Source organism: Neoarius graeffei, chromosome 23 (assembly GCF_027579695.1).
Source record: "Neoarius graeffei isolate fNeoGra1 chromosome 23, fNeoGra1.pri, whole genome shotgun sequence".
Classification (NCBI taxonomy): domain Eukaryota; kingdom Metazoa; phylum Chordata; class Actinopteri; order Siluriformes; family Ariidae; genus Neoarius; species Neoarius graeffei.
In genome coordinates this window covers 12120248-12192336 of record NC_083591.1, presented here as the reverse complement: position 1 = coordinate 12192336, position 72089 = coordinate 12120248, and positions in this window count along the sequence as shown.

Below are 72089 nucleotides of genomic sequence, written 5' to 3'. Positions count from 1 at the left end.
CCTGGAAATCTAGTAACAGTTACGATAATCTTTTGCTATGGCTTCAGTGGAATTGGAACCATTGGATTAACATTTTGCGACTGGTTGTGATGTACTGTAGTGGTGACAGTAATGATGGTGCAGTGATATTGCAACACCAACATAATACAAATACTTCTACTACCTCACTGTAAAGCAACCGGCAGCAAATTCAAGACAAGGGAAAAAAAAATCTGTAGATATGTCTGGAAATTGGAATAAATTATACATCATATCCAGTCTTGCAAGTTTTACATGTCTCACAGAGGTTCATGCTCTGTAACATTCCATTATTTTTTTACCTGTTGTTTTTTGACCTGATACATTAACAGGTTTCGCATGTGAAAGGGGCTTAAGATGTGATCCACTAGCATATTCTGAGACAGGAGGAAGTTATTAGCAGAACAAATGTACCAGGAATGTGATAAAATAAAGGTTTATACATCATAGGACAGTAGAGGATGTACCCCAAAAAAGCCAGGTAGAAAGCTAAAATCTTGTACACTATTCAGGGGTTGCATTATAACCATCATGTTACAGGGCATCTTAGCCAGCCAGAAGTAAATGTAGCAGAAGGACACACTGAGAGAATGGATGACACATGAGAAGGAGTGTGAGAAGTGAAAATTCTAAAGGCAGGTTAGAAAGCAGTAGCTCAGGCTGGACGAGATGGGGCAGTAATGACAACATGGACTGAAGCAAAGATATGAAAAGAAATAGAGAAAGTGGGATATGACTTGGCTAGGACCCATGAACCTGACAAGGGACCTGTACCAAAAAGTAGTGGATGATCTGCTGAAGATGTGCATGTCAACAGTTTAAGACAGCTGTGAACAGAAATATCATGATTGGATGCTCCAGGACAGCTCTTTAGTACACTAAAGTATGATAGCCCTACTCAACAATGAGGTCTGGGACTTGTTTTGGTAATTCTGTGGCAAAACAAAAGAGCCATTATTGAGACGAAGACAAATAAAACTCCAGGGGTGGAAAATTAGACTTGCTTCTTTGGTTTGTCTTGCTTTGGAAACCCTTGAAGGTTTTGTGTAGAAAGGAGTTTCCTTATCAAAGAAGAGTGTAAAAGTCCCTTTAGGAAGTTAAGAATCCTTTCATTGAACACTACCCTTTCACTAAACATTAAAAGTTCCTCAGACTGGTGTACATCGTCATTACCATGGCAGTTCATTCAGCCCAGGCTAAATGCCAAGCTAGAGACCACAATGAAACCACAATATCTCATCATTTCAATGCCTGTATTGTGTTTTTTCATCCGTGAATTTAATTCAATCCATTTTAAATCCTTAGTTTCTCAGACATTCCATGTTTCCATATTCCCAAGCCAACTCTTAGAAGAACTGAAACAACTTGCAAGATATTTCAACAAAAAACACAGTGATCTAATGTTTTCAGTAAGAGTGAGGAAAGGAACCTTAAGTACAAACAAAATGAAAGAAACAGATTCCCTCAAGCTAGACTCAAACATGCTCCGAGTCTCATCAAGTGACATCAGTGTAAGTTGTTACTTCATCTTTTTCAACAAGTAGACCATTTTCACTATTTTTCATGTGATCCTTTTTTTAATGTCATCTAAGATGTAAACTTTTTTTTTTTTTTTGCTTAAGTAATCACTTTTCTTTCTCAGGGGAGCTTTGGCCATCACCAGTGTCTTCTCCATACTGGTTTTTTCCTGAGTCTCTCATGCAGAAAGTATGCTATTATTCAGGCCAATCTTAATCAGTTCCCTGGCCTTCCATAACATCCACAAAATTCAGGTTAGAGGCCACCATGGGACACTTCTGGCTTCTCTTAAATCCCAGTATAAAGAGAAGCCAGGGTTCCAGGATTTTATTTTTTACCTGTTCTGGATTTTACATTCTCTTAAGTTTTGATATCTTGATTGTCTTACATTGAAAAAAAGTAATAAAAAAGTTAAAAAAAAAGGAATTCATTGAGTCATAAAACATTTTGTGATGAAAAAGGGAATGTTTGCCATTTCCAACTCAGAATACAAAATATTACACATAAAATACTTCTTCATATATGTAATGGTTTCTTTCCAAAGTGAATTGACTTGATTATACCACTGTGCACATCATGCTGTTTAACAGAAAAGGCATAAGAGGCTTATCATTTACACTATTCTCAGTCCTCTCCTCCTGTAGGATAATTGCTCACCTAGTGGCAATTACTTACACTATTACTGTGTAGTCCTTGAACTGAGATGTTTGTCAGTTGTGTAAGATCTGATGGTTTGGATTGTGATCCCCACATTCCTACTTATCCCTGTGTCTATTTACTGAACCTCTATGCTGATATTAATGGCACCCCTACTCACAATCTTTAAACATGTAGCCCCTGGCAAACTGTATATGTCCTTGATGAACTATGGCTTATCTCAAAGCTTACACTGGGATATTGCATGCATACCTTGTCTAATTCTCAGCAACAACTCCTCAATGTTAGTATTCTTTCCAGGGAAATGATAGATGGAGCAGAGAAGGTCACCGTGTCTTTATAAATTCTCTGAAGGTAATTAAATTCCTCCTCCCTTTGGCCTACACCACTCATCAGTTTAAAACCAGATTCCTTCTTAACTCATTGCAAACTTATGGTGAGTTTGAGGTTTTCATTCATGTGTGAAAATATAATTTGGTTAAAGCACAACATCTCATCTCATCTCATTATCTCTAGCCACTTTATCTTGTTCTACAGGGTCGCAGGCAAGCTGGAACCTATCCCAGCTGACTACGGGCGAAAGGCGGGGTACACCCTGGACAAGTCGCCAGGTCATCACAGGGCTGACACATAGACACAGACAACCATTCACACTCACATTCACACCTACGGTCAATTTAGAGTCACCAGTTAACCTAACCTGCATGTCTTTGGACTGTGGGGGAAACCGGAGCACCCGGAGGAAACCCACGCGGACACGGGGAGAACATGCAAACTCCGCACAGAAAGGCCCTCGCCGGCCACGGGGCTCAAACCCGGACCTTCTTGCTGTGAGGCGACAGCGCTAACCACTACACCACTGTGCTGCCCCCAAGCACAACATTATTATTATTATTATTATTATTATGCAATTGGATGATATATGATAAATATATGAGATGGCACATGGGCACATTTTAAACAAAAACAAATGTTCAGATGTTCCACTGATTTACATATTATTTCAACATACTTAAAAAATTATATATATATATATATATATATATATATATATATATATATATATATATATATATATATATATAAATTTTCTCACACTTTGAAAGTATAATCCTGTTACCTAAATTATAGATTTAAAGTAAATGAAGCATTATAAAAAACGCAACTCAGTAAAAGGCCCTTACTGTTAGAATGCCATTAGCAAGAATGATAATTGATGACATTGTGTATTTTGTAACTATATGGTAAAAGATCAACCATATCACTCATTTATGAGTGAAATAGAACTCACAGACCAAAGAAAATAGATGATAAAATGTGACATTTCACACATTCATATCATGGTTAACTTGAGAATAATACCATATATATATATATATATATATATATATATATATATATATATATATATATATATATATATATATATATGTGAACCAAAACTTTAATCAAAACTAACTGTAATTACTATAACAGTTGAAGGATGAATATAAAATATAATCAGGTTATAGATGTTATAACCTATGGTACATATGTAAGATAATACAGTTGTCGAACTCTCATCAAACACAGCTAGCTATGATCAAATGGCCAAATAACTGATAAGCATGTGTTTGGAAAGACAATTAAAGTGTAATTAAAGATAATTAAAGAGTTTTTAAAATGGTAAGACTAATCAAAATATAGTATCACCTTTCTATATCTCCATATTTGCATTAGAAATGCTGGTTTATAGGACATTGCTATAGCATTCCATTTAAGGCCGGTTCTTGTACCCATCACAAACTCTTCAGAGGCACCACAAATCCAGATCCTAAAAACAGCACTGTGTCTGTCCACCCACAAACTGAACAGGCTTTAGCTTTATTTCTAGCAGTCAGTGGTAAAACCACTAATAGGTGTTAATGTTGGTTTGGGTATCTACTGAGGACATTCAACCTGTAAAAAAAAATTTAAAAAAAGGGCAAAACATGACGAACTGTTAAGCCTTTATGACATGAATTACCCCCTGTTAGAAGCCAACTCGTCAGACACTGTGGGATGTGTTCAGCAAATAACCACTATCATTTGTTTAATGACATAAGAGTATGTTGAATAAATATAGACGGTCTTCTGGTAAGGTGGAGAAAATCTGTCAGAAATCAAATTTGTGTTTTGGTCAACAAACCACAATAGGTTTTTTTGTGGTGTTTTTGCACAGTTTTCTTCAATATGATGCCCTGAAAAACTACTGAGATGTGCATAGATTGTTAACCTGTCTCTTGCATTTTGAGAATGCAACTTTAAGAGCAGTTTCACTTTATAATCTGTTGTCAGATCTGTAGAATATATCTGGTCCCTATATGCACTCCCTGGAAGCTTTAACAGGAACACTTCATCCTCATACATTCATGCAATTACCCGTGCACATTCATGCAGTCCAATCAGCCAATCATGTGGCAGCAGCCGAATACATAAATCATACAGATACAGGTTGAGAGCTCTGGTTTATGTTCATATCAATCACCACAGTAGGGAAAATGAGATCACAGAGATCATGGCATGGGTTTTGGTGACAGATGGTCTGGGTTGAGCATTTCACTTTGTGTTAAATGGGCTACAACAGCAGAGGAACAGGCTGAGGCCACAGTGGGCACAAGTTCATTTTCATACATGTCAGCATGCTAATTAAAAGGTGGTTTTACCAATTCCATAAAGGTTTGCAGTCAGACCTTTCTGTGACGTGCTGGAGAAGGATCTACCTCCATAAATGTTAGTGGGACCTTTTTTCCCCCTAAAATGACCCCATTAGCAAGCTGGCTTTTCTATGTCCATGGCAATGTTAAATTACTTTTGAATGTGCAATTTTGAACCATTAAAAATTATACTCTAAATTTTGGATATTAAATTATTAGAAACTATTAAAATGACATGGGAACATTTCTACACCTAAAAATGATGTTCTTATCAATGAATATGCATGATATGCAAATTGGAAAGGGCCCATGGCTTTCTGCCATCCCAGCACCATTCTTTTCCCTTGCTATCCTTCCCATGCTAGCGCAGCACTATGCACATTCAAGAAACATGACCCTGTATGTCTGAACAGAGTAAGACTGATGAGACGAAATATCTCAATTATACCAAAATTCGGTCAACTGACTGAGCAGTACTACAGTTACTATTCTGATAGAGATATTTGTTTGGCATGCTTGGAACTGGTACAGACTGGTCTGATTGCTACTTGTTCTTGAATCTAGAACAGGCAGGCTGTTCTGATTGCTCCTCATTTTGGTGAGTTAAATCCTTGAGATTTATCTTCAGTCACACATTCTGCCCTCTGCTTAATGAAGATTATGTTGACCAGTTATGTCTTTCGTCTTTGCAGAAGACTATGATCATGATGGGTGATGTAATGGTACATAATGTCTCTCTTCTTTCATACATTTGTATAGCCTAAACCAGTGATGTAATGCTTCATCACCCATTTACATTATACATCAATAACTTTGCTTCTTTCATACAGTAGTGTAGTCTAAACCAGTGATGTATTGCTTCATCACCCATTTGTTATACATAGATAACTTGGCTTCATCAATCACATCATCATCATCATCATCATCATCATCATCATCCAATCACATAGCAAGAACACACTCCTGAATATTGAATATATACTCATGTTTGTCCTGCAATTAACTGAGAAACATCTCTGAACAGCTGTGTCTGTGTAAGTGATTGTTTGCTCCCGGATTGGTCCATGAGGCAGAATCTCTTAGGCAGCAGAGATCTACATTCCTAGATCGTACTTTGTCCATTCAACCTCCTTTGGTACAGACAGATCAAAACCTAATATGTACATTTGTACTGTACTAGCCTATAGAGGCTATTTGATCAATAATAGCTAACTTGGCTGAATGAAGCAATACAAGCGTGTCCCCTGTCATGGCACTCTAGTTACCATTGCTGTAGGGCCACGTGATGGTGCAAAGCCTCTATATGTAATGTTAGAACATACAGTGGTGTTTGAAAGTTTGTGAACCCTTTAGAATTTTCTATATTTCTGCATAAATATGACCTAAAACATCATCAGATTTTCACACAAGTCCTAAAAGTAGATAAAGAGAACCCAGTTAAACAAATGAAACAAAAATATTATACTTGGCCATTTATTTATTGAGGAAAATTATCCAATATTACATATATGTGAGTGGCAACAGTATGTGAACCTTTGCTTTCAGTATCTGGTATGACCCCCTTGTGCAGCAATAACTAAATGTTTCTGGTAACTGTTGATCAGTCGTGCACACCAGCTTGGAGGAATTTTAGCCCATTCCTCCATACAGAACGGCTTCAACTCTGGGATGTTGGTGGGTTTCCTCACATGAACTGCTCGCTTCAGGTCCTTCCACAACATTTCAATTGGATTAAGGTCAGGACTTTGACTTGGCCATTCCAAAACATTAACTTTATTCTTCTTTAACCATTCTTTGGTAGAACGACTTGTGTGCTTAGGGTCATTGTCTTGCTGCATGACCCACCTTCTCTTGAGATTCAGTTTATGGACAGATGTCCTAACATTTTCCTTTAGAATTCGCTGGTATAATTCAGAATTCATTGTTCCATCAATGATGGCAAGCTGTCCTGGCCCAGATGCAGCAAAACAGGTCCAAACCATCATACTACCACCACCATGTTTCACAGATGGGATAAGGTTCTTATGCTGGAATGCAGTGTTTTCCTTTCTCCAAACATAACACCTCATTTAAACCAAAAACTTCTATTTTGGTCTCATCCGTCCACAAAACATTTTTCCAATAGCCTCCTGGCTTGTCCATGTGATCTTTAGCAAACTGCAGATGAGCAGCAATGTTCTTTTTGGAGAGCAGTGGTTTTCTCCTTGCAACCCTGCCATGCACACCATTGTTGTTCAGTGTTCTCCTGATGGTGGACTCATAAACATTAACATTAGCCAATGTGAGAGAGGTCTTCAGTTGCTTAGAAGTTACCCTGGGGTCCTTTGTGACCTCGCCGACTATTACACACCTTGCTTATTGGAGTGAGCTTTGTTAGTCTACCACTCCTGGGGAGGTTAACAATGGTCTTGAATTTCCTCTATTTGTACACAATCTGTCTGACTGTGCATTAGTGGAGTCCAAACTCTTTAGAGATGGTTTTCCAGCCTGATGAGCATCAACAATGCTTTTTCTGAGGCCCTCAGAAATCTCCTTTGTTTGTGTCATGATACACTTCCACAAACATGTGTTGTGAAGATCAGACTTTGATAGATCCCTGTTCTTTAAATAAAATAGGGTGCCCACTCACACCTGCCCACTCATCCCATTGATTGAAAACACCTGACTCTAATTTCACCTTCAAATTAACTGTTAATCCTAGAGGTTCACATACTTTTGCCACTCACAGATATGTAATATTGGATCATTTTCTTCAGTAAATAAATTACCAAGTATAATATCATTGTCTTATTTGTTTAACTGGGTTCTCTTTATCTACTTTTAGGACTTGTGTGAAAATCTGATGTTTTAGGTCATATTTATGCAGAAATTTAGAAAATTCTAAAGGGTTCACAAACTTTCAAGCACCACTGTACACACACACACACACACACACACACACACACATATATAATATATATATATATATATATATATATATATATATATATATATATATATATATCAATCAATCAAACTTTATTACAGACTCCAACGTCCAATTAGACATAAAAAACATGTACAGTACAAAACAAACATACATTGTGACAGTTGTAAAATCACAATAAATAAGTAAATAAATAAATATATTAATACCCTTCCTATAGTATGCACAAGTACCAGTGTTTCCACATATAGGACTGATATCTTACAGAACGGGCGGCACGGTGGTGTAGTGGTTAGCGCTGTCGCCTCACAGCAAGAAGGTCCTGGGTTCGAGCCCTGTGGCCGGCGAGGGCCTTTCTGTGCGGAGTTTGCATGTTCTCCCCGTGTCCGCGTGGGTTTCCTCCGGGTGCTCCGGTTTCCCCCACAGTCCAAAGACATGCAGGTTAGGTTAACTGGTGACTCTAAATTGACCGTAGGTGTGAATGTGAGTGTGAATGGTTGTCTGTGTCTATGTGTCAGCCCTGTGATGACCTGGCGACTTGTCCAGGGTGTACCCCGCCTTTCGCCCGTAGTCAGCTGGGATAGGCTCCAGCTTGCCTGCGACCCTGTAGAACAGGATAAAGCGGCTACAGATAATGAGATGAGATGAGATGAGATGAGATAATGAGATGAGATGAGATCTTACAGAACTGCACCTTGGATTGGTCAACTCCATAATGAGATTGTTCTGGGACCCCTGCAGCCTACCTATGAATTTATACATCAGTCCTCTCAGGGTGGCCTGAATGGTGGTTAATCTTAAGTTACAAAACAGCTCGCTGGCACTACTACCCCTGGACTTCTTAAGCAATATTCTGAGGCAGTCGTTGTAAGCAACCTGGAGTTTGCGCAAACTCTCTTTCTTATACCTGACCCAAAGGGGAGCTGTGTACATAGGGGTACAATATGCTCTGAACAGGTTTACCTTCACCTCATCAGAGCAATAGTGAAATTTCTCTACTAACGCATTGGCTTGGGCATACAGTGTCCTTCTCTGTCTAAGCATGTCAGCATCATCCTCCAATTTTTCATTGATGATGTGGCCTAGATATTTTGCACTGGTACACACAGACAGGGGTTGACCAGATAAGTGGAACCCTGGAAATTTAAGATGTTTATCCTCCTTGGTCCTACATATCATTACTATGCTCTTTTTGGCATTATACTTAATGTCAAACTTAACCCCATAGTCTGAGCATATATTGAGAAGCTGTTGGAATCCTGCACTACAGGGAGATATAATAGCCAAGTCATCCAAGACATGATATGATTGATTAAGGTGTTACCTATTATACACCCTGTTCTGCAATCTCTCAACTGCCTTGACAGGTCATCCATGTACAAACTAAATAGGCTTGGGGAAAGAAGCCCACCCTGTCTCACCCCATTGCCTACCCTAAAGGGAGAGGATAAGATATTACCCCATTTTACTTGCATAGTCTGTTTATCATACCAATATGCCAGAATACATATTATGCTGCTTGGAACACCCCTATGCTTCAGCTTGGTGAAGAGCTTATGATGGTTGACTCTATCAAATGCCTTGGAGCCATCAATAAAGCCAACCAGCATTGTTGTGCCCTGCCCTCTGTACTTATCCACAGCTTCTTTTAATGCATAAATACACATATCAGTGCTGTGCTTGCTCTTAAAGCCAAATTGATTATCCGTAGTACAGATAAGGTCCCCAACTTTGTACATTAACACACTTTCTAGCACCTTAGACAATATGCTGGCTAGGGCAATAGGCCAATAATTATCCATACTCCCTACCTTACCAGCCTTGTCTTTAATAACTGGAACAAGGATGACTGTCAGCATAGTATCTGGTAGGATGCCATACATCACCAACCCTGTAAGACAGATGGACAGTAACACTACTACCCTAGGACTAGCTAGCTTCAGGTGCTCCGCAGTGATGTTATCCATTCCACATGCTTTGCCATCAGCTAGCTGCCTTATGGCTTGGGAAATCTCAGGAGGGCTGATGTATACCACCTCCTCCTCTATATTCCCTGTACAGTAAGGTTCGCTTTTGACACAGTTAAATAGAGCAGCATAAAGCTGCCTCCATAATTCTGTGATATTTTCTCCACCAGATACACCCTCAATGTTACATGGCAGTGCTGTTTTAGCCCTATTTATGTTTTTGACTTCTTTCCAGAAACCAGTAACATTTCTGTCAAGCAGTTCCCCAGCCATGGAGTCCACTCTCAGGGCTTGCTCATGCATGCCCACAAAACGCACTGCATATTCATATCTAGCATTGGTTACCTTTTTATATTCCAGAACAGGCCCCTGCCTAGGTCTACCAGCCATAACCCAAGCCTTATGGGCCGCCTTAGTTTCCGCATGGGGCAAGGCAAGGCAAGGCAAGTTTATTTATATAGCACATTTCATACACAGTGGCAGTTCAATGTGCTTTACAGAAGTAAAAGCAAAACAGTAAACAATAGAAAATAAAATTACATAAAATAAATGGGGAAGAAAATTAATAAGAATTAAACAATAGTAGAAATAAAATAATAAAATGAGATAAAAGTTCAATTTAAAAAAAACCCAGCAGAATAAAATAGAATAAAAGTTAAGTAAAATTTAAAACATGGAGAGACTGTAAAAGTAAAGAGTTTAAAACATGTAGAGATGGCAATATTAATAATTTAGCAGAAAGCATCTGAAAACAGCTTGGTCTTTAGTCTAGATTTGAAGCTGCCAAAAGCAGGAGCATTTTTGATGTCCTCTGGCAGTTGGTTCCATAGCTGTACTGCATAGTAGCTAAAAGCTGCTTCACCACACTTTGTTTTAACAACAGGTTTTAACAGTAAATTTTTCTGCTGCGATCTGGTAGATCTGATTGGGTTAGGCTGCTGCAACATATCAGAGAAGTAATTGGGCCCTGTACCATTTAGAGATTTGTACGCCAGCAGCAATGCTTTAAAGTCAATTCTGTAGCTTACTGGAATCCAGTGAAGGGACCTTAGAATTGGAGTAATGTGTTCTGTTCTTTTTGTTCGTGTGAGAACCCTAGCTGCTGCATTTTGAACCAGCTGAAGTCGTTTGACAGTTTTTTTTGGCAGGCCTGTGAAAAGGCCATTGCAGTAATCAACCCTACTAGAGATGAAGGCATGTATAAGTTTTTTCCAGATCATTTTTTGACATAAGTCCTCTTAGTTTGGAAATGTTTTTTAGGTGATAAAATGCCGTTTTAGTGATTGCTTTCATATGCCTCTCAAAGTTTAGCTCGCTGTCAATGAAAACACCAAGATTTTTAACCATTTCTTTTGTTTTAATCCCCTTTGTGTCAAGAATAGTGGTAATCCTGAGTCTTTCATCTTTTTTTCCAAATAGAATTACTTCTGTTTTATCTGTGTTCAGCTGAAGAAAATTTTGTGACATCCAGTTGTTGATTTGATCAATACACTGGTAGAGACATTCAAGGGGGGCATAATCATTAGGTGATAGAGCAAGATAAATTTGGGCATCATCTGCATAGCAGTGATATAAAATTGAATTGTTCTTGATAATTTGCCCAAGTGGGAGCATATAAAGGTTGAATAGTAATGGTCCAAGAATCGACCCCAGGGGGACACCACAGGTCAAGGACATTGACGCTGAGGTACAATTTCCCATGGTAACAAAGAAGCTTCTATCTTTTAAGATGCATAAGTGGGGTCCAAACGGACCCCAGTGGTAGTTTTGTTGCAAAATCTTTGTCATTTTACATTTATATTGTCTAACCTTCCATGTATTCCTCAAATAGGGTGTTTTTGATATGTTCTCATTTGGATTTGTATGTATAGTTTTTTTTCTTTTAAGTTATTTTATATTTTGTATCAATACCCAACTTTTCCATAAGTGGGGTCCAAACGGACCCCAAGCATTTTATATGGAGTTTCGGTTGATATCCCAAGGAACTTTTTATTTTTGTCACCTCTGGTTGTCAGGAATACATTTGTTGCCGATCAACACATCTACTGCTTACATTCTCACCACCCTGAAGAGCATTTTTACTCAGCAACACACATGTAAGTATTATCATCAGTTTTATTCACCATACAATAGTCCTAAAATGTTAACTTATTTTCAACATCAATGAATCTTGTGTGATTGTGTTGTTACTGCATACTTATGTTGTTCTATACTTATTTTTATTACACTAGCTTACTGTGCTAACAGTAAAGTATGGCTTCCAAACTGCAACCTCAATGATGAGAAAACCTTGAAGAAAAAGGGAAGAGGGACATTTGATGTCAGAGTGGAGAAGAACCACAACATTTGTGCTGTGACATGGTACGACACCCGTCAGGTGACACTTGTGTCATCCTTTACTGGCCCAGAACCAGTGTAAAAGGTTAAACGTTGGGACAAAACTGCCAAAACATTTGTGGAAGTTCAGAGGCCTAACATCGTGGTGACCTACAACAAAAACATGGGGGGAGTGGATTTGCTGGACTCATTTGCGGCCAAGTACAAGTTTCCTCTCAAGTCCCATCGTTGGTACATCTACATCTTCTGGCACACAATTATTCTAGCTGTGATCAACGCTTGGCTCCTGTACAAACGGGACTGCAAGGCCTGGGCTATTCCAAAGAAAGAGATCCTGATCAGGAGATGGTTTCAGGCCCAGTTGGCATCCTCCCTTATCCTGACTGGCACATCTGTCCCAGTGCCAAAGCGAGGGCAGCCATCCTCAAGCCCTGTGAGTTCTCCAGCTGCTAGGCCCTCTAAGAGGAGAAATGCACACCCACCAAGTGATGTCTGCAAAGACATGACTGGGCATTTCCCCCATTAAAGCTGACGGGGGAAGGTGCAAACAGTGTGCTAATGGCTACACTAACACTGTTTGTATGAAGTGTGATGTCCGCCTTTGTTTTTCAGAACAAAGAAACTGCTTTTTGGACTACCATAGGTAAAGAAGGGAGATGTAAAAATGCATCTTAAGTTTGTTTTCAGATTTGTACATACAGCATTCATCCAGTGTTTTTAAAGAGTGGGAATTACTTTTTTTGAATAAATTACTTGTCATAAAACAATATAACATGTCTGACTATTATTGTTGTTGTTTGTTGTGAAGATACAATCACTTCTGTGACCCTTTATCAGCAGGAAAGTGAAGACAAACACACCCAGATCATTTACAGTGTGTGAATGATGCTAGTGAAATTCTGCTACCTACCCTTGAGAGCCAACGTTGTAATTTTACAACATTTCCCCAAAAAGTTGCTAAAATGTCAAAATTAAAAAAGAAACACAATTTTTGCATCAGAGCCTTCCTAGAACAACATATATTAGGTTTAAAAATTTTTTTACACTTTTTTTCTATATTTGGGTGTTAAGGGGATAAGTAAGCATGTAAATAAAGTGCATGAGAACATCATACAACATCATACTGTTGTCATTGTGTCATTACTGTTTCTCTCATCATTCTCTCCACTGGAGAATATGTTATCCTCTGAGATACCGCTATACGGATGAGCACACACACACACACACACAAATTCAACTGTACATGTACAGACATACAAAAATAAACAAACAACAAACAAATTCACACAAAACAAACACAAACAAACATACAAAGTGGTGAATGAACATGTCAAATATCAAAATATGGCATTAACAATCAACTCTGAACAACATAAAATCAGTTTCCACTCAAAAATGCCCTAATTCCAATTGGGGTCATTTTGGACCCCACTCATGGAAGAGTGTAGATCTGGTCGTCCATGCATCTAAGGGTTAAGTATGATTTTAACCAATTGATAACTTTACCAGTCAACCCAACCCAATGTTCAAGTTGATATAGCAATATGTTGTGATCAACAATATCAAAAGCTGCACTGAGGTCCAGTAATACCAGGACCAATGTTTTGCCTGCATCAGTATTAAGACGTATGTCATTTATAACTTTAATCAGCGCTGTTTCAGTGCTATGATTGGCACGAAATCCTGATTGAAAGTTATCAAAACAGCTGTTTGATATCAAGAAGGCAGTTAATTGATTGAAGACAATTTTTTCAAGGATTTTCCCGATGAATGGTAGATTTGATATTGGCCTGTAGTTATTTAATACTGAAGCATCCAGATTATTCTTTTTAAGTAGGGGCTTTACAACGGCTTTTTTCAAGGACACAGGAACAATGCCAGTCTCTAGGGATGTATTTATGATTTGAAGCACATCTGTAATTATAAGATGTAGAACAGACTTAAAGTTGGTGGGCAGAATGTCCAATTCAGATGTTGAGGAACTGAGATTTTGTACAGTTTTTTCAAGAGTCTCATAATCAATTAAACAAAATTCTGACATTGTGTTGAAGTTATCTGTCTGTGTCAATGGTGATTGCAGTTTTTCAATTATTTGCAACTGAGATATATTATGAGCAATATTATGTTGTATTTTATCAATTTTACCTTTAAAGAAGGATGCAAACTCATTGCATTTATTACCTGAAAGAAGTTCAGGTGCTAATTGTGGTGGGGGATTTGTTAGCTTCTCTACTGTTGAAAATAGCACACGGGCATTGTTCATATTCCTGTTGATGATGATGTTGGAGAAGAAACACTGTCTTGCTTTACGAATTTCATAATTATATTTACAAAGCATCTCTTTATGGATTTGATAATGGATGTGAAGTTTAGTTTTGCGCCATTTTCTTTCAGTCTTTCTACATTCTCTCTTTAACAGTTTAACAGCTGGGTATTGCTTCCATGGTGCTTTCTGCTTATCATTGACTCTTTTGATTTTGAATGGAGCAATATCATCCATAATTTGGGTCATATTTAAATTAAAAATTTCCAGTAAATCATCTACAGAGTCTGACATTTTGGTTGAGATCCGAGAGAGAGCTTGCTCAAAGAGAACACATGTGTTGTCATTTATGACTCTCCTACCCATAGTCATTGAGCTGTTCTGAATGGGATGAGACATAGAAACATCAGAGAAAACACAAAAATGATCAGATAAGGCCAGGTCAACAACAGTAGTAGAAACAGTAAGACCCTTTGTGATGACGAGGTCAAGGGTATGACCACGAGAGTGGGTCGGCCCCTGTACATGTTGTACAAGGTTGAAGTTGTCAATAAGTGCAAGTAGTTCATTGGCATAGGTGTTTTCAGGATTATCTACATGCAAGTTAAAATCCCCAGATATTATAAGACAGTCAAACTCTAAGCAAATGACTGACAACAGTTCACCAAACTCTTCCAGAAAAACTTTGGCTGAATGTCTCGGAGGCCTGTAAATAGTTAATAATAATATGTTAGGAGAGCATGTAACAATTGCACATAAGTGTTCAAAGGATGTAAATTCACCAAGTGAGGATTGTTTACATTCAAAAGAGAATTTGAATATATTTGCGATCCTTCCACCTTTCCCCTGTCAGGTAACATTCATAAAATTAAAATTTGGGGGAGTTGCTTCAATAAGGGTGGTAGCACTATTTGCTTGATCCAGCCAAGTTTCAGTTAGAAGCAAAAAATCAAGATTATGTTTGCAGATAAGATCATTAATTAAAAATGACTTGTTTAAAAGTGATCTAACGTTCAGAAGAGCTAGCTTTACAGAAAGTCTAGAAGTAATATCCGCTTGGGCACTCTGATGTTGTTTTGAAACAGGAAGGAGACTAGACTGGTTTACCCCCTGGGTTAAATATGCTCTATGTTTTCTATTTCTTATCAACACAGGAATAGAGAATGGCATAGGCATACTGGGTCCCAGCTTGTTTTCAAAACTACACCCAATGCAGGGACCCCCAGCACATCATACTAGACTTTCTTTATGTTCCATTTTGCTTGAGATTGAGAGGATTGGAGATGTCATGTATCTTTTAGATGGTGAAAAAGATTGGTAGGCAGCTGAAAGTCCTGGGCGAACACAGTTCAGTCTGTTGGTTGATTTTTGATGAACTGGGTACACAGCTTGTCGTGACAGATTTGGGCTGGAAAAAGATAGTGTAGCCATTTGCATCAGTCTTTGCATACTATTTGGGAAATCCATGCAAGGGGGAGACGGAGATGGTACGATAAAATCAGAAGAGCGAGACTTTGGTGAGGCCTTTGTAAGTGTCTCCATGACTGTCTCTGTGGTGACTGTCTCACTGATTGTCTCTGTGATAGTTGCATGGGGTCGAGAAGTGGACGAAGCAACCTTGACATAGTTATCTTTAGTCAGGTCCTTAATCTGGATGGAATCGCATGATAAAATCGCATGCTCACATTCTCCGTGTGATTGTTGTTGTCCTTGGCAGTCTGCTCCAGATGGCTGTGTGTCCTTGGTGAAGACTTGCATAGATGATTGTTTTGGCATTGCAGAGGAATTGTTTATGTTTAAAACTAGATCAGTCTGTGACATCTTATCAACTGTTCTCTTCAGTGTTGACTGAGAGAAAATTGCAAGTCTATAATGATCTGCTAAAACTTTGGTCCCAATCCAGCTAAGTTCAGTGCTGTTTGGCTTGAAAAATTCTCTGCAATTCCAGAAAAGGTTAAAATTGTCTATAAAGTTCATACCAGATGAAAAACAAGTTTTTCCAAGCCAGGTGTTAAGACTGAAAAGTCGACTAAATGCAAAACTTCCCCTTGCAGGAAGTGGGCCACTGATAAAAGATTGTATTCCGGTCTTATAGAGATGAGAAAAGAGTTTTTTGAAGTCCTCTTGGACAAACAGCTGTTCTCTGAAAACATCATTTGCTCCCACATGCACAACAATACGTTTGATAGTTTTATGCTCGGACATGAGTTTCAGAATGCTGTCTTTGGTGTCAGAGATGGATGCATTTGGAAGGCAGCAAATAATCATTCCATGTCCTTTTAAATGTCTTGCAGTGGAATCACCAAGAACAAGGGTTGTGGGATCAGGTGGTGTTTTGAGCTGCTTTTTGCCTCTTCCCACAGCTCTTCGGTTGTGATGTGTTCGATGTGTTTGTCCGCCTGAAAATTCCGCTTCCACATCCCTGAGGCATTCAAATTTGTTCTGAAGCCTTATGGGCTGTGGATTTTCCATAGGATTGTAAATCCTATTGTAATTTGTAGACCTAGCTCTATTTCTGATAGCATGGCTGTGGAGCATGGGTCGCACAGTATCAGAACAAGCTGGTGTTGAGGTAATAAGTCTTCTGTTTTTATTTTCATCTGTACTCACATTTTGCCCTGTTAGATCGATGAATTCATCCACTCGATCTGCAAAGTCATCGGCTTGTTGGGGTACATTCTCTGCATTCTCAGCCACTGTTTCTGTACTCCTTTCCTGAGATATTGCTCTTAATTCGTCAGTCTTTGGCAGAGCATCAATCTTTGATTCCAGGATAGAAATCCTCTGTTCTAGTTCTGTGCATTTTCTGCAGGATCTCCTGGATTTTTTGCCCCCTGGCATTTTGTTTTAAAAGCTAACTTATCTTATAAAGATGAAAAATAAAATGAAGAAATAGTGGAAATTAAATTAAAATTAAAAGCTTATAAAGATGAAAAATAAAATGAAAAAGTAGTGGAAATTAAATGAGAAAGTAAAGTAAAATAAAGATCAAGCAGGAGCAAAGCAGGAGCAAAGCAAAGAAGCGTCCTACTCGCTTGAGTAGGAGGAGCAGAGAGTTGCTGGGGGCCAGCAACATACCTGTTCCACCCAGGTTTGATGTTTCTAACTTTATTAAAATGAGTGAGTAACGGTTTACTGGCCTCTAATAAGGCATACACAATACCATTATACAGGTCACAAAGATCAGCACAGTGTGAGATGTCTCTACAATTAACATTGGTACATAGAATGGCATGCATAGGTAGATATATTTTACTCAAGAATGCATCTGATCTTCCACAATAAAAAGATACATCCTCTGAGGAGAGTTTAGTCCAGTCTATCTTCTCCTCCCTTACGCTATTGTCCTCCCTCATTATCTCAGGGAGGCTACCAATGTCAAATATGATCTCTATGGGAAAATGATCAGTTGTGGTTGCATCATAAAGCACTTTCATATGCCCAAGTGTGGCATGAGCATCCGCAGTACATATCACATGATCAAGCCAGCTAGTTGTTCTGTGGGCCTCACTATAGTAAGTGAAGCTGTCTGCAGGTAGAAGCAACTGACTAGACAAAACCAAATTATTGTCCTCACACATCCTTAGCATATGTTTAGCAAAGGGGGAATTAATATCAGAAATATCAGCATTCATATCTCCCATTACAAAAACAGTTGTACAGCAGTTATCAGCAATGAATGAGTTAATAAATGCCAGCCTATACACATATTCATCATCATTTTGGCTAGACTCATATGGTGTGTAGATATTCAAAATAATACACTCTTTGTAATTCATCCTGACCTGGACCCCAATGCACCAGTCAGTTTCCAGTCTGACAACATTAATCACTGAGTCAAGCCTTTTATGCCACAAGATGGCCACGCCCCCCGGGATTCTCCCCTTGATGATACCCTGGGAAAGATCCATAGTTGACTCCCCAGCGCCATGAAAGTCATCATGGATATCATTCAAACCCCCCAAATCCTGCTTGCAGAGGAATGTCTCCTGCAGACACAAAATGTCACAGTTTTGTAGAAGTTTATCCACCTCGACTCGTCGAGCCCTGTCCCCTGCGCCGTTACCTATGCGCAACCCGCGACAGTTATAAGAGACAACCCGCATCGCAGCTCAGGAGGATGTAGCCACAGCTTCATTGTTCCCTGATTGCAGCAGTTCATTTCCCCCCACAAGAATATTGTCAGTGGAGACTCTGTGCCCGCGGGGCTCAAAATACCTCCTAACATACACCCCAGCAGGCCAGATTTGGGGACAGTACATATCAGCCACCTCTTTACAGTCTGCAACAACATGAAATGAGCCGTATCTGCTCCCATGTGATTCTATCTTTCTACATGCCACAGACTTGTTGGCTAATTTCTCAGATAGATAACTGCGCAAAGTCTCAGCATCCACATCCGGAGAGAATCTAGTGGCAAATATACTCACTCTCTTAGTCGTGATCACTGAGATGCGACTCTCTGCACCAGTGCCAATAATTGCAGGAGGCCTCTTCCTTTGCTTCCATTTCCCCCGAGCCGGTGCGGGTCGCACCTTGGGTGTCAGCTTTCTGATTCCATTGCTCATGACAGAACTCCACGATTGTGACTCAGTCGGTGTGCGTGGCTGAGCGCTCTCTGCAGCCGCTGGAGCCAAAGGGGGAAGCGCCACCTCTACCTGCTGAGCCGGGTCTGCCTTCCTCTGTGCCTGTGAGGTCCCCGCTACAGCCGGGTCTGCCTTCCTCTGTGCCTGTGAGGTCCCTGTTACAGCCGGATCCATGGAGCAACTCCTCTCCATCGCCATCACCCGTCGATTCATAGCCGCAGTAGCTACTGTCAGGTTTTCATTCACTTCAGCCTGTGCTTCGATGGTCCGCCACAACCCAGTAACCTCACTGCCCAGTTGCTCTACTCTCCTGAGCAGGGCCGATGCGTCTATACTGCCAAAGCCAACAGGTGGTAGCTTATCCAAATGGTGCGAGACAAACATAGGCATATTTTCCCCAAACTCGTTAAACATGCTCAAGCATGCCTTCACGTTTTTAGCATCCTTGTCTTTTCCCGTATAATTAATTTTACGTTGTGTTGTTGTCGAGCACACTTCAAACAGGAACCCCTTCGATTTTGCAATCCATTCCGATGAGAAGTTGTTTGTAGCTAACAACACAATTTCATTGTGGTCAAGAGTCCTCATTTTGTCTGAAATAAAGTTCAAGAACTCATCCACTACAATCATCTTCCCACATTGGGTTTTAAAAACTTCAGGTTTATCACAAGGGCAAGCAGTGATTTCTCCCGACCCACTGCCACCCGCCATCTTGGTAGCATCTCTATCTATATCTTAGCATCTTAGCAAATTCTAAAGGGTTCACAAACTTTCAAGCACCACTGTACACACTCACACACACACACATATATATATATATTCATCTGTCCATCCACCCATCTATTATCTATACCGATTATCCGTTAAGGTCTCAGGGTAAGCAAGACCTAATTCCAGCTGACTTTGTGCAAGATGTACACCCTGGGCAGGTCACCAATCTATTTCAGGGTTAAGACAGGCAGACAACCAGTCACACTCACATTTACATGTGTGGGCAACTTAGAGTAGACAGTTGTCCTAATCCACATGCCTTTGGATTCTGGGAGAAAACCAAAGCACCTGGAGGAAACCCATGAAGGCACAGGGAGAACATACAAGTCTTTCTTTACTCCAGAACATTGTAACATTTTGCTGAGGTACGGCCAGGGTTGTTAGGGTTTTGCTGGGATTCAAACCTGGTTCACTGGTGTGATAATCCAGCAAACCCCCACTAGGCCACCAGGGGGATGACTCAAATGCAGAGGCGTGAGGCAGAAGTAGAAAAAGTATCAAAAGGTTTATTTACAATATTTACATTATTTACAATCCAAGGCAAAAACAAAATTATAATCCAAACGCTCAGAAGATCACCAGGAAAAAAAAACAAAAGTTCAAAGAAACAGAGAGCCAAAAAAACAGAAAAGTAGAGGCAAAAATACAAATGCTCAGAGGATCCAAAATGGTAAACACAAAGTCCAAAAAGTCCAAAAGAAAGCAAAGTACAAAAACCACAAAGACACGGGCGAGGAAATTGGAACAGAGGTTACTGGAGCTAAACATAACAGCACAAAGACTCTGACAAGAGGACTGAACTCAGGGGTATAAATACACAAACTAATTAAGGACAGGGCGGGGCAGGAAACAGGCAATAAGACAAAAACAAAACACAGAACACAGTGGTGACCTCTAGAGGCCCAAAACAAACATGGCCAGAAAAGGAAATAACAGTGGCCTCTAGAGGCCAAAACAGTCCCAGTCCTAACAGGACCCCCCCTCTAGGAGCATCTCCTGACGTTCCCAGGATGATTAGGATGGGCCGAATGGAAGTCCTGACAAAGTTCTTTATCGAGTATGTCCCGAGCTGGGACCCAGCAGCGCTCCTCAGGGCCATAGCCCTCCCAGTCCACAAGATATTGGAGGCCCCCGTGAACCCGGCGGGAGTCCAGCAGGTGGTGCACGGTGAACACAGTCTGACCCTGGAAGATGCGGGGGGGCGGGGGGTTCCTAGGGGCAGGGGCATACGTGGACATCAGTACGGGCCGCAACAGGGAAACATGGAATGTGGGGTTGATTCTTAGCATACATGGTAACTGGAGCCGGTAGGAGACAGGGTTAACTCTGCATACAACCTTGAAGGGGCCAATGTAGCGAGGAGCAAGCTTGCGGTTCTCCACCCACAGAGGAAGGTCCTTGGTGGACAGCCAAACCCACTGCCCAGGGCAGAAAGTGTGGGCAGGTCTCCTATGGCGGTTGGCCTGAGTCTGGTTGGTACTGGAGGTCTGGATGAGTGTCCTCCTGACCTTGCTCCAGGTCTTGCGACACCGTCTCACGTAATGGTTGACTGAGGGCACCCCAGCATCCTCCTCCTGGTCCGGGAACAGAGGTGGCTGGAACCCGAATTGGCACTGGAACGGTGACAGCTTAGTGGCCAATGACTGCAGGGTGTTGTGGGCGTACTCTGCCCATGGCAGCCAGGTGCTCCACGATGTCGGGTTATCCATAGCCAGGCCTCGCAGGGTGGTTTCCAGGTCCTGGTTGAGCCTCTCCTTCTGGCCGTTGGACTGGGGGTGGAACCCAGAGGAGAGGCTGGCAGTGGCCCCGATGCTCTTGCAGAAGCCGTGCCATACTCGGGAGGAGAACTGGGGCCCCCGGTCAGAGACAATGTCCTGAGGGAGACCAAAAACTTGGAAGACATGAGTGAACAACAATTTAGCAGTGTCAAGGGCAGAGGGGAGTTTGCACAGTGGAATAAAGCGGCAGGCCTTGGAGAATCTGTCCACTATGACCAATATGACAGTGTTACCTTGAGACTCAGGGAGACCTGTGATGAAGTCGACCGCCACGTGGGACCAGGGATGCCGGGGAATAGGCAGAGGATGCAGGAGACCCTGGGGAAGCTGTCGCGGGTTCTTGGTTCTGGTGCAGACCTCACAGGATAGGACGAATGACCTCACTTCCTTCTCCATGTTAGGCCACCAGAAGCGTCTTTTCAGGAAGTCCAGGGTCCTCCGAGCTCCCGGGTGGGCGGTGAGAGGGGAAGAGTGACCCCACTGGAGAACCTTGGCCCGGGCTTGACGAGGGACGTACAGGAGGCCCGGTGGCCCCGTCCCAGGATCAGGGTCCCTGCATTGAGCTTGTCAAACGGTCTCCTCAATACCCCAGCGGACAGGAGCCACAATCCGGGATATAGAGATGATAGGCCCAACTTCACTCTCCCTGTTGTTGGGCGAGAACAGCCTGGAGAGCGCATCCGGTTTGGTGTTTTTAGAGCCCGGGCAGTATGATAGGGTGAAGCTGAAATGGCTGAAAAACAAAGCCCACCTAGCCTGTCATGGGTTCAGCCTCTTGGCTTGCTGGAGGTACTCCAGGTTCTTATGGTCCGTCCACACCAGGAATGGATGTTGCGCTCCCTCCAGCCAGTGCCTCCACTCCTCAAGGGCTCGTTTGACCACTAGCAGTTCCCGATCCCCCACATCGTAGCGGGACTCCGCAGGGCTCAGGTGGTGGGAGAAGTAAGCGCAGGGTGCAGCTTCTCTTCCGAGTGTTGAGAGAGCACCGCGCCGACACCACTGTCTGAGGCGTCCACCTCCACGATGAATGGTTGGGAGGTGTCCGGGAGAACCAGAATGGGTGCCATGCAAAAGCGGTGTTTTAGGTCATTAAATGCCTCTTCCGCCTGAGGGGACCAGACAAAGGAGCCACCAGTCCTTTTGGTGAGGTCCGACATAGGTGCAGCTACGGAACTGAAGTTCCTGATGAACTTGCGGTAGAAGTTAGCGAATCCTAAGAACCGCTGAACCTCCTTAACGGACTTGGGAGTAGGCCAGTCCCGGACAGCCAGGGTCTTGGCTGGGTCCATTTGGAGTTGCCCCGTTCGTACGATAAATCCCAGGAAGGAGACCTCGGGGACATGAAACTCGCATTTCTGGGCTTTGGCAGATTATTCTGCAAGAGTCTCTGGAGGACTTGGCAGACATGGTGGCGGTGTTCCTGTAAGGTCTTGGAGAATATAAGAATGTCGTCGAGGTAGACGAAAACATATAAATTAATCATATCCCTCAAGACGTCGTTGATAAGGGCCTGAAAAACAGCTGGTGCATTGGTGAGTCCGAAGGGCATCACCTGGTACTCATAGTGCCCTGACGGGGTGTTAAAGGTGGTCTTCCACTCGTCTCCCTGTCGGATACAGACGAGGTGGTATGTGTTCTGTAAGTCCAACTTGGTGAATATGGTGGCACCTTGGAGCAGGTCGAATGCTGTGGACATCAGCGGAAGGGGATAGCGGTTGCACACAGTGATCTTGTTCAGGCCCCTATAATCAATACATGGCCGGAGACCCCCATCCTTCTTGCCGACAAAGAAGAAGCCGGCACCAGCAGGTGAGGTGGAGGGTCGAATGAACCCAGAGGCCAAGGCTTCCTTGATGTACTCCTCCATGGCCTTGCGTTCTGGCTGAGAGAGGGAGAACAAATGGCCCCGAGGAGGAGTAGTCCCAGGGAGCAAGTCAATGGCACAGTCGTAGGCGCGGTGCGGAGGAAGAACGGCGGCCCTGCTCTTGCTGAAGACCTCCTTGAGATCCCAGTACTCTGTGGGAACATGAGATAACTCGGTGAGATCAGGGGGCTCGGCAAGAGACATAAGAGAGCTAGAGAGCAGACAAGAGGCATGGCATGCAGGGCCCCATTACACAACCTGGCTTGCAACCCAGTCTATACGAGGGTTGTGGCGGGTAAGCCAAGGAAGACCTAGAATAACTGGGAACTCAGGTGAAGGAATCAGGTGCAGGGATATTTCTTCCTTGTGACCTTGAGACTGGAGGAAGACTGGAGAAGTAACTTGGGTGACTCTTCCATCACCTAAGGCTTGGCCATTGAGGGCAGACACAGACAGTGGGACTTCAAGAGGCGCAGTTGGGACATTGATGCTTTGGGCGAAGTGGATATCCATAAAGTTTCCAGCCGCCCCTGAGTCTAACAAGGCTTGACAAGAGTGGACGGACTCACCCCAGGAGATGGAGACCGGGATGTAGATTCCTTGGCCAGGGAGTCCGGGAGAGAGGGTAGACCCCGTCACAACCCTCCCTCGGCTGGATGGGGCGGTCCTTTTCCTGAGAGTTCAGGACATGATGCTCGGAAGTGACCAGGCTTGCCACAGTAGATGCAGCACTTGTCCCTCCTTCTGCGCTCCCTCTCAGATGCAGAGAGGCGAGTACGACCCACTTGCATGGGTTCTGGACAGTCACTGGAGGAGGTAGACAGGCTCCAGGTAGAGGCAGGGAGGCCGAGGAGGCTCAGTACTTGGCGGCGTTCTCTCATCCTGTTGTCCAGACGAGTAGAATGTGAGATCAGTGTTTCGAGGTCACTTGGGCATCCGATAGAAGCCAGACCGTCTTTGATGGGGTCAGACAGACCATGGTGGAAGGCTGACACCAGGGCAGTCTCGTTCCATCCACTTACTGCTGCGAGCGTCCGGAACGAGATGGCGTAGTCTGCGACGCTTCCCCCTTGTTGGATAGACATGAGCTTTCTGGCTGCGTCTTTACTGATGTCTGCTTGATCGAAGACACGCAGCATCTCCTCAGTAAACAGCTGGAAATCAGAGCACTCAGGTCCCTGTCTCTGCCAGATAGCAGTAGCCCAGGCTCGCGCCTTACCAGCTAACAGGGTTATCACAAAGGCAATCTTGCGGCGATCTGTAGTGTAGGTGGTAGGCTGAAGCTCAAAGGTGAGTTGACACTGGGTAAGGAACTCTCGACACTCACTGTGCTTGCCGTCATACCTCTGTGGTGCAGGAAGGCTGGGTTCGTGAGGTGAAGAAGGCAGCATGGCAGGAGGCACTGGAGCAGGAACGGATGGTGGAGCAGGAGCAGAATCAGGCGGAGGAGATGGGGCAGAGAAGTCAGCTGTGCCAGGGTTCTCCCAATCTGCTGAAGCAGTACCTCGTGGCGAGCAAGGGTCTCACGTTGGCTTGCAAGAGTCCGTCCATGAGTGTCCATAGTGGATCCGAGGCGTGTTAACGCAGCCATCATTCCCTGAAGGTTGGCCGGGTAGACAGATGAAGAAGCCTCTGCTGAGTCGGTCATGATGGAGTCTTTCTGTTAGGGTTTTGCTGGGATTCAAACCTGGTTCGCTGGTGTGATAATCCAGCAACCCCCCACTAGGCCACCAGGGGGATGACTCAAATGCAGAGACGTGAGGCGGAAGTAGAAAAAGTATCAAAAGGTTTATTTACAATATTTACACTATTTACAATCCAAGGTAAAAACAAAAGTATAATCCAAACGTTCAGAAGATCACCAGGAAAAAAAACAAAAGTTCAAAGAAACAGAGAGCCAAAAAAACAGAAAAGAAGAGGCAAAAATACAAACGCTCAGAGGATCCAAAATGGTAAACATAAAGTCCAAAAAGTCCAAAAGAAAGCAAAGTACAAAAACCACAAAGACACGGGCGAGGAAATTGGAACAGAGGTTACTGGAGCTAAACATAACAGCACAAAGACTCCGTGACAAGAGGACTGAACTCAGGGGTATAAATACACAAACTAATTAAGGACAGGGCGGGGCAGGAAACAGGCAATAAGACAAAAACAAAACACAGAACACAGTGGTGACCTCTAGAGGCCCAAAACAAACATGGCCAGAAAAGGAAATAACAGTGGCCTCTAGAGGCCAAAACAGTCCCAGTCCTAAAAAGGGGTTCTCATCCTCAAGTCCCACACTGCAGTCTTCTTATCTATCTTCTGAGATACACAGATAGCTAACACACAGATAGCTTGTGTAGCATAGGAAGGTCACTGCAGGTGAAAAAGTTTTTTTATTGACTGAATGCTAAACTGAAATGATTGGATGCTGAATTGAGCCCATTTGACTGATGTACAGTACCACTCAAAAGTTTGAATAGACCTAATTCTTTTTTTTTATTAATTAAAAGACACTTCATGTCTTAAAGTAATGATGGACTGGTCTCTTTTACTTAGCTGAGCAATTCTTGACATAATATAGATTACCACAGTTGTGGAATAGGGCTATTTCCTGTATTTTTATTATTTATTATTTACTGTTTGATTATATCAAATGCATTAAGAAGGCTAGAAATTACACTAATTAACTTTTGACAATGTACACCTATTAAGACCTCGTGGTGCAATGGCAGCACATCTGACTCCAGATCAGAAGGTTGTGTGTTCAAATCATGTTGGGGCCATTTGTTTGGAGTTTGCATCTTCTCCCTGTAGCTGCATGAGTTTCCTCTAGGTGCTCCAGTCTTCCCCACAGTTCAGAGACATGTGGTTAGGTTAACATGGGGCACCCATGGCCTGAAGTTGGGCTGAAGTGCCCTTGAGCAAGGCATCTCATCCTCAACTGCTCCCCAGGCGCTGTAACATAGCTGCCCATTGCTCTGGGTATTTGTGTATGCATGTCAGGAATTTCACTGTGTGCTTAAGTCTGTGCTTGACTGTACGTGTGACAAATAAAGTGTGGTAGCATGGGTGTGGCCAAGCGTCGGTTTGTGAATGGAGGGCAGAGTCGGGGAAGGTGAGTGGCCAAATCGCTACACCTGTTGTCAATTAATGTGTGTTTGTGTGTCTTTTGCAGTGACGGCACTCCATAAAAGGAGTAAGAGAGCAGAGAATGAGAGATTGGGACCAGAGCATGATGGTGTGTTTGTGTGTGTGTCTGAGTCAGAGGTGGAAAAACCCGGGTGCAGAAAGTAAAAACCCTGCCACATTTTTGCTCCAGCCAATTCAATGAACCAGCTGATCCTAATTACCACATCCCCTAAGCCAGGTTGATGAGCTAATTGGTGAAATCACCTGTGTTGAGAGCACAGGCAGAAGGAAAACCTAAGCAGGACTTTTACTTTGTCAATCCAGTTTTTCCACCTCTGGTCTGAGTGCCTTTTCCACACCGTTTGGGTTACACCAATTTGTCACTCTTCCTTTTGGGTTGTTTTGGGCTCCTGTGATGTTCCAGTGGCTCATGGACAGGGTTTTCCACCCCCATGCCGCCTCTGCAGCCGCGTACCTAGACAATATTATCATCTATAGCAATGATTGGCCGTGGCACCTCGAACACCTTAGGGCCATCCTAAAGTTGCTGAGGCGTGCGGGTCTCACAGCTAACCCAAAAAAGTGTGCAATTGGGCAGGTGGAAATACAGTATTTGGATTTCCACTTGGGTCATGGGCAGGTGCGTCCCCAAATTAACAAGACTGCAGTGATTGCGGCCTGCCCAAGGCCCAAGACCAAAAAGGGGGTGAGACAGTTCCTGGGGCTGGCTGGCTACTATTGTAGGTTCATACCTAATTATTCGGACATCACCAGCCCACTGACTGATCTCACTAAAAAGTCCACTGGACGGATCAATGCCAACAGGCTTTCTCTAGGGTAAAGGCTGCACTGTGTGGCATGGGCGCAGATAGAGGGGGGGACGGGGGGGATTCGTTCCACCCAGATTTAAATTCACCTCGTTCGGTCCCCCCCACTTATAGGGAGGAAAAAACGTCTATGCTGTCTTTCTTTGCATAAGGCAAACCTCACGGAAAAATCAAAAGACTAATTACCATTCGGTTTATTGAGGTGTACAGCAGTACATACATAGTTGCAACTGCGCAGACTGCACAGGTTGCGAGCTCGAGCTTGGTTGCTATGGTTACCCACAAGTTTGACAGGCATATCGGGGACAGCGCCTCCTAGTTCAGGACCCCAACACGGCATGATGAAGGGTGCCAAAAGGCAGAAAACGATTGCATCGTTTTTTTTTTTTTTTTTAAACGACTGTAAGTAAACTGTGCCTTACTTTATCATATCACCTTGCAATTTTTTGATAGTCTGTTCAAAGAAATGTCGTAGTGAAAGTAAAATCGTACGGAGTAGAGATGCCTTTCTGGTAGCCTCCTTCTTTCGGTGGCAGCCTGTAGATACAGTGCTCAGAAGGCAGTTTTAATGTTTAATCTGGCGTTCCCTGCCATAATTTCAGCGAGCATATTGTTTCATAAGGAAACTTTGCGAAGAGTTGTTGACTGACTGCCGCTCACGCAACACACAGGCATAGTTAGAAAGTCAGGATGCACTGGTTTACACTTTACACACACACACACACACACACACACACACACACACACACACACGTAGCCCAGCCTCTCGCTGTGTTTAACAGTTGGAACTTAGCGGTTTTAAAACTAATTTTGCAGTTTTGCAATTTCTGTGCGTGATGATAATGTGTAAACTTTGGATTTCCATAGGCTATGTTAAAATGTTATCATTGTCCTGGCCTGCAGGTAGTTCCTGGTGATGGCAGTGAGGGAGGTGAAATAACATGTATACACACTACCGTTCAAAAGTTTGGGGTCACCCAGACAATTTTGTGTTTTCCATGAAAAGTCACACTTTTATTCACCACCATAAGTTGTAAAATGAATAGAAAATATAGTCAAGACATTTTTCTGGCCATTTTGAGCATTTAATCGACCCCACAAATGTGATGCTCCAGAAACTCAATCTGCTCAAAGGAAGGTCAGTTTTATAGCTTCTCTAAAGAGCTAAACTGTTTTCAGCTGTGCTGACATGATTGTACAAGGGTTTTCTAATCATCCATTAGCCTTCTGAGGCAATGAGCAAACACATTGTACCATTAGAACACTGGAGTGATAGTTGCTGGAAATGGGCCTCTATACACCTATGGAGATATTGCACCAAAAACCAGACATTTGCAGCTAGAATAGTCATTTACCACATTAGCAATGTATAGAGTGGATTTCTGATTAGTTTAAAGTGATCTTCATTGAAAAGAACAGTGCTTTTCTTTCAAAAATAAGGACATTTCAAAGTGACCCCAAACATTTGAACAGTAGTGTGTATGTATATATATATATATATATATATATATATATATATATATATATATATATACACACACACAAAATGGAATCATTTGCTGACAGCTCAGTCCCCCCCAGTTCAAAAATCCTATCTGCACCCCTGCTGTGTGGGGGCCACACTTTTACACTCCTCTGACTTTTCTCTCCCCTTTATTTTACAGACGGACGGATCAGACAGGGAGCTGGGGGCCATTCTGTCCCAGAAAGTGGAGGGGGAGGAACGTCCCTTGCTGTACATTAGCCGAAAGTTGTCAATGCGTGAAAGCAAATACAGCGTGATAGAGAAAGAGTGCCTGGCTATCAAATGGGTGGTCCTCGCCCTCTGGTACTACCTACTGGGACGCTGTTTCACCCTCTGTTCAGACCACGCGCCCCTCCAGTGGCTCCACCACATGAAGGATGCCAACACGTGGATCACCCATTGGTATCTCGCCCTCCAGCCTTTCAAATTCGAGGTGGTCCACAGGCCGGGGGCACAGATGGTGGTGGCAGACTTCCTGTCCCATCGGGGGGGGAGGAGTCCACTGCAGGCTGGATGGCTCCCTGGCCTGAGTCGGGTGGTGGGGGTATGTGGCAGCAGGGGCGTGGCCGAGCATCGGTTTGTAAATGGAGGGCGGAGTCAGGGAAGGTGAGTGGCCAAACCGCTACACCTGTTGTCAATTAATGTGCATTTGTGTGTCTCTTGCAGTGACGGTGCTCCATAAAAGGAGTAAGAGAGCAGAGGACAAGAGATTGGGACCAGAGCACAACGGTATGTGTGTGTCTGAGTGTTTGTGTGACTGTCCCAAGTGAAAAAGTATTGTGCTGAAAAGCCAAATAAAAACAAATCTGAACGCTAACGACAGCCTGCCATACTTCTGTGCTCCACTCACATCCGGGCAGCTACTACATAAAGGCTTCTTCTTCTTAATTGAAAAGCATTCCAGGTGAGTACCTCATGAAGCTGGTTAAGGTAATGCCAGTAGTGTGCAAAGCATCATCAAGGTAAATGGTGGCTAGTTTGAAGAATCTAAAATATCAAACATTGTTTAACATTGTGTTTACCATGTCATTTCAGATATGTTCCATATGTTATTTCATAGTTTTGATGTCTTCATGTTGTTGGAAACATCTAGCACTTATGGAGACAGTTGCAGGGAAGATTCAGTGTGTCACAAACTAGTGAACAAAGTCAAATTGAGAGCCAAACTCAGAGTCTGGGGAAAGCTGAGGGTCGCGCGATGTGCAGACAGACTATAGTAGACTAGACCAGTGGTTTTCAAAGTGGGGGCCACGGCCCCCTGGGGTGCCGCCAGGGGGCGCTAGGGGGTCTCAGAAAGTTGGAGGGACGATAACAAAAAAATTACGAAAAAATATATATTTTAAAAATAATTATTATTAAATATATTGTCTCGTCTCGTCTTCTTCCGCTTATCCGGGACCGGGTCGCGGAGGCAGCAGTCTAAGCATGGAAGCCCAAACTTCCCTTTCCCCAGACACCTCGGCCAGCTCCTCGGGAAGAACACCGAGGCGTTCCCAGGCCAGCCGAGAGACATAGTCCCTCCAGAGTGTCCTGGGTCTTCCCCGGGGCCTCCTCCTGGGGGGACATGCCTGGAACACCTCCCCAGGGAGGCGTCCAGGAGGCATCCGAAAAAGATGCCCGAGCCACCTCAGCTGGTTCCTCTCGATGTGGAGGAGCAGCGGCTCTACTCCGAGCTCCTCCCGAGTGACTGTGCTTCTCACCCTATCTCTAAGGGAGCGCCCAGCCACCCTGCGAAGGAAACTCATTTCAGCCGCTTGTATCCGCGATCTTGTTCTTTCTGTCATTACCCAAAGCTCATGACCATAGGTGAGAGTCGGAACGTAGATCGACAGGTAAATTGAGAGCTTTGCCTTTTGGCTCAGCTCCTTCTTCACCACGACAGACCGGTAAAGCGACCGCATCACTGCGGAGGCTGCACCGATCCACCTGTCGATCTCACGCTCCATCCTTCCCTCACTCGTGAACAAGATCCCGAGATACTTAAACTCCTCCACTTGAGGCAGGACTTCTCCACCAACCTGGAGAGGGCAAGCCACCCTTTTCCGGTCGAGAACCATGGCCTCGGACTTGGAGGTGCTGATTCTCATCCCAGCCGCTTCACACTCGACTGCAAACCGCCCCAGTGCATGCTGAAGGTACTGGTTTGAAGAAGCCAACAGGACAACATCATCCGCAAAAAGCAGAGATGAAATCCTGTGGTTCCCAAACAGGATTCCTTCCGGCCCCTGGCTGCGCCTAGAAATTCTGTCCATAAAAATTATGAACAGAACCGGTGACAAAGGGCAGCCCTGCCGGAGTCCAACATGCACTGGGAACAGGTCTGACTTACTGCCGGCAATGCAAACCAGACTCCTGCTCCGTTCGTACAGGGACCGGACAGCCCTTAGCAAAGAGCCCCGAACCCCATACTCCCGAAGCACCCCCCACAGAATACCACGGGGGACACGGTCGAATGCCTTCTCCAGATCCACAAAGCACATGTGGACTGGTTGGGCAAACTCCCATGAACCCTCGAGCACCCTATGAAGGGTATAGAGCTGGTCCAGTGTTCCGCGACCAGGACGAAAACCGCATTGTTCCTCCTGGATCCGAGGTTCGACTATTGGTCGAATTCTCCTCTCCAGTACCCTGGAGTAAACTTTCCCTGGGAGGCTGAGAAGTGTGATTCCCCTATAATTGGAGCACACTCTCCGGTCCCCTTTCTTAAAAAGAGGGACCACCACCCCAGTCTGCCACTCCAGAGGCACTGTCCCCGACCGCCACGCGATGTTGCAGAGGCGTGTCAACCAAGACAGCCCCACAACATCCAGAGACTTGAGATACTCAGGGCGGATCTCATCCACCCCCGGTGCCTTGCCACTGAGGAGCTTGCAAACCACCTCAGTGACTTCGGCTTGGGTAATGGACGAGTCCACCTCTGAGTCATCAGCCTCAGTCTCCTCAGTGGAAGACATGACGGTGGGATTGAGGAGATCCTCAAAGTATTCCTTCCACCGCCCGACAATGTCCCCAGTCGAGGTCAACAGCTCCCCACCCGCACTGTAAACAGTGTTGGCAGAGTACTGCTTCCCCCTCCTGAGGCGCCGGACGGTTTGCCAGAATTTCTTCGAGGCCGACCGATAGTCCTTCTCCATGGCCTCCCCGAACTCCTCCCAGTTCCGAGTTTTTGCCTCCGCAACTGCCCGAGCTGCAGCACGCCTGGCCTGCCGATACCCGTCGGCTGCCTCAGGAGTCCCGGAGGTCAACATGGCCCGATAGGACTCCTTCTTCAGCTTGACGGCATCCCTTACTTCCGGTGTCCACCACCGGGTTCGGGGATTGCCGCCACGACAGGCACCGGAGACCTTGCGGCCACAGCTCCGAACAGCTGCGTCCACAATGGAGGTAAAGAACATGGTCCACTCAGACTCAATGTCCCCCGCCTCCCTCGGAAGCTGGGAAAAGCTCTCCCGGAGGTGGGAGTTAAAGACCTCCCCAACAGAGTGCTCGGCCAGACGTTCCCAGCAGACCCTCACCATACGTTTAGGCCTGCCAGGTCTGTCCAGCTTCCTCCTCCGCCAGCGGATCCAACTCACCACCAGGTGGTGATCAGTTGACAGCTCAGCCCCTCTCTTCACCCGAGTGTCCAAGACATAGGGCCGGAGATCAGATGAAACGACTAATTATACGACAATATACAAATATATTGTAATTAGTTTTTTAATCATTATTATAAAATATAATTATTAATAATAATACATCATATCGAAACATTGTTTGCCATGCTCATCTCTCCAATTGCCTGTGATGTTGCGGTTTGCACCATTTATCAAGCTGCTTTGCTCCTCAAGCTAGCATATTGTGGAGGAAATACTATTTTGTAAAGCACTTGAAAGAAGAACTACTGGGAAAGACATTTTTCAAGTTTTGGACAATTACATCGAGTCTAACGGATTGGACTGGACCCGTTGTGTGGGGGTGTGTCCGGACGGAGCCGCGGCAATGACTGGGAAGATCAGTGGAGTGACTGCTCTCATTAAGCAGAAGGCCCTGCATGTAGTGGCCACACACTGCATGCTCCATCGCGAGGCACTGGTCACAAAAAGGATGGATAACAAGTTGAATCAGGTACTATAGGAGGTTATACAAGTAGTGAATTTTATTAAAGCCCGTCCCATGAAACACAGACTGTTTACCCTGCTTTGTAATGAGATGGGCGCTCATTTTGAGGGGCTGCTGCTTCACTCGAACGTGTGCTGGCTGTCACGGGGCGCAGTTTTGAACCGTGTCTATGAGCTGCGGAGGGAGGTTACAGAGTTCCTCTCATCTGAAAAGCATCAGCTGGAAGATTGGCTCACCGATGCAACCTGGATCCGCAAATTTGCATACATGTCAGACATTTTCCAGCATCTAAATGTACTGAATCAAAGCATGCAAGGATGTGACACGTACATACTCCAGGTGCAAGACAAAGTGTGCATGGATTAAAGCAAAAAAAAAATCATCTGACTGAAAAAAAAAGCTCCATGTCGTTGGCCCCTACCATGTCAGCAATGCGTCAAATTTTAAACGCCGTGTTGTCCATTATCCCCTCGGCCCCTACTTATAGTACATTTACATAATTTTAACAATGACTAAAGCTAAGGCAAGACTTGACCATTGTCATTACTGGCTATAAATGATGAAACATCAATTTTTCAGCGCAAAGTGCAAATTTATTTCAACAATACTTTAGTAATGCACAGCAGTGGTTAAGAGGAAAGTGCAAGTGCAGTTGAACTTGAACCATGCTTTCAAAAGAGTGGAACAGAAAGAAAAATAAGAAAATCTGTTGACATAAAACCAGGAAACAAGAAAAGTAAAGTGAAAGTTCACTTTTTCTGCTTCTTCGCAGTGAAGCCAAAGGCATCTAGTTTTTTGCCATTGCTTCCATAGACTTTTTTTATGGCAAACTACACAAAAGCACACACCTGCCATTTTCATCTTTTTGCACCATGAACTAAATGGCTTGCCATTATCACCCATTTCATTTAGCCAAGCCCATCTCCACTTATTCTTTACTGTTTTGTCGATGTCTGACACATCTGTGCTTTCATTTAAAAGAAGCGCGTCCATGCTGGCAAAACCGAAAGTAATTTGACGCACTCTAGTGACGGAAATCGAAGGGCCTATGTCAGGTGGCCTTATACGCAGTACTCGAGTTGAGGGGGGATGTGGGGGGAGGCATCCCCCTTCTGAAATAAAAATCTCAAATCATCCCCCTTATAAAACACCCATCCCCCATCACATCCCTTGGGCCATTTTACCGATTAATGTGGAAATTAGCCTATTATTTTAACAAATATTACTACCATTTCAACATTAGAGGCTTTGCGCAGTGATAGCCTACATGTAGCCGGATGAAAAAGACGCATATTTATTTATTCAGTTGCACCTCTCATTCACACCTATACGGAGGTTTCAGTCATTGAAAACAGCTACTTTTGCAAACTCTGGGCAGAGTGGAGATTTCTGAAAACTCCATCTTCAGACGTTCATGTAAATCGGGAAAATGAAGCAACAGTTGGCGAGAGGGCGCCCACCGAGAGGGTGAATATAATGAGTCAGAGGTGTGAATCTTTCACCGAATGCCAATTGTCCCGGTTCTTCATGAAATCGCACACACACGCACAAATTCATCAGGTTAACTTTCAAATAACTGTTCTTGTGCACTTGCGACACCGGAGCCACTTTCCTGAATTTTGAGCTTCTTTATCTATTTAATCAATTAATTTATTTGTCACATACATTAAATTACTAATGTAAAACATCAGTAGCCTATTTAAGCAATCGCTGTTTTCTCCACTGTTTTCTGACCTTTTGTGCTTAGTGAATGAGACACTTCATTACACTCCACTGACCGACTTCCAATTCCGGACTTTTTTGAAAATGTAAAATATAGGCCTACGAGATGTTTTTTTGGGACTTAATTCGCGTTGCTCCTTCACTATTCATTTTTGAGACTGATGAGGCACTAAATACTGTGGAATTATTTTCTCCTGACTATGAAGTTTGGCATCTTAAACAAGTGTCGGGAAATCTTGCAGCCCGACTCTACAGCCTCCAATGTTTAAGCGAACTGCTGAAACCATAATGTTTAAAGATTAAATCGTAGGCTATCAAACCAAAGAAAAACACAGCCTTTCCAGAACGTTGTCTGCCGAAGCCTGTTTAACCTACAAAACGCTTAATAGCATAGATCTTGCTGCTGCTTCAACTTTTCACCTGATCACCTTTCAATAGGCAAATATCATTATTACTACTACTACAAAAGGCCTAGTATTAGTAGTAGACAAGTAACCTAGTTGCCTAGTAGTCGGACAGCCAAATAGTTTCATCAGTGGCCTCCGCCGAGCCTCCCCGGGACTAGACAGTAGCGGAGGCTGTATTTATTTATGCCTATCTAACGCAACAACTTATTCCTTTACATATACTCAAACATAGCACAAGAAAGGGTTCAACAACAGGCAATCACAGCAGCTTGGTGAAGTTCTAAATCACATCAGTGTCAGACCTATGGGCCTACCCCCTGGATCTGCATCAATCTCATTATTGACCTTTAGCGCTCCCAGTTGATGGAAATCCGTCGTAGCGACGGAAAACTTTAATCCATGAGTGCGTGCTTTTTCCAAAAAGATCATGCTGTGGTCAAACAAGCTCCAGGAGGGAGTTACAGAAATGTTCCCACTACTTCACCAGGAGCTGCTGTCATGTGATGATTTGGGCTCCGTCTCTCCATTGATCCAGTCCCACCTGGAGCACCTCCAAGGATATTTCAAAGACTATTTCCCTGACCTCGAAAACACACATTTAAACTGGGTTAGGAACCCCTTTGCCCCCGGTGTCGGTTCTAGTCTGGACTTAAAGTCACAGGAGGAGCTGATTGAGATGACAAACTCAGGGGATTTAAAAATAGACTTTTAGGTTCTTCCCCTGTCTAACTACTGGCTACATGTAAGAAAGGACTATCCCAGCTTGGCTGACAGGGCATTGAAATGCCTTCTCCCTTTTGCAACAACCTACTTGTGTGAGTCTGGCTTTTCAAGGTACTCAAAACCAAACATAGAGCACGTCTACATGTGGACAATGACATGCGTATGGCACTGACGGAGATTAAGCCCAGGGTTGACAAACTATGTAGGAGCCACCAAGCCCATCCCTCCCACTAGTGTAAACTGTCTGTCACTCCCAGACACACACACACAATTGAGAGTGGTTTGATTTCTTTTGCGCTGTTCTTATCAACAGTTTGTTGAAAAGTTTATTGTTCAGTGCGAAAATATTTGTGTTGAAAATGTTAGTTAATAATATTCTTATGCTAAACAAATGTAACAATTATTGAATATTGAATAAAAGTAAGAGAAAACATTCTAAAAGTTGATGTTTCTTTACATATTTTGTAGCATTGTCTGTGGGTTTGCAAAGGGGGTCCCCGGCCAGAAGCTAATGCTGTTTGGGGGGCCTTGGCATGGAAAAGTTTGGGAACCCCTGGACTAGACGGTGTAATTGGAGTCAAAAACAAATGAAACCAGAGTCAGAGTCATCGGAAGTCAACACAATAAACAACAGCTCAGTAGGGACAGGTAGTAACACGCTGAACAATACTTTGCACTGATGGGTTGGCATTTGAGTCCTTAAGTACTCTAGTTAATGAAGTGTAGGTGTGGCACTGATTAAAATTCCAGAGAGGGAGGGCCATGAGTTGTTGTTTATGGTGGCCTCCAAACAAAGTTACAGCCTGTGGCTGCCATGAACTCTGGTCGCTAGCACTATGTGTGACATACCCCCCCCCAAGTGCTCACTTCGGGAGTGTTTCCTTTTCTGGGACACCTACATTTACTGGGTGCTCGGTGTGCTTGCTGCTAATGGACCTGGAATGGCTGGCTTTAGACATGATACATGGAATATTGGGGACATCCGGCAGTGTTGAGGGAGTTCTTGTACAAGACCTTGTTTATTTGTCAAAGGATCTTGAAAGGTCCAATATACTTGGCACTAAGTTTCCTGCAGGCAGTGGGGTCTCATAGGTCCTTAGTGGAAGACTCTGTCTTCCAGAGCATACATTAGCATCTTCCCTCTGTGCTTATCTGCATAGTATTTGTATTTTTGAGCCACCTGTTCGAGATGTTGGTGGGTGCTCTCCCATAGACATTTGCTATGCTGGAACCAGGTGTCGATGGTTGGGATATCTGTGGGAGAGTCATCCCAGGGAAATAATGATGGCTGGTATCCCAGCACACACTGGAACGGATTGAGCTGTGTGGCCGAATGTTTGAAAGAGTTTGAAGTGTATTCAGCCAATGGGAGAAACTGAGCCCAGTCCTTCAGATTTTCAAGGCAGAATACCATTAAAAAGCATCCTACTCCCTGGTTTACTCTCTTCATTTGGCCATTAGATTGGGGGTGGTATCCAGAGGTTAGGCTTACTGTTACCCCCAGCTTGTCCATGAACTTTAACCATAATGTGGATGTAAATTGTGGGCCCCGATCACTCACCGGGATGCCAAAGTACTGGAACATGTGTGAAAATTAGTTCTGCTGTTTCAAATGCTGTCGGTAAGCCAGACAATGGAATGAGGTGGATAGTTTTGGAAAATCATTCAATGATTACCATGATAACTGTGCAACCCTGTGAGTTGGGCAGATTGGTGATGGAATCTATGGCAATGTGAAACCAAGGGCTTTGGGGTGTAGGTAGTGGCAAGAGCTTGCCTGCTGGTGGAGATCAGCTTGGGCACATGTGGCACAGAAAGAAATTAATTCATTGATTTTTGAGATCATGTTCTCCCACCAGTACTTTGTCCTGAGTGATTGGGAAGTGTAATGGCTATTGGGATGTCCCATGGCTGGTGATGAGTGTGCCCAAATGATGAGGCAGCCCCAAAGTTGCTGAGGAACAAAAGTTAAACCAGGGGGACATGCTTCGGGGATGTTGCGGGATTGGGCTTGAGCCAATTCCTTGTCAAACTCCCAAGTAAAGTTGTTAATAAAAAATTGTGTGTGTGTATATGTGTGTGTGGGGGGGAGGTAGAATGGGTGTGGATTCTTGGTTGGAGGAAGTGGAGGAATGAATTCTTGAGAGGGCATCAGCCTTAGTGGTCTTCGATCCAGGTCGGTAGGAGATAGAGAACTGAAAGCAAGTGAAGAATAGGGCCCAACATGCCTGATGAGCATTCAGTCTTTTGGCTAATTTCAGATATTCTAGGTTCTTATGACCTGTGAGAATGACAAAGAAGTGTGTGGCTCCCTTAAGCCAGTGTCTCCATTCCTCCAAGGCTAGTTTGATGGCTGTAGCGGTTCTCACACAAAGGCGGAGCACAGAAGACGGCAGGACAGAGTTCAGGTTGGTAAAGTGGGTTTTTATTGTCACACTTTTCAGTGAACATATAAACACAGACACACACACAACCGGCGTCTGGTTCGGGGAAGAGCTCCCTCTGCTCTCGCTCTCCTTCCTTAAGTAGGGCGCGGTCACTGGGGAAGACAAACAAACACAGGTTAATTGACATCAGGTGTAGTGATTCTGCCACTTACCTTCCCTGACTCCGCCCTCCTGTCACAAACCGGCGCTTGACCACACCCCCGCTGCCACATACCCCCACCGCCCGACTCAGGCTGGGCAGCTGTCCGGCCTGCAGCTGACTCCCCCCCCCTTGACGGGAGAGAAAGTCCGCCACAGCCATCTGCGCCCCCAGCCTGTGGATCACCTTGAAGTTGAAGGGTTGGAGTGTCAGATACCAATGGGTGATCCGCGCGTTGGCATCCTTCATGCGGTGGAGCCACTAGAGGGGCGTGTGGTCCGAACAGAGGGTGAAAGGGCATCCCAGCAGGTAGTAGCGGAGGGCGAGGACTACCCACTTGATCGCGAGGCACTCCTTTCCGATCGTGCTGTAGCGCCCCTCGCATACTGACAGCTTTCTGCTGATGTATAGCACTGGACAGTCCTCCCCCTCCACCTCCTAGGACAACACGGCCCCCAGCCCTCTGTCTGACGCATCCGTCTGTAACATAAAAGGGAGAGAAAAGTCAGGGGAGTGTAACAGTGGCCCCCCGCACAGTGCAGCCTTTACCTCAGAGAAAGCCCGCTGGCATTGCTCCGTCCACTGGACCGGATCTGGTGCCTCCTTTTTAGTGAGCTCAGTCAGCGGGCTGGTGATGTCCGAATAATTAGGTATAAACCTACGATAGTAGCCAGCCAGCCCCAGGAACTGTCTCACCCCCTTTTTGGTCTTGGACCTCAGGCAGGCTGCAATTACTGCTGTCTTGTTAATTTGGGGACGCACCTGCCCATTGCCCAAGTGGAAGCCCAGATACCGTACTTCCACCCGCCCAATCGCACACTTCTTCGGGTTGGCTGTGAGACCCACTCGCCTCAGCGACCTAAGGACGGCCCTCAGATGTTCGAGGTGCCTCGGCCAGTCATTACTATAGACAATAATGTCGTCGAGGTAGGTGGCCGCATAGGTGGCGTGGGGGCGGAGGACCCTGTCCATCAGCCGCTGAAACGTAGCGGGCGCCCCAAACAGCCCAAAAGGAAGTGTGACAAATTGGTGTAAGCCGAACGGTGTGGAAAAGCCCATTTTTTCTTGGGATAGTGGAGTCAAGGGGATCTGCCAATAACCCTTTGTTAAATCCAGTGTCGAATAAAAGCAAGCCGTGCCTAGTAGATCGAGCAACTCATCAATACGAGGCATTGGGTACGCATCGAATTTAGACACCGTGTTGACTTTTCTATAGTCCACACAGAACCGGACCGACCTGTCGGCCTTGGGTACCAAGACCACCGGGCTGCTCCAGTCACTGTGGGACTCCTCGACGATGCCCATTTTGAGCATGGCCTTGAGTTCTTCCCGAACCAACCTTTTTCTTGTGTTCAGGTAGCCTGTAAGGGCGGCTAAGCACTACCACCCCCGGGGGCGTCTCAATGTGGTGCTCTATGAGGTTGGTGCAGCCGGGCAGGGGTGAGAACACGTCCGAAAACTCGGTCTGCAACTGGGCAACCTCCGTGAGTTGGGTTGGTGAGAGGTGGTCTCCACAGGGGACCGGAAAGGTATGTGATGCCAATGCACCATTTTGAACCTCCGGAACCACTGACACCAATGCTAAGGGGACCTCCTCATTCCAGAGTTTGAGTAGATTGAGGTGGTAAATCTGTAGCGCCCCACCCCTGTCCGTTCGCCTCACCTCATAGTCGACGTCCCCGACTCGCCGTGTGACCTCAAAGGGTCCTTGCCACTTGGCGATCAATTTGGAGCTTGATGTGGGCAACAGTACGAGTACTTTATCTCCCAGTGCGAACTCCCTAAGGCGCGTACCCCTGCCATACAGGCGGGTTTGCTATACTTGGGCCTGCCGCAAATTCTCCTGGGTTAGGTGTGTGAGTGTGTGGAGTTTTGTGCGCAGGTCAATAACGTATTGAATTTCATTTTTACTTGGTGAAGGTCCCTCCTCCCAATTTTCTCGCAGCACATCTAAAATGCCGTGCGGCTTATGCCCATATAATAATTCAAACGGGGAGAACCCCGTGGAGGCTTGGGGGACCTCTCGCACTGCAAATAACAAGGGTTTGAGCCATTTATCCCAGTTACGTGCGTCCTCACTTACGAATTTTTTAATTATATTCTTGAGGGTGTGATTGAACCGTTCAACTAAACCGTCCGTTTGTGGGTGATACACGCTGGTCCGGATCGGCTTAATACCTAATAACCCATACAGTTTGTTCAGTGTTCGTGACATAAACGAGGTGCCTTGATCAGTCAGAATCTCTTTCGGGATTCCGACCCGGGAGATGACGCGGAAGAGTGCCTCCGCAATACTGCGTGCTGAGATATTGTGGAGAGGCACGGCTTCCGGGTATCGCATTGCATAGTCCACCAGAACTAATATAAAGTGGTACCCTCGTGTTGACCAATCTAATGGCCTGATGAGATCCATCCCAATTCTTTTGAACGGGGTCATGATTAATGGTAGAGGGCGCAAAGGCGCTTTTGGAATGGCCGCTGGATTTACTAACTGGTATTCGCGGCACACTGTACACCATTCCGTACACCACCTACGGACATCGCCGCGAATCCCCGGCCAATAGAATCGGGCCATTATTCGGGCTAGTGTCTTATCCTGCCCTAAGTGTCCAGCCATGGGATTAAAGTGAGCCGCCTGGAATACCAATTCCCGGCGGCTTTTTGGAATCAAAAGCTGCGTGATTTGCTCTTTCGTCTGAGTGTCCTGCATCACTCAGTATAATCTATCTTTCATAATAGAGAAATAGGGGAAGGACGGGGTGGCGTTCGGCGGGAGCGTTTGACCATCGATTACTCTCACTTGGTCAAACACATGCCGCAGAGTCTCGTCTCGCGACTGCTCTAATGGGAAGTCCGCCAGGGATTCCCCGAGAGAGGGAGGAGGAGCCTGTGGCTCCTCAATCTGACGCGGAGATGACGTAGACAGCTCTGTGACAGCTGCTCCTGCCAAGGCGACACTGGGACCTCCCCCTGCTGAATTATGGCAGGACCCACTCCTCACTAAATGACTCATCAACTCCCCGAATCCCGGCCAATCAGTCCCCAAAATTATCGAGTGGGTGAGGCGAGGATTAACCGCCGCCTTTACTATAAATTTTTCCCCTCGGAAAAAAATGTGGACCGACACCAAAGGGTAGCTGTGAACATGCCCATGCACACACAACACCTTCACCCCCTGTGCTTCCCCCAATGCCTCGTCTTGCACCAGACTTTGGTGAATTGAGGTCTGATTACAACCAGAATCCACCAACACCTGATATGTATCCCCTTGAATACTCACCGGTATGCGATATGCTCCGGCCTGATTGAGGGCGGCTCATGGCGCATCGGGGATCCGAACCACCGCGCCCACCTCCATTACCGTGCACTGCTGTTGGAGGTGGCCCGGCTCTCCGCAGCACCAGCAAACGGGCCCAGGCTTCCTCTCTGCACTAGTGCTCTGGGGCTCACTCACCTGAGGGGGGGGAGAGACAGACACAGAAGGGAGAAATGGGAGGGCACCATGGGTGCGGCGGGCTGGCTGGGGTGGCGCTGGCCCCTGCCTCCGTGGTGGGGGAATGGGGCGAGGACGAGACACAGGAGGAGAGGGAGAGAGAGAGAGAGAAGAGGAGAGGAGAGAAGAGGCTGTCTGCTGTCCTGCCGCCGGGACAGCCGCCAAATGGTCCTCCGCCAGCTCGATTGCCTGATCCAGCGATGCTGGACGGTGGCACTGGACCCACTCAGCGGTTCCTGCTGGCAAGCGTGCGATGAATTGTCCCAGTACCACCTGGTCGATGATCCCCTCAGCGTCGCGGTTGTCGGCCCTCAACCACCACCAGCAGGCGTCCCGGAGTTGCTGGCCAAACGTGAACGGCTGGCCGACTTCCTCCAAGTGCAAAGCACGGAAGCGCTGACGCTGCTGCTCGTGGGTGCGCCCCACACGCTGGAGGACGGCCCGGCGAAGGTCCACGTAGGCCAGCCGGCGGTCGGCGGGGAGCTGTAGCGCGGCCAGCTGCGCCTCTCCCGTTAGCAGGGGGAGGAGGTGCACCGGTCCATCGGCCACCCCGAGGTCTCCGCGACTTGCTCAAAGAGCGTGAGGAATGCCTCGGGGTCGTCCTGCAGGCCCATTTTTATTAGGGTAAGGGGGGGATGGGCCCACGGTGGGAGCGTTGGTAGACCCCGCCGATGCGAGGAGGTGCCGGAATGCCTGACGATCTTCTTGCTGGGCCAACACCAGGGCCTCGAACCGCTGTTCCTGCTCCTTTCGGAGGGTGACTAGCGCCTGATGCTGGCTTTGCTGGGCCGTGGCGAGGGTGTGGACCAGGTCGGCGAACAGGGAGGACTCCATGGGGCTGTTCTGTTTCTGCGCTCCATGACCCGGGTTTCGGCACCACTGTAGTGATTCTCACACAAAGGCGGAGCACAGAAGATGGCAGGACAGAGTTCAGGTTGGTAAAGTGGGTTTTTATTGTCACACTTTTCAGTGAACATATAAACACATACACACACAACTGGCGTCTGTTTCGGGGAGGAGCTCCCTCTGCTCTAGCTCTCCCTCCTTAAGTAGGGCGCGGTCACTGGGGAAGACACACAAACACAGGTTAATTGACATCAGGTGTAGTGATTCTGCCACTTACCTTCCCTGACTCCGCCCTCCTGTCACAGACCGGCACTTGACCATGCCCCCGCTGCCACAATGGCCAAGAGCTCTCTGTTAACCAATGTCATAATTTTGTGCTGCTAGGGTAAATTTTCTCAAGAAAAATGCTACAGGATGCAGTATGTGTTTTTCTCCAAAGCGTTGAGACAATATGCTGCCTACTCCTGACTTGGAGGTGTTTACTTCCACAGTGAATGGTTTTGTGGGGTCTGGATGCTTGAGAATGGGCGCAGTAGTGAAGGCTGATTTGAGCTGGGCAAAGGTGTTCTCTGCTTTTTGGTTCCATTGGAGCCGCTTGGGTCCCTTCTTTAATAAGGGAGGGGAGGGGATATGAGGGGAGCAGATATGGTGCTAAAGCCCTGGATGAACCTCTCATAAAAGTTGGCAAAACCCAGGAACTGTTGAAGCTCCATTACTGAGGTGGGCATGGGCCATGTTGTGACTGTGGCTCCCTTGTCTGAGTCCATGCTAACTTCTCTTGCATTGATTGCATAATCCAGGAACAAGATCTGTGAGGCATGGAAATCACATTTTTCTGCCTTTACCGGTACATACAACCCCAATTCCAAAAAAGTTGGGACAAAGTACAAATAAAAACGGAATGAAATAATTTACAAATCTCAAAAACTGATATGGTATTCACAATAGAACATAGACAACATATCAAATGTCGAAAGTGAGACATTTTGAAATTTCATGCCAAATATCGGCTCATTTGAAATTTCATGACAGCAACACATCTCAAAAACGTTGGCACAAGGGCAATAAGAGGCTGGAAAAGTTAAAGGTACAAAAAAGGAACAGCTGGAGGACCAAATTGCAACTCATTAGGTCAACTGGCAATAGGTCATTAACATGACTGGGCATAAAAAGAGCATCTTGGAGTGGCAGCGGCTTTCAGAAGTAAAGATGGGAAGAGGATCACCAATCCCCCTAATTCTGCGCCGACAAATAGTGGAGCAATATCAGAAAGGAGTTCGACAGTGTAAAATTGCAAAGAGTTTGAACATATCATCATCTACAGTGCATAATATCATCAAAAGATTCAGAGAATCTGGAAGAATCTCTGTGCGTAAGGGTCAAGGCCGGAAAACCATCCTGGGTGCCCGTGATCTTCGGGCCCTTAGACGGCACTGCATCACATACAGGCATGCTTCTGTATTGGAAATCACAAAATGGGCTCAGGAATATTTCCAGAGAACATTATCTGTGAACACAATTCACTGTGCCATCCGCTGTTGCCAGCTAAAACTCTATAGTTCAAAGAAGAAGCCATATCTAAACATGATCCAGAAGCGCAGACGTCTTCTCTGGGCCAAGGCTCATTTAAAATGGACTGTGGCAAAGTGGAAAACTGTTCTGTGGTCAGACAAATCAAAATTTGAAGTTCTTTATGGAAATCAGGGACTAAAGAGGAGAAGGACGACCCAAGTTGTTATCAGCACTCAGTTCAGAAGCCTGCATCTCTGATGGTATGGGGTTGCATTAGTGTGTGTGGCATGGGCAGCTTACACATCTGGAAAGACACCATCAATGCTGAAAGGTATATCCAGGTTCTAGAGCAACATATGCTCCCATCCAGACGACGTCTCTTTCAGGGAAGACCTTGCATTTTCCAACATGACAATGCCAAACCACATACTGCATCAATTACAGCATCATGGCTGTGTAGAAGAAGGGTCTGGGTACCGAACTGGCCAGCCTGTAGTCCAGATCTTTCACCCATAGAAAACATTTGGCACATCATAAAATGGAAGATATGACAAAAAAGACCTAAGACAGTTGAGCAACTAGAATCCTACATTAGACAAGAACAGGTTAATATTCCTATCCCTAAACTTGAGCAACTTGTCTCCTCAGTCCCCAGACATTTACAGACTGTTGTAAAGAGAAAAGGGGATGTCTCACAGTGGTAAACATGGCCTTGTCCCAACTTTTTTTGAGCTGTTGTTGTCATGAAATTTAAAATCACCTAATTTTTCTCTTTAAATGATAAATTTTCTCAGTTTAAACATTTGATATGTCATCTATGTTCTATTCTGAATAAAATATGGAATTTTGAAACTTCCACATCATTGCATTCCATTTTTATGTACAATTTGTACTTTGTTCCCACCTTTTTTGGAATCAGGGTTGTACAAGTGGTTATCAAGGAGCTGGGAGAGCACAGTTCTAACATGTTTTATATGACTTTCATTATGTGGGGAGTATATTAGGATCTTGTCTATGCAGGCAATGATGTACTGGCCCAGCATGTCTCTCAGAACATCACTGATAAAACACTGAAATGTGCCGGGTACACAAGATAGCCCATATGGTATTACACAGTACTCAAAGTGCCTGGAAGTGGTGCTGAACTCTGTTTCCCAAGCGTCCCCCCTCACGGATACGCACCAGGTTGTAGGTACTCCTAAGGTCCAGTTTTGTAAAGATGCAGGCTGATTGGAGTAGTTCTAGAGCAGACGGGACCAGGGGCAATGGATACGGATACTTAACAGTGATTTGATTGAGTCCTTGGTAGTCAATACAGGACCTGAGCCCCCTTTTTCTTCTGTACAAAGAATAATTCTCTAGATGCAGGTGATGTGGAAGGTTGGATATAGCCTTGTTGTAGGGCCTCCTGTACATACTTCTCTATAGCATTCTGCTCAGCGAGGGACAGGGGATAGATGCAACAACGTGGTGGTGTGGTGCCTGAGAGGAGATCTATTGCACAATCATAAGGTCTGTGGGAAGGCAGCCTGCTGGCTTTTCCCTTGCTGGAAACCTCCCTGAACTTATGGTAGCAGTGTAGGGATGGACTGCCATGCCGTAGCCATAGTAACCAATTCCCTGCTTCACTTTATGAACCATCTTCTCGCCTTCACTGTACAGCATTGAACACACCAATCCCTGTACTCTATGCCATGTTCTATCTCTGCCCATTCTTCTGACTCCCTGTAATGGTATTGGATACAGAGATGATGCCAGATACCAAATACAGTGATGTCACGACTGTGCTTTAAACCTGTGGAGGAATCAAAATTCTCTCTCTCTGGTGGTGGATTCCATGCGTGAAAGAGAAGCCGTTGCATCGGTGCTACAGAAGGACAAAGAACAAGGAATGAGCTATTGATACCGGACCTTTAGCCAAAGTTCAATGTATTTGATCTTCGCATAGTTGTAATAATAACTGAACTGATTAGTTACTGCAGCCCACACAGTATTTTAAAGAGAAAAGGCGACCGGATCCCTTTTCCCTTTCACAATGTCAACGAACTATAAACAAGATTCCTTCCAGATCATCGGATGACCGACGGGACATGGAAGATCTTCAGCTGATGAGCTGTAGAAGTGAAAGAAACAAAACTGTTTTCTCCCTGGACCTGTGCTCTGCGCTGTCTTTGGATAACAGACGGTGCACTTTCAGTCTCCAAGCAAGAGTGATCTCAAGTAAGGCTGGCATCTGGGCAAATGTTAGTCTTAGTTGTGGCTAGTTAATGTGAAGAGTGTTGTTTATTTGAATTCATTTATGGTTTAAATGCACGCATTTTGATTCACATGAAAGTCGGTCTTAGACCACGTGTTGTTTGATTTACTTTGCTTACTATCTGTATTTAGTTAGATCATGCATGCTCTCTCTCTCTCTCTCTCTCTCACTCTCTTTAACTCCCTCTTTCATATTACACTTCTCAACATTGGGATTTCAGGAGTAGCTAAGGGTTGACTAAAAGTTGGGTTTAAGGCCTAGCCGAGACTAGTTTAAACTACAGATCCTTTGTTTCCCCTTTTTTGCGCTCTTTTTGTTGACCATCCCCTCTAGGCGGGGCCTGGCACAAGGCTCATGCATTCCATTCACAGTCCATACACACACTCACACACACACTCGTACACACACACCTACTCATACACACACCCTCACACAGACATTTCCCTATCACATTTTAACATCCACTCGCCCCTACACTGTAACACTGGCATATAGCTTATTACTTCTGATCACCATTAGTGCCTTAATTATAATCACATACACTACTGATTCTTATTTGTATACATTGTATCACTATTTATATTGAATTATTCCTTGGCTGCTATTGTTGCTATATCTGATCAGTATTAGTTTGCTAATTCATGTAAGCTATTTCAATAAATGGTATCTTTGGAATAAACTGTGTCCTGTTTATTGCTACAACATCCACTGAGTGCCAACCTCTGCCAAACAAGTATTCTAATTGCCTTCGCCCATTTGGTTGTTATATGAATGTTATAGATCTAGAGTAAACATATTACATTAGAGCTACAATACTCAATAAACTATAGCAACATCACCAAGTTATCCCAGTGATTTTAATAGTTTAGCTATAAACTATTAGACACTTGAATTAATGATTAATGAATTTATGAGACTGATCCCTTTTTACATGAGACTGGTTTGATAAGCCTATTGCACCTACAGCAGGTAGGGATGTGTTTAATGCCGCCTAGCGCCGGGCTTTCCATGGAGGTGGAGGCTAGGGTAATCCAGGGCTGGTGAAGGCAGTGCTATTGACAGGCAGATGACCACCAGAGAATCTCTCTATTCTGCCAGGATATGAGAGGGTCATGTAATTGTAACCAGGGAAACACCAGAACAATGGCTTGGCCTTTGGTACAAGTCATAAGCAGGGATATGGTTGCTTTATGTAAGGCACTTACCTGAATCTCCAGGGTTAATGTATGGGTGATGATGAACCCCTCCCCAGTGGGTCTGCCATCAATGGCCTGGAAGCCTACAGGTTGCAGGAGTTATTGCATGGGCAGCTGGAGTCTTTGAATGACCTCATAGTCAATGAAATTGCCTGTGGCTCTGGAGTCTATCAGAGCAGAAAGAGCATGGCAGGATTCTGAGAGTTTCAATAACACTTTCAGCTTGAGAAATAGGTGTGGTTAAGAGGTTTTGGAACTCACCGGGGAAGTGGTGGCATTGGTTGGATGCCTCCCACTGTTGTTGGGAGGTCAGATAGGACAGTGACCCAGGAGGTGACCAGATCCTCCACAGTAGCAGCATAGCCCCTCTCTGCGTCTTCTCTCTTGTTTGGACCATGACCTGCATGTATTGGAAACCTCCATGGGCATGGGAGCCAAGGTAAGTTGTGTGCTGCCTGGGCAACTCTGTATGGATGGCCTATTATGGAGAAGATTGTCCAATCTGATGGCCAGGCTGATAAGAGAGTTGAGGGCCTGCTGGTCATCATGCTATGCCAATTCGGTGAGGATGAGTGGGTCTAAGCCTTGGCAGCACATGACTTTTAGTGTTGGTTCATTCCAGCTGCTCCCTGCGGCAAGAGTGCAGAACTCAAGCACATATTTGGCCACTTGTCCCTCTCCCTGTTGAATAGTCAGGAGCCTTTCACCAGCCTTTATACCCTCAGACTGATAATCGAACACTCGCTTAAATAGTTCAGTAAATCGGTCATAAGAGGCTGTGAGCTCACCACCTCTGGGCAGTGGCCCAGTTACTTTCCCAGAGAGTAGGTTAATGAATTGGGAGATCTCCTGCTGGTCAGTGGTGCCAGATTGCACTGAGAAAAAGAGTGAACACTGGAATAGGAACCCTTTACACTCCAAAACTTCTCCGGAGAATTTATCTGGCCTGGGCACAAGTGTAGAAGGGTTGAGGATGGACACAGAAAGTGTTAGGAGGGCCTGCGATACAACAGTTGTGAGTTGGGAGATACAGATCTCCAAGTCACTCAACATCTGCTGATGTTCACCTAACAATCGTCCGTGCACTAAAAGAGCAGTTTGCTTTGCCTCCTCTGTTGCAGCCTGCTGTTCTGTATCCTGCACTGTAAAACCCGATAAGGTCACTGAGCTCAAAAATTTTATTGAAACCGATTACGTAAAAATTTTTGAGGTAAGTAACTTAAATTTTTTAAGGTAAGATTTCTTAAAAATTACACTATAGTTACACTTAATTGTAATTTTTAAGAAATCTTACCTTAAAAAAATTTAAGTTACTTACCTCAAAAATTTTTACGTAATCGGTTTCAATAAAATATTTGAGCTCAGTGACCTTATCGGGTTTTGCAGTGTGTCAGAAACAGCAGGCACTTATGGAGGCAGTTGCACGGGAGAGCGGGTGCATCGCGAACTGATGAACAAAGCCAAATCGTGACCCAAACTCAAGTCGGGGGAAAGCCAAGGGTTGAGCAATGTGCAGACACACTATAGTAGACTAGATTTAGTTTTAGTTTAAACTTTATTATACACAGAATCCAAAAAGATAAACCTTATTTACATTGGAGCTGTGTTTAGTTAAAGAAATTATGTATAAGTACATAAAAAATATAAAAAATTAAATGTATTCAAATAAAAATTAACAATAATTAATAATAATATAACAAAAATAAGAAACTATATTAACAATTCTACATAGCATCAGATGAAATAATATTGAAGGTCAGATTAGTGCCAATACTAAAATACATACAAAATATGCAGATTAATAATTAACTTTAGACCAATAATTATTAATAAAAGCCATCACAGAAAAAGATTTCTTGATACTGTCATCAGGACTATTAAACAATTTGGCAGCAGAAAAGGAAAAAAGAATGAAGGCCAGACTTAGAAGAAACTTTTGACATGAATATTATTTCTAGATCTAGGGTTATAATTATGTACTTCTGAATTCAAGCAACAACAACAAAAAAAAAATATTAGACAAATATGATGGGCAAAAGCCATTTAAGCATTTAAATACAATCAAACACTTATGAAAAGTCCACCTGGCGGTTAAACTAACCCGACCAAGACTTATAAATAATATTTCTGTACGTTGGGGCGGCACGGTGGTGTAGTGGTTAGCGCTGTCGCCTCACAGCAAGAAGGTCCGGGTTCGAGCCCCGTGGCCGGCGAGGGCCTTTCTGTGCGGAGTTTGCATGTTCTCCCCGTGTCCGCGTGGGTTTCCTCCGGGTGCTCTGGTTTCCCCCACAGTCCAAAGACATGCAGGTTAGGTTAACTGGTGACTCTAAATTGACCGTAGGTGTGAATGTGAGTGTGAATGGTTGTCTGTGTCTATGTGTCAGCCCTGTGATGACCTGGCGACTTGTCCAGGGTGTACCCCGCCTTTCGCCCGTAGTCAGCTGGGATAGGCTCCAGCTTGCCTGCGACCCTGTAGAAGGATAAAGCGGCTAGAGATAATGAGATGAGATGAGATGAGATTTCTGTACGTTCATCTCTGACTTTCTTTCTTAAGATAATACAAGCACCTCTTTTCTGTAGCCGATGCAATCTTTCAAGACTAATAGGATCTGCATTAGTCCACACTACATCGCAATACTCATATAGAGGCTGGACCAAGGATGTATGCAGCTGTTGACAAATGTCCTCGTTCAGATATTTTCTGATTCTACTTAGCAGACTTAGCCGGCATGAAACCTTAGAAGCAACAGTGTCTATATGTGAATGCCAGTTCATAACCGAGTCAAATGTCAAACCAAGGTATTTTATGGTGTCAATGAAGTCCAGTACAGAAGCAGAAATCGATAGAACAAGTTGGGTACATCTAGCAAGCCTCTGTCTACTACCAAACAGCATTACTTTTGTATTCTTGCAGTTAACTATAAGTCCGTTGTCATTGAACCATTCATTCAGACAATTTAAATCATGCTGGAGAGAAGACTGGATGGTACCAACATCATTGCCAGCAAAGAATAGTGCTGTCGTCGGCATAAATTACAACTTTACTATGCTGGACAACACTCGTCAAGTTGTTTATATAGATAATTAAAAAAAAAGGACCAAGTACTGATCCTTGTGGAACTCCCAATGTAAGATCAAATTGATCAGACAAAATTCTGTTGACACAGACAGATTGTGTTCTCTGGCTTAGATAGTTGTCAAACCAAGCTAAAGCCACACCATGTATACCAATAGTCTCTAGTTTCCATTTGAGAAGAGAATGACTTACCATATCAAACGCTTTACTAAGGTCCAAGGAGACTGCACCAATGACTTTACCATTGTCAGTGTTCTTCAAAATATAATCTGAGATGTCCAAGAGGGCAGGACAGGTAGAATGGCCTCGCCTAAAAGCAGACTGATGTACAGAAAGAATCTTATTGGCTACCAAGTGATCATGAACCTGCTGATGTACAGCACATTCTAAAATTTTCATCTCAACCGGAAGAACAGAAATGGGCCTGTAATAATTGAATGAATGAATGAATTTGAATGAATGAATGAATGAATGAAGCATTTTGTAGCAAATCCAGTCATCATTAGACTTTGATCTTACAGCTTTACGCTTTAGTATATCATGACTTTTGATAGCGGTTCTGATTTCTTCAAACATCCAAGGAGACTGGCTACCACGTACTCGAAGCCTACATAGAAGAGCATGCTTGTTGCAAAGATCTTCAAGGAAGGTTTCCATACAGAAACAGGCATCATCAGGGTTATCAAAAAGGCTAATAGTATCCCAAGAAACACTCTCAAGAGCATTTATAAAGGCAATGGGATCGAAGGTCTTAAAACTACGAACATTGATCACATTAGCCTTAGGTCTTGGGACTTTGCAGGTCCTGTTACAATAAATCAATTAATGATCACTGAGGGAGAGATCAAGGACACCAGAGTTGGATACACGATGAATAGCACTGGTAAAAATCAAGTAATTTGTAGTGAAAGAATATGGTGTGACACAAGTTGGCTCTTTTATGAGCTGTTTTAGGCCAGTATCCTTCATCTTTTTGATAAAATCCTTCCCCTGCTTTGAAGCAGTGTTGCAGTTGAAGTCACCTCATCTCATCTCATTATCTCTAGCCGCTTTATCCTGTTCTACAGGGTCGCAGGCAAGCTGGAGCCTATCCCAGCTGACTACAGGCGAAAGGTGGGGCACACCCTGGACAAGTTGCCAGGTCATCACAGGGCTGACACATAGACACAGGCAACTATTCACACTCACATTCACACCTACGGTCAATTTAGAGTCACCAGTTAACCTAACCTGCATGTCTTTGGACTGTGGGGGAAACCGGAGCACCCGGAGGAAACCCATGCGGACACGGGAAGAACATGCAAACTCTGCACAGAAAGGCCCTCGCTGGCCACAGGGCTCGAACCTGGACCTTCTTGCTGTGAGGTGACAGCGCTAACCACTACACCACCGTGCCGCCCGTTGAAGTCACCTAACAGAAAGAATTCTGAGGCAGTGTTGTTTTCGTTAACGATGACAAAATGATTTCGTTAACGCACCTTTTTTCATGACTAAAATGAGACAGTAACAAGCTAAACATAACTCTTTGATCACGAAAATATGATGAGACGTATCTGTTGTTTTCATTGACGAGACGAAAATGTTAGTGGGTTGGCTATAGGACTATCAAAATGCATGGCATTTCCTCCAACTGTGCCTGCAACCTGTCTGCCAAATGCTGAAAATATCAGCAATGCACTGCATCCTGTCCTTGTTTGGTCACGCCCACCACCAGGCATGTCCGGGCACAATGCACACTGGGGCAGCCACACAATTCATGGACCATCGGCAATGCCAGCACAAAGGCTTGGTGGGCAGAAAAGACGCGATGATTTATGGACATACTTTACACATAATCCAGCAGAAAATAAAACGGAATGCCTTGTAGTGGGAGACAGAGGTACAAGCTGTGGCTATAAACTACGTGGCAAGAATATGACCAACCTCAAGAGGCATCTAAAGGCTCACCATGCTGCTATTTCTGCGACGGTAAGTTGAGGTTACAAGAAGTCCTGTTAACAGATCATGCATACGTTTGCTAGCTTTGGTTAATGTCACTCAACAATCAGGCTGTGATGAATTTCCTATGAAGTTTTCCAAAACACCGTGACCTGGCGAAAATGAATGGGACCGCTAGCTTCATGCTAAAGTTGGCTTGGTTAAGCTAACTTAAATTCAATTAACATGTCATGAGTAAAACTTGTCCTGCAGGGATTATTGGTGGGACAGCAACTGACTGCTTTGTCATATATTGACCCATATTTGTGTTACTGTGAAACATACGGGGGGAAATGTAGCTTTTCAGACCTGTTGCTGTGCCTTAATATGTCTAAATGAGCAGCAGCACACCTGGCTACTCTAACGTTAGCAGCCATCATATTTACATTAACGGACAGCGTGGTCATCTTCTAGTTGTGTGTTCATCATGACATGTTTGTGCTCTATCAGCACATTGCGACATGTTAAATGGAGGCAGAAACACGAGTCTGTGAACAATGGAGTATACACACTAGCAGACATCCCAACCTGCAGAAACTCATTTCAGGGAGGTGTCGTGACGCATGACTTTTTTCCCCATCGGGGGGGGGGGCACGACACCTCCCTGAAATGAGTTTGGATGTCTGTAAACCAATCAGGATGCTCTTTGTCTAGCAGGCGCTACATGAACAGGCACACATGCAGTCTCTCTCGCTGTCCCTCACGCACTCCATCATATGCACGATGCAGACATTAATGTTTTGCGTGCACGCTCTTGCTCGCTTGCTCTAGATTCCAGGAGATATTATCCAATTTGCGGACATCAGGGAGCCACTATCAATGTGTGGGAGACTCCCGGAACTTCCGGGAGACTTGGGATGTCTGCACTAGACAGCGTTTATGTAGAGAGCATGCACACTAGACAGCCTTTATGCAGAGAGCATGCACACTAGACAGCGTTTATGTATAGAGTATGTTATGCACAACCTGTCAACCTTGATTACAATTTCCTATCTCTGTATTGGCCTAATTTAATGTTAAGGGGGAAGTCATGGCCTAATGGTTAGAGAAACAGTTTTGGGACCAAAAGGTTGCTGGTTCGATTCCCCAGACTAGCAGGATTGACTTAAGTGCCCTTGAGCAAGGCACCCAACCGCTCCAGCAAGAGTGGTGGCGTACCTTGCGTCTGTTTAGCCAAAGAAAAACTGATGATGTGATCATCAGTTCAGGCATTGAACCTGACTGACTGTTTTAAAGTAATTATTTTTTCGATTAAAATGAATGACTAAAACTGGACTAAAACCCTTTTAGTTTTCGTCGACTAAAACTAGACCAAAACTATCAAGGATGGAATTGACTAAAATGTGAATAAAACTAATAGGCATTTCGTCCAAAAGACTAAGACTAAATCAAAAATGGCTGCCAAAAACAACACTGTTCTGAGGTTTCAAAATCAACACCGTTACGGTAATTAAGTAGACTAGAATAGAAGGTAGTAGCATCAGGAGGACGATAAACACATCCAGTGAGTAGAGGCTTAGATCAAGGAAGCTTGATGTTACAAAGAACTATTTCCAGGTCATTTAAATTAACAGGCAATGAAAGATGATTGTAAACAAAGCATTCATGTAAATAGATGGTTGTTCCACCACTATGTCTGCTCATATCGCAACACTCCAGTTGATAACCATCAATAAGGATTTCTTCGTTTGATACAGAGTCATCCAACCAAATCTCTGATAAAGCTATGACATCAGGACGTGTGTCGACGAGGGGAAAAAGATGTAATTCTTCGATATTTTTTAGGAGACTACGAATATTCAAATGAACCATTGTAAGTCCCTTTATATATTTAAAACTAAATCTGTCAGCCATGATAGGAAAATTAAATTCAGAGTTCAGGGAGTTCATATTATCAGAAATTAAATCATTTGCATCTGCAGATACGAACAGTGATGAATCAGTACTGGAGGAAACAGGCATTTGATGCAGAACCAGTCGCTGTCCTGAGTTTGAAATTCAGATATGCACTTTCGATGAAATTCATGCACGCAACCAGAACAAGCAATATGGCGTTGATTTCTCACAATAGTTGAATTACAAGCTCCACATACAGGTCATCTAGCTTTAGGTCCAGGGTTCAAATGAATATCACCAGACAACAACAGCATAGTTGACAACAAATACTTGTATACAGAGACTGTGCCATAGTCAAGAGAACTTCTTTGATGTTTAAATAAACTTAGCTTCGACTGTACATCTTCAACACCAGTGAGCTTGTTCAGGATTTCTTGACCAAATTGATGCCTGGGACTGCAAAAACTACCGTTAAAACACTGTACACTTTAACTTTGAACTATAATCCTTGTGGGTCGGTAGTGAATTATATAGAAAGCATAAAATGAAGAAAATGTTTAAAGCTAACAACAGCCCTCTCACCGCCATCGTGGTGGGCATGGTTCTCCCTGTGTCTGTGTGGGTTTCCTCCCCACTAGTAATGCTAGCAGTAGTAGTAGTAGTAGTAGTAGTAATGCTCGTAGCAGCAGCAGTAGTAATAGTAGTAGTAATGCTAGTAGTAGCACCAGCAGCAGCAGTAGTAGTAGTAGTAGTAGTAATACTAGTAGCAGCAGTAGTAGTAATAGTAGGAATGCTAGTAGCAGCAGCAGCAGTAGTAGTAGTAGTAATGCTAGTAGCAGCAAAAGCAGCAGCAGGAGACTCCTTCCTTCCCTCCTCCAATTACTTGATGAGTAATTGGAGTCAGAAACAAATGAAACCAGAGTCAGAGTCACAGGAAGTCAACACAATAAACAACAGCTTGCCAGGGTCAGGTAGTAACATGTTGAGCAATACTTCACACTGATGGGTTGGTGTTTGAGTCCTTAAGTACTCTAGTTAATGAAGTGCAAGTGTGGTGCTGATTAGAATTCCAGAGAAGGAGGGCCATGAGTTGTTTGGGAGTTGTAGTCTGTGGTGGCTGTGTTTGGAGGCTAGCACTATGTGTGACACATGTTTTGATCATGGAGAAAATAGTCAAAATACAGAAAAGCCTATTAATGTGTTGGTGTCCAAACTTTTGACTGGTACTATATAATGTACAGTCATGAGCTGGATGGCCTACATAAATCATCAGCTGGGAGAAAAAGAGACCTTTTTTCTTGAAATTTAAGTAATAGAGTAAAAGTACAATTTCAATTATTCAATTTCAATAATACTCAACTAAAGTATAAATGTGTGAAAATAATTTTAATAGTGGACAATCTAAAGCTAGGGACAACTAGGAGTTTCGTACTAGGTAATAGGGATGTGGGGGGATGCAAGAGCAAGGCCAGGTAAAGGTTTATAAGGTGTGATCAAAAGGTTCTGGGACAGTTCCTGTTGTGAACGAATGGAGTGTGGCAAGGTCATGTGCATGCAGCAGGAATGAGCAGTAACTCTTGTGAGACAGTATGCCATGTGACATTGCACTGTCAACATGGGGACCTGTGTTACATGTGTTTTTGTGACAATGTGCAAGTGAGCATTTGACATTTTACTATAGACCTAATGACCCAGTGAGCAACATCAAATTCTGTGTCAACCTCAGGGAATCAGTGAGTCTCAGTGGATACCCTGGAAATGCTTCAGCAAGCCTACCTCAATAAAGCAATGAGCTGGACAAGGTGTTTTATGTGGCATTTGTGCGTTGTAGGGACAGCCACAGTCCCCGTCTAGAACTGCAAATCACATCAACTAACTCCCACGATGACCTACGTCACGTGGTCCATGATCACCTACGTCATGTCACCCCAACTCTATAAGTGACCCGGTCACCCTCAATTCGCTTTCTCTCTCTGTTGATCTTCGCGTCATACAGACATATAGAGATACCCCCGTTCATCGGACCATCCGAAATCACGACGTCTGCCTTGCAAGAAAGAAGACTCAGTGTGCTTTTGTATATACCACTGGCCACGGTAAAGAGTACCTAAGTTGCGTCGTCTCACTCAATTGAGTTACAACTGGTTTATTTGTTTATTATAAGTGACGTTAGGACTGCAACCCAAGCACTTAATTAAAAGTTAGAAGCAACCGGATTCCTTCTGACTTAATCGCTGTGCACATTATTGGTCAGAGACTTTTCCTCACGAATGACAAAGCTTCGGATCAAGGACTTCTCTGCGCCTTCATAGGAGCAACCCACGAGCCTTCTGTGAACCTCCGCAAGCACCAGAAACTCCGCGAAACTTTGGGACATCTCTGCATTCCTGCATAGGAGCAAGATACTGGAAGTAAGGCTGGCATTTGGGCAAACTAGTCTTAGGAATTAGCTTTATGAAGTAGTGTGAATTTAAACTCAGAAACTGCTTAATTGTGCACACTGTAGACACTTAGAGTGTCGAGTTGATCATTGTTGTTGTACATTGTTCTCTCCGTTGTTTTAATAGATAGGTTGTTGCATGCTCTTCTCTATCCTCTCTAACACCCCTTAATTTCATTATTACACACACTTTGACCTCATCAAGATTTCAGTGGATTTGGTAATGTTATAAGGTAGTGGAATTAGCAACCACGCCGAATTCCTTTGTCTCAAGAAAACCACGAGGTGATTTTCCCTTCCCTCCAACACCTTAGATAACATTCCAATCTCTGATTTATTTACCTTGTGTGTCCTCGCGTGCATACTCAAACTCTCTCTCTCTCTCTCTCTCTCCCTCTCATACACACACACACATGCACACACAGACACATGCTCACACACACATACACACACACTCATCGAGTGTACTACCTCACTGTGCCTTGTCTATATATTGCTGCTGACCATATTGAATGTATTCAACTGATATTACCCATTTAGTATAGTTGTTATAATAAATTCAATTATTCTGTTAAACTGTGCTTGTCCGTTTTGCTGCAGTATCCTTGAAATCACACAATCTCAAAGAACTCCAAATTGCCTTCACTCAAGTGTATGTATATGAATGCTATTGGCTGTAGTGTCTATGTAATATGGTAAGTAATACATTATTGCTGCATCAGTAGTGATCATAATAATTTGGAATATACCATAATTTAGCTGTTTGGGAATTTATTATTAAACACCAAAATTAATGGTATTATTAATGAGACTGATTTAATGAGACTGATCACTTAAGACCAATTGCACCCACAGCGTTAAGAGTATGTCATACTTTCAGAGCATGAGTATGGCAGAATGTCATCCTCCAGTTATATCCTGCCCCTCTTAAAGTGCAAATGCCACTCAAAACACCTCACCTAGCTCATCGCTTCATTGTGGTAGGCTTGTTGAAGCATTTCAAGGGCCTCTGTTGCTGATCGCAAATGCTTGCACATTGTGCAAATTGCAAATGTGCACATACGTGTTACAAAAACACGTGTAATGCAGGTCCCAATGTTGACAGCACAATGTCACATGGCATATTGCCTCACAAGAGTTGCTGCTCGCTCCTGCTGCACGTGCATGACCTTGCCACACTCCCAGAACTTTTTCATCACACCCTGTATATGCCATAAGCAGAATTTTTTTAAATTGGTTGCAAGCTGAAATGAGTAACTAGTGTAGCTTATGGAGTACAACCCCGATTCCAAAAAAGATGGGACAAAGTACAAATTGTAAATAAAAACAGAATGCAATGATGTGGAAGTTTCAAAATTCCATATTTTATTCAGAATAGAACATAGATGACATACCAAATGTTTAAACTGAGAAAATGTATCATTTAAAGAGAAAAATTAGGTGATTTTAAATTTCATGACAACAACACATCTCAAAAAAGTTGGGACAAGGCCATGTTTACCACTGTGAGACATCCCCTTTTCTCTTTACAACAGTCTGTAAACGTCTGGGGACTAAGGAGACAAGTTGCTCAAGTTTAGGGATAGGAATGTTAACCCATTCTTGTCTAATGTAGGATTCTAGTTGCTCAACTGTCTTAGGTCTTTTTTGTCGTATCTTCCGTTTTATGATGCGCCAAATGTTTTCTATGGGTGAAAGATCTGGACTGCAGGCTGGCCAGTTCAGTACCCGGACCCTTCTTCAACGCAGCCATGATGCTGTAATTGATGCAGTATGTGGTTTGGCATTGTCATGTTGGAAAATGCAAGGTCTTCCCTGAAAGAGACGTCGTCTGGATGGGAGCATATCATGGGCGATTGCTCTAAGACAACAAGGGAGGCTCAGCCTCCTCTAAAAATGACAAACATCATGTAGGATGAATTGCGCTAGGCTTATGTTATAGCTGACCTTATAACATTGCTATTTCAGATCCAGAATCATAGAAATATATATGTGCTCAACCCAACTACAGTGTGAAATCATTCCGTTATAACTTTCCCCAGTTTGCCTAATGTGTGCATGAGTTTTTCCCCCCCGTGACAGCGCGATGCAGCCCAGCCTCAGTGGACTTCAATGGCATTTGGGAGCTATGCGCTTTTCAATCTCAAAATGCAAGATGGTTATTGGACAAATACTGTGAAAATGCCCGCCCACCGAACTCCCAGTCTCACAGTGGGAGGGACATGGCAGTTTCCGTGAGGAGACTGGTGATTGGTGAAAGCGGCTGGATATTTTCTTTGATTGACAGCTCGTTTCAAATATAGACAGGCAGCGGTGAATTTCAGTTCAGTCCCATGCGGATTCACAAGTGCTGTGGTGTATTGTAAGAGATCAGCTTACATTTCGATTTCATTCATTACATACAGTTTCTACCAGCTTTTTTAGTTTGTATATATTTTCATTGTAAATAAAGTGTAAATACTGTATAGTGTTGTCAAGTTTGTTATCTTAGTTCCAGAAATTTCATTTATTTGAGTGACTGAACTTGAACTTGAGGGGGCTAGTCAGCTAGCAAGAAAGCTGCGCACGGATGCCAAGCATTGCTGATTTAATTTTGGCGAAGCCATTTGCCAGTCTTCCTGTCGAGGAAAAAATTAAAATTAAAGAGCAGGGTAGACCAACGCCTCAAATTGACTTGGTGAAAAAGGTAGGGAATAATACTCGTTCCTTTCAGCTCTCTTTTTCTCTCCTCCTGTGTAAAGACCACAAGTGGAGGCCATCCACATCGGATCTGCTTTAATATCAACAGATCTTTGTTTAAGGTATGTGAATCTTTTCATCATGGCACACCTTCTGCCTGTTCAGTGTGCTGAGTGCAGGATGTTTAGTCATTCTTCCTCCTTTGCTAGCGATAGCTTTATTAGCTTTATTTGTGATAAGTGTAGATTAGTTAGCTCTCTGATGGAGAAGATTACAGTGTTAGAAGCGCGTTTCCAGGCTTTAGAGCAGGTTAGTGAGCGAGAGAACAGTGTAGCTTCTGTAGGGGAAAGTCTGGATGCCCTAGGTGGAGTTAGTAATGCCCCAACTCCGGCATTAGAGCCCTTACAGCGGGGCGAATGGGTGATGGCTCGGCGGCATAAGCGTAGAGCCAAAGCTACCGCTGAGGCTCGCCCACGGGAGCACCACTCCTCTCCGCGTCACGTGCCGAACAGGTTTGCTCTCCTTAGTGATGCACCCACTGAGAAACCTGAAAGAGCTCTGGTTATAGGGGACTCTATCATACGGCATGTGAAATTAGCTCAGCCTTTAGGGGCACCAGCAGCTTTAGTCAGGTGTATACCAGGAGCCAGGGTGCCGGACATAGCAGGTAATCTTAGGGTCCTAGGCAAGCACAGGTTCTCAAAGATAGTTATCCATGCAGGAGCTAATGATATACGCCTTTGTCAGTCTGAGGTTACTAAGAGTAACTTTGTAGAGGTGTTTAAATTAGTGAAGGTGATGTCCGATGCTGTAGTATGCTCTGGCCCCATCCCAATGCGGCATGGCGATGTAGCTTACAGCAGGTTATGGTCGCTGAACTGCTGGCTGTCCAGGTGGTGCTCTGAAAACAGTGTGGGCTTTATAGATAATTGGGCTAATTTTGAGGGCACTGCTGGCCTGTTAGGGCGGGACGGTATCCATCCCACTCGGGAAGGTGCTGCTCTCATTTCCTGCAGCATAGGTCATAGTCTCAGAACAGGCCTAGTTAATTCCTGACAATCCAGAGCCAAGGCCAGGGAGCAGACGAACAGGCTAAACCGACTGTCTGCTAGCTGCACAGAGTCGTCACTCAGGGTCCACTACATCGAGACTGTGTCTGTTCCCCGAGCTCAACAAAAAGGTAGAAATTTTCAGAGAGTTTGTTCCAGTAACCTAATCAATATAAAATTAGATCATACTGACTGTACAGCTGCTGCCAGCACCTTTGATCTAAAGGTGGGGCTATTAAATATTAGATCTCTTACATCTAAAGCGCTAATGGTTAATGAACTCATTACTGATCAGGAGTTTAATGTACTTTGTTTAACTGAAACATGGATTAAGCCAAATGAATATATAGCATTAAATGAAGCGAGTCCTCCTGGATACAGTTATATACACCAGCCTCGTCTAACTGGCAGAGGAGGAGGCATTGTGGTTATTTATAACGATTATCTAGGTGTAACACAAAAACCTGGTTATAAATTTAATACATTTGAAGTTCTTCATACTCATATAATGTATGTAGCCTCGAAAAATAAGTCTACCCAGTTAATTCCATTGCTTATTATTTACAGGCCCCCGGGGCCATATTCTGAGTTTCTTTCTGAATTTGCAGATTTTATCTCAGATCTGGTTATTTCCTTAGACAAAGCTTTAGTTGTCGGAGATTTTAATATTCACTTCGATAACCCAGAAGACCCTTTAAAAACAGCGTTTGTGTCCATCTTAGATTCAGTCGGGATTAAGCAGAATGTCATAGGACCGACCCATAATGGTGGTCACACCCTTGATCTTTTAATTCAGATTAAAAGTAGACAATATAGTCATACTTCCACAGTCTGAAGTTATCTCAGATCATTATCTCATCTCATTCAAACTATGTCTGAGTAATAATATATGCATCTCACCACGCTACTGTATTAAACGTACTTTCACGTCAACTACTACACAGAGCTTTATAAATGATCTCCCAGAGTTGTCAACTTTGATTGGGTCACTGTCAGCCCCTGCAGAACGTGATCAGGCAACTGAATGCTTAGAGTCAACATTCCGCCATACTTTAGATAATGTAGCTTCTCTAAAAAGGAAAATGGTCAGAGACAAAAAATTAGCACCCTGGTATAATGATGACACTCACACATTAAAACAGACCACTCGAAAATTGGAACGTAAATGGCGTCAAACAAAATTGGTAGTGTTCAAATTAGCTTGGAAGGAGAGCTTCCTGAAGTATAGAAAAGCTCTTAGTGCTGAGAGATCAACATATTTCTCCTCCCTAATAGAAGATAACAAAAATAATCCTAGATTCCTATTTAACCCTCATCCTACCATGCTATTTTACACCTTAATCTTACCATGTGGGGTCCGTTTGGACCCCAATACTTTTCTTTAAAATTAAAGCTTATAAAGACAAAATCACCAGATAAGTTTTGTTCAGAACATCTTGTATTAATAACAGCAATACACTAAAGGGCCCAAGGCATAAAGAACACACTTAACCTTCATCCTACCAGCCAATTTTACATACACAAACTACCAGGCGGGGTCCGTATGGACCCCAGGAGGGAATACCTTGAAATCAATGCAGTAAGAACCAATTCAATGCAGCAAACAGACATAACTTTATTGAAGAACAAAATCCACTATGGCTGAATATCAATGATGTATTATAAATGCAATAACATTGCAATAATATTGCAATAACTAGCATACATGTAGCAAATTATAGCGCCACAAAAAAAATTGGCATTATATACATGATTTTTGCAGCTCATGCAGCTGTAAAACATTCTGGATTACAACTTAGGTCTTTTCTTACAGAATTTAAAGCAAAAAAGTAATTGTAAAATAATTTAGGGCTTTTGTTTTGCAGCCTGTGCTTATTGCAGCAGTGGGGTCCACACGGACCCCAAGAAGGAATGCCTTGGTAGTTTCATTATGGAACATAAAAGAAATAAAAGAAGTTAACTTTCAGTGTGCTATTCAATTATAAAATGAAAGACAGATAAACTTTACTCTGGGGTCCGGTTGGACCCCAGTAACAAATTAATTATACCTTCACAATGCAAAAAGCTGATCTTCCGGTGCTTTAGTGTTTTAATTAAGACATAAATTCCGACAAATTGATAAAACGGTGAGGCAGTATGTCACATATTTTTAAAATGGCAAACAAACATATAGGTGCGGGGTCCAGATGGACCCCACTTGGTAGGATGAAGGTTAATACTGTAGCAAAATTAACCAGGAATAAGTCCACTATCGACACATGCACACCTGCAGTATGTAGTAGCAACGACTTCATGAATTTTTTAATGACAAAATTGAGAATATCCGACAAAAAATTCAAACTACTAATTTAAGGTCAGACAATGAAAGTGACCTTGTAGTTAACTATATAACTGTATCAGATCATCAGTTAGAATGTTTTACTCCCCTTAAAGAAACTGAATTACTTTCATTAATCTCTACATCAAAAGCCTCAACTTGCGTACTAGATCCCTTACCTACACATCTATTCAAACAGATAATGCCTGGAGTAATTGAACCGCTTCTAAAAATAATAAATTCTTCTCTTACGATTGGCTATGTACCCAAATCCTTTAACCTAGCAGTTATCAAACCCCTGATTAAAAAACCTGACCTTGATCCCTGTCAGCTGTCCAATTATCGGCCAATATCAAACCTCCCCTTTATCTCCAAGATCCTTGAAAAAGCTGTGGCACAGCAGTTATGCTCATATTTACATAGGAATAACATCCATGAAATGTATCAGTCAGGATTTAGACCTCATCATAGCACAGAGACAGCACTGGTTAAAGTAGTAAACGACCTACTGTTGGCGTCTGATCAGGGCTGTGTCTCGCTACTTGTGTTGCTTGACCTTAGTGCAGCATTTGATACCATTGATCATTCCATTCTTCTGGATAGACTAGAAAATGTTGTGGGAGTTAAGGGAATGGCCCTCTCCTGGCTCAGGTCTTATCTAACTGATCGTTATCAGTATGTTGATATAAATGGTGATATTTCTAGACGTACCAAGGTAAAGTTTGGTGTTCCACAAGGTTCTGTCTTGGGTCCACTGCTTTTTTTCTCTATATATGTTACCTCTGGGTGATATTATTCGTAAACATTGTATTGCATTGTTATGCTGATGACACACAGTTGTACTGTATGTCTCTGCAAAACCTGATGAGAGACACCAGCTTAATAGAATTGAGGAATGTGTTAAGGACATTAGACACTGGATGCTTATTAATTTCCTTCTGCTTAACTCTGACAAGACTGAAGTACTTGTACTAGGACCACATACAGCTAGAAGTAAGTTTTCTGATTACACAGTGACTCTGGATGGCCTTTCTGTTTCTTCACGTGCAGCAGTACAAGACCTCGGAGTGATTATTGACCCCAGTCTTTCATTCAAAACTCACATTGATAACATCACCCAGATAGCTTTCTTTCATCTCAGAAATATTGCAAAGATAAGAAATTTAATGTCATTGCGTGATGCAGAAAAACTAGTCCATGCTTTCGTTACCTCCAGGTTGGATTATTGTAATGCCTTACTGTCTGGATGTTCCAATAAGTGCATAAATAAGCTCCAGTTAGTTCAAAATGCAGCAGCAAGAGTCCTTACTAGAACTAGAAAATATGACCACATCACGCCTGTCTTATCCACACTGCATTGGCTCCCAATCAAATTTCGTATTGATTATAAAATACTACTATTGACCTTTAAAGCACTAAATGGTCTCGCACCACAGTACCTGAGTGAACTTCTGCTCCTCTATGACCCGCCACGCCTACTTAGATCAAAAGGTGCAGGCTATCTGCTGGTACCTCGTATTGTGAAGGCTACATCAGGGGGCAGAGCCTTTTCTTACAAAGCCCCACAGTTATGGAACAGCCTTCCAAGTAATGTTCGAGAATCAGACACAGTCTCAGCATTTAAGTCTAGGCTGAAAACATATCTGTTTAGTCAAGCCTTTTGTTAATGGTGTTTATGAGGTAAAGGTGTAGATCTAGAGGGTCCTCAGACATAGAGTGTTTTGGTAAACTGGGATGTATGGATGCTGTCAGTCCCCACTCACTCGCTCACTCGAGTTTGTTGACGGTGTAGTGGCTGGCTGCTTTATGTCCCGGGGCTCCCTCATGCCTGTGTTACCTTCTGGCTCTCTCCTTTTAGTTATGTTGTCATAGTTAGTTGCCGGAGTCCCTGCTTGTACTCGGTGCAATATGTATACTACTCCTATTTATTCAGGTGACATTGGGCATACCTAACAACCTGTGTTTTCTTTCCCTCCCCCCCCACCCCAAATCTGTCCCTCTGAGTTACATGGAGTCAACAGGAAATCTTTTGGTGGAGAGGGTGGAGACCTCGACTGGCTATCGTAGCCTGCAGGGAATCGGCCGTCAGACTTTCCGTCGCATGTCCCAGACCTGGTGAAATGTAACTGAATTGTCTTGGCCAGCCCTAAGGGTCCCATCTGCATCTCATCATTGCTGAGGAGTGTGCTCCCATCACCCAATCAAGCATCCAGCCAGAGCAGGTCATGATATATTTTTTACCATATTAACATGCCATTGTTGTGTGTTATGCCTGATGTCAAGAGACTCGTCTCTGCAAGCCTACCACACAGATTTAATACTTGTCATTTTTAGGGCATACCTAACAACATGTGTTTTCTTTCTCTCTCTCTCCCCCCCCAATCTGTCCCTCTGAGTTACATGTTGGTCCTGGGATTGAGATGCTGGCCTCTTCTGCCCCTCGGACCTGCTTGATCCATCCTGGTGCCCTGTGTCTGGTCGGAGTTTTATCGCACCACTCCTGTGAAGGACGGCCCCATAAGGACAGTTGAGGGTTATACCTGGAGGATGCTCTGGACTCTTACAGTAATGCTTTTATGGCTGAGGACTACAGTTGTCTTGCTAACTTTAGGACTGCAGTTATCATGAACAGTTTTGCACTCAAGTTTCCATCAATGAAGAGTTATAACATCAATGAAACTGTCCTCATGTTAAAACTGTTAATATTATAGTCAGGCTGTCTGCTGTTGCCCAAATGAGGATGGGTTCCCTTTTGAGTCTGGTTCCTCTCGAGGTTTCTTCCTCATGTCGTCTGAGGGAGTTTTCCTTGCCACCGTCGCCACAGGCTTGCTCATTGGGGATAGATTAGGGATAAAATTAGCTCATGTTTTAAGTCGTTCAAATTCTGTAAAGCTGCTTTGTGACAATGTTTATTGTTAAAAGCGCTATACAAATAAACTTGACTTGACTTGACTCTCCTGGTACGAGAAAGTGAATTGGCTAACAGCAAGTGACCCACATCAACAACAGTAAATAGGCTACTTTAGTAATATGTCATGGATGGACCAAAAATATAGAATCTATTTAAAATGTTTATGCTGAGTATATTATAATGGAATATATATTTTTCTGGATATGAATTAAACACAGCTACAATTTGGAAAACATTTTTAAACAAAAACACAGCCGAGAACATTTCACACTACAGACCTGGATTAAAAGTGAAGGGTTATCAAAATTGTCAATAAAACATTTCTCAGTCAAAATAAGTAAAATATAGGGAAAGTGTCATTGAATGAAATGTGTGGCACCCAGCTCTATGTTTGGCTCCCCAAGGTCAATGCTTGTGCCTATTCCAGAACACTCTGCTGTTACTGCTGAGGTTCCTGACAAAGAGCTGCTTTCAATAATGATCAATTTTTAAACAACATGCCACATGCCACAATTTTAAAATATAAAATGTTAAAATATACCCCCCCAACACCACCATCATGTATATTGGACAGTAGGCTAATGGGGCAAAAGAACCTGTTATTTCACAGTTTGTGACCCTGCCAACAATCAGCCAGATCAGAGGCAAGAGTATGGGCAAAATTGATGTGTTTTTTCTTTTTTCTTTTAAAATCTGGAAATATCGTAACCGACCAGCCTCCCCTGTTTGAAAGACTACCAGCCGCCACTGGAGCATATGTTGCTCTAGAACCTGGATAGACCTTAAAGCATTGATGGTGTCTTTCCAGATGTGTAAGCTGCCCATGCCACACGCACTAATGCAACCCCATACCATCAGAGATGCAGGCTTCTGAACTGAGCGCTGATAACAACTTGGGTCGTCCTTCTCCTCTTTAGTCCAAATGACACGGTGTCCCTGATTTCCATAAAGAACTTCAAATTTTGATTTGTCTGACCACAGAACAGTTTTCCGTTTTGCCACAGTCTATTTTAAATGAGCCTTGGCCCAGAGAAGACGTCTGCGCTTCTGGATCATGTTTAGATATGGCTTCTTCTTTGAACTATAGAGTTTTAGCTGGCAACAGTGGATGGCACGGTGAATTGTGTTCACAGATAATGTTCTCTGGAAATATTCCTGAGCCCATTTTGTTATTTCCAATACAGAAGCATGCCTGTATGTGATGCAGTGCGTCTAAGGGCCCGAAGATCACGGGCACCCAGGATGGTTTTCCGGCCTTGACCCTTACGCACAGAGATTCTTCCAGATTCTCTGAATCTTTTGATGATATTATGCACTGTAGATGATGATATGTTCAAACTCTTTGCAATTTTACACTGTCGAACTCCTTTCTGATATTGCTCCACTATTTGTCGGCGCAGAATTAGAGGGATTGGTGATCCTCTTCCCATCTTTACTTCTGAGAGCCGCTGCCACTCCAAGATGCTCTTTTATACCCAGTCATGTTAATGACCTATTGCCAATTGACATAATGAGTTGCAATTTGGTCCTCCAGCTGTTCCTTTTTTGTACCTTTAACTTTTCCAGCCTCTTATTGCCCCTGTCCCAACTTTTTTGAGATGTGTTGCTGTCATGAAATTTCAAATGAGCCAGTATTTGGCATGACATTTCAAAATGTCTCACTTTTGACATTTGATATGTTGTCTATATTCTATTGTGAATACAATATCAGTTTTTGAGATTTGTAAATTATTGCATTCCGTTTTTATTTACAATTTGTACTTTGTCCCAACTTTTTTGGAATCGGGGTTGTATATAAGTGGTGGGAACAGATTTTATGCTGCTGTATGGTTTTAGCTAGGATGCCAATGTAAAGGAAATTGCAGTAGTCAGGACAAGTAGTGTTTAAAACATCATCCAAGTTTCAATATCTTTTGTGTTTTGTTTTTCAGCATCTTTTGTGAATGGGGTCTAAAATAATTACCAGGTTTTATATGACAGGAAAGGGTTTTATGATGCCCCAAATAATGTTAATGGAAAGGATGAGAACCTGTGCTCAAATCCTTAATTGAAACTGTTTTTGGAAGATCTCAAACTGATCACTACACTTTTCACATCTATTTATACACTAATACTGGAAAACAAAATCTCTTTTCATAAAAACAATATTTAGTGCTGTGTTTCACCAACATGCCAAGCTATATAAGAAACAGGCAACCATGAGGATTTAACCATTTAATCATCATATATTTGTAATTGAAAGGGTATTCAGTGTTAATTAGGAACTGGAACTTCATCAAGATTTTTATTTTCTTCAAGAAGTTTTTATTTCCTTTTTTTTTTTTTAAGATGGCCAGATGGTTGCCTTAAGTGAACTGGTCCTTCCTGAATAATTCAGTGGAAACCTCAATGTGCCAGTGGACAGGCCAAAAATCTTTCCAGTCAAACTGAAAGTTTTGTCTCAAACAGTGGAAGTCATAACTTGCAATGTGACATTCCGTTTACAGATCTGTACAGACTTTTCTTCAGCTAACAACGGCATATAGAAAAAGTTGTTTTACATTACATACCATGAGGCCTTGTAGTCTGAACAAATAAATTATGATTTAATGTACTTTGTTGAACAGCCAGTATATTGTCTTAATCTTGGCTCTACTTGGATATTATGTCAGGCACTATGCAGATCTTGCACTGGCAATATACTACTGACAATTCTTCTACTTTTGATGCATAACTGTGTCCAAGGTTGCAGTTGTGAGGGTCAGAAAAGATTTCCTTTCAGGCCCTCCTACAGTTGAGACATTACATATGTACTTCTTTCATATGTCTCTGGTTATGGGCACTGTTGAGCAAATTAACTTCTGTAGTTTTATTTAGTGTTTTATCAAATTTTAAGAATAAATTTTAGATGCAGGTAATTCTGTTTATTGTTAGTCATAATGTGTTTCTGCCATGAATTTGGTTGGCACAATTTCTCATCAGAATATTAGCAAGTATCCTGACTTGTGTCATTTCACCTAAATTTTCAACTGATGGGCATGTTGGCACAACTGGTAGTGTTGGTTACATGTACTCCAGTTTCCTCCCAGGAAATGGATGGATGAAAGAAGATGACTTTGATATAGTGCCTCCACTAGATCTGAAGGATTCTACCTGAAACATAAAGCTGTAGAACAGAATGGTATGTAACCAATCTTGAATGACTAAAAGGATTATTTGCCAGGGCAGCTACCTTGGAAAGTAGTGGAATAGACATGCTTCTGCATGTGTGTTTGTGTCCTTGCTGAGAAACAATAGCAAATTAAGGTATGGGTATGTATGTATCCCCATCCAGATAGATGAAGGGGACCTTGAACATTTAGTCTCTCCCACTGCCTCTGGTAGCGACATTCGTGTCTCTCTCGTGCATGCTCCGCAAGCATTGACGTGACCAACAAACTGCCTCAGTGGAGGAAGTGCCACCATCTGACTCTGTCCTGTGTTGCATTGTACCAATCTTGCTCCATCTGGAACAACTTGAGATCTTCCTTGGCACAATCTTTCCAGCGTTTGTGTGGTCTGCCTCTTTTTCTGTTACCATTGACTAACTCACTAAACAGGACAATTTTGGGCAAACGGTTGTCTGGCATGCGGCAAACATGCCCAAGCCAACGTAGTCTACTTTTCCTGATGGTCGTTTCTGTTGGTGCTATGCCTGCCCAGTTCTGTATTTTAATGTTTGTCACATGATCTTGCCATCTGATGCCGAGGAGCTGACGGAGACATCGCTGCTGGAAATGCTCAATCCAAATGCAAGTGGTGCATGAGTGTAGCCCATGTCTCACTGCCGTATAAAAGTGTGGGTGTTATGGTGGCATGATACACTAACAGCTTTGTCTTGATTGTAAGCCCATTTCTGTCCCATACTTTGGATTTCATTGACTTGAAGATCATGCTGGCTTTGGAGATTCTGTTGTTGATTTCACTGTCCAGCTGGCAGTCATCTGAGATAGTTCCTCCAAGATAGCGTAATTTAGATGACACTGTAAGGGGGGTGTTATCCAGTGTCACTGGAGGGGGCTTATGGCAGAGCTGATGAAGAACCTCTATCTTTTCCTTGCTGACAGTAAGACCCCACTTTTGACAGGAGGAGTTCAGGTTGGTGAGATTTTGGAGGGCCAGGGCTTTGTGACTTGCAAAGCCAGCATAATTAGCATAAAGAAGCTCACTAACAATAGCTGTACTAGCTAGTTTTGTTTGTAGGTTCCACAGATTGAAGAGGTCGCCATTCAGATGATATCTTATTCCTATGCCATCCTCTGGTGGTAGATCTTTAGTGATGTCTGACAACAAAAGCAAAGAACAGCATGAATGGAGAGGGAGCTAAGATGCATCCTTGCCATAGGCTACTGTTGACATCAAATTCATCTGTGCTGTTGCCTCCAACTAGTACAGTTGCCCTCATACCTTTGTGGAAGCTTTTAATGATCTTCACTATCTTGATTGGAATGCCACTCTTAAGCAGAAGTTCCCACATTAGGTCTCTATTTATGGTATCAAAGGCTTTGACCAGGTCAGTGAATATCACTTGAAGCTCTTGTTGCTACTCTCAGCATTTTTCTTGTAGTTGGTGAAGGACAAACATCATGTCCACTGTGGAGCAGCCACCTCTAAAGCTGCATTGGGCCTCTGGTAGATGTTCTTCAATGTTGGGCCATATTCTATTGAGGATGACCTTGGATATCAGTTTACCCATGATGGAGAGGAGGGTGATGCCATGATAGTTTCCACAGGTGTATTTACAATTCTTTTTAAACAGTTTCACCAGGGTACCATTTCTGAAGTCCTGTGGGGTGGTTTCAGACTCCCAGATCTCTTTGAGCAGGTCATGGAGGCTTGAGAGGAGGACAGGACCACCATGCTTTTGGACCTCAGCTGGAATGGCATCAGGGGCAGGTGCTTTACCAGTTGAAAGTTGACCAAGAGCTGTTTTTAGTTCCTCCTGGGAGGGTAGAACTTCTAAGGAGTGGTCAACTTCTGCTTGAGGGATGTCGTCTAGGACACTCATGTCAGCATGGCTGGGTTGATTTAGGAGACTGGAAAAATGTTCTTTCCATCTATTCAGAATGTTGTCCTTCTGGGTAAGCCTCACTCCATCTGCTGAATCAATTGGGTCCAATCCAGTTGTCTTTCTACCTGATGCGAGTTTGATACCTTCAAACACTTGTTTGGCATTGTTGTGTTTTGCATGGTCCTCAATTTCCATGGCCTGCTGTTTCCACCAATTGTTCTTCGTGTGGCGGATTTCTCTCTGGCATCAATTCATAACTTCTCTGTACCTGGATCTGTTTTGTAGGGATTCATGCTGCATCAAGGTGGTAAATGCAGCACGTTTGGAAGCATGTAGGGTCTGTATTTCTGTGTTGGTCACATCAAACCAGTCCCCATGTTTGCAAATCTGGTAACCAAGCACTTCTGCTGCAGATAAGTAGATGGTATCTCTGAGTGTAGACCATTTTTCTTCAACTGTGCCCTGGAGTGGTTTAGGGTCTCATTGAGCTTGCTTCTTAGTCTTTCTTGGATGTCTGCGTGGCAAAGTGGCACGGTGTTGATGTGTTTTACGAGTTTCCTCAGCCTCCTCTGCTTTGAGATGTGAAAACACAGATTGAGTCTGGCACACATCTTGTGGTCCGTCCAGCAGTCAGCACTTCTGCGAACGCGGCAGTCAAGAACATCCGACCTGTGCTGCTGGCTGACTATGATGTGGTCAATCATGTGCCAATTTTTTGATTGGGGATGTTGCCATGTCCCTTTGTGGATATCTGGATGCTGGAAGAGAGTGTTGGTGATGGTAAGTCCAAAGCAAGTGCAAAGCTGCAGTAGCATAACCCCCTGTTCATTGCATGGTCCAAGGCCAAACTTGCCAACAATACCTGGCCATGTCTCTGTATCTGATCCGACTCTGACATTAAAGTCACCAACCAGAAAGATGCGGTCTCCTCTTGGGACTTGAGAAAGAGCTTCAGCAAGTTGGTCAAAGAACTGAGTCTTCTCCTCAGGTGGCCTCTTGAAAGTTGGTGCATAGACACTAATGATGGTTGCATGGCATTTCTTCTTCAGAGAGAGTCTGGCTGTTATGACTCTGGAGGATACTCCTTCCCAGGTGATAATACAGGA